We start from the raw sequence: 72,089 nt of genomic DNA on the forward strand, positions 1-72,089 counted from the left end.
CACAGAATTGGAAAAAACTACTTTAAAGTTCATATGGAGCCAAAAAAAAGAGCCTGCACTGCCAAGACAATCCTAAGTCAAAAGAACAAAGCTGGAGGCATCATGCTACCTGACTTCAAACTATACTACAAGGCTACAGCAATCAAAACAGCATGGTACTGTTACCAAAACAGATATATAGACCAATGGAACATAACAGAGGCCTCAGAAATAACACCACACATCTACAGCCATCTGATCTTTGACAAACCTGACAAAAACAAGAAATGGGGAAAGGATTCCCTATCTAAGAAATGGTGCTGGGAAAACTGGCTAGCCATATGTAGAAAGCTGAAACTGGATCCCTTCCTTACACCTTATACAAAAATTAATTCAAGATGGATTAAAGTCTTAAATGTTAGACATGAAACCATAAAAACCGTAGAAGAAAATGTAGGCAATACCATTCAGGACATACGCATGGGCAAGGACTTCATGTCTAAAACACGAAAAGCAATGGCAACAAAAGCCAAAATAGACAAAAGGGATCTAATTAAACTAAAGGGCTTCTGCCCAGCAAAAGAAACTACCATCAGAGTGAACAGGCAACCTACAGAATGGGAGAAAAGTTTTGCAATCTACCCATCTGTCAAAGGGCTAATATCCATAATCTACAAAGAACTTAAACAAATTTACAAGAAAATATCAAACAACCCCATGAAAAAGTGGGCAAAGGATATTAACAGACACTTTTATGCAGCCAACAGACACACGAAAAAATGCTCTTCATCACTGGTCATCAGAGAAATGCAAATCAAAACCACAATGAGATATCATCTCACACCAGTTAGAACGATGATCATTAAAAAGGCAGGAAACAACAGGTGCTGAAGAGGATGTGGAGAAACAGGAATGCTTTTACACCGTTGTTGATATTTTAAAGTAGTTCAACCATTGTGGAAGACAGTGTGGCGATTCCTCAAGAATCTAGAACTAGAAATACCATTTGATCCAGCCATCTCATTACTGGGTACATACCCAAAGGATTATAAATCCTGCTACTATAAAGACACATGCATATGTATGTTTACTGAGGCACTATTCACAGTAGCAAAGACTTGGAACCAACCCAAATGTCCATCAATGATAGACTGGATAAAGAAAATGTGGCACATATACACCATGGAATACTATGCAGCCATAAAAAAGAATGAGTTCATGTCCTTTGCAGGAACATGGATGAAGGTGGAAAACATCATTCAGAGCAAGCTATCACAAGGACAGAAAACCAAAGACCACATGCTCTCACTCATAGGTGGGAATTGAACAATGAGAACACTTGGATACAGCATGGGGAACATCATACACTGGGGCCTGCCATGGATTGGGGGGTTGGGGGAGGGATAGCATTAGGAGAAATACCTAATGTAAATGATGAGTTAATGGGTACAGCCAACCAACATGGCACATGTATACATATTTAACAAAACTGCATGTTGTGCACATGTACCCTATAACTTAAAGTACAATAAAACAAATAAAAAAAAATAGAGAACCCAGATATAAATCCATCCATTTATAGCCAACTCATCTTCAACAAAAGCATGAAGGACATCCAGTGGGGAAAGGACAGTCTTTTCAATAAGTGGTGCTAGACAGGCTGGATAACCACTTGCAGAAGAATGAATCTATACCCCTATCTCTCACCCTACACAAAAATAAAATCAAAGTGGATTAAAGACTTGAATCTAAGACCTCGAACTATGAAACTACTAGAAGGAAACATTGGGGAGATGTCCCATGACATTGGTGTGGGCAAAGATTTTTTTGTGTAAGACCTCAAAAGCACAGGCAACAAAAGTAAATGTAGACAAATGGGATTACATCCGGTTAAAAAACTTCTGCACAGTAGAGAAAACCAATCAACAAATTAAAGAGACAAGCCACAGATGGAAGAAAATATTTGCAAACTGTCCATCCAATAAGGGATTGAAAACCAGAATACATAAGGAGTTCAAAATACTCAATAGCAAAAAAGCACCAAATAATCTGATTTTAAAATGGGCAAAAGAGCCGGGCGCGGTGGCTCACGTTTGTAATCCCAGCACTTTGGAAGGTTGAGGCGGGCAGATCACCTGAGGTCAGGAGTTTGAGACCAGATTGACCAACATGGAGAAACCCCGTCTCTACCAAAAATACAAAATTAGTTGGGGTGGTGGCACATGCCTATAATCCCAGCTACTCGGGAGGCTGAGGCCGGAGACTCACTTGAACCTGGGAGGCGGAGGTTGCGGTGAGCCGAGAGTGCGCCATTGCACTCCAGCCTGGGAAACAAGAGTGAAACTCCGTCTAAAAAAAAAAAAAAGGCAAAAGATCTATATAGATATTTCTCAAAATAATACATAAAAATGGTCAACAGGTATACGAAAAAATGTTCAACATTACCAATGATTAGAGAAATGCAAATCATTAGAGAAATGCAAATAAAACCCACAGTGAGCTATCATCTCATCACATTTAAAATGGCCTGTGTCAAAAAGACAGTCACTAACAGATGTTGGTGAGGATGTGAAGAAAGGCGAATCCCTCACACACTGTTGGTAGGAATGTAAATTAATATAGCCACTAACAGTATGGAGATTCCTCAAAAAAACTAAGCATAGAATACCATGTGATCCAGCCATTCTACTACTTGGTATGTATCCAAAAAAAAAAAAAAAAAAAGGAAATCAATATACTGAAGGGATACCTGCACTCCCATGTTTATTGCAGCAGTATTCACAATAGCCAAAATATGGAATCAACCTAAATCCCTAACAAAGGATGACTGGATAAAGAAAATGTGGCATATATACAGGAAAGAATATTATTCTCATAAAATAGGATGAAATCTGGTCATTTGCAACAACATGAATGGAATTGGAAGTCATTATGTTAAGTGAAATAAACCAAGTAAAAAGCACCACATATCACATGTTCTTACTCTCGTGGAAATTATAAAAGTGAATCTCACGAAGATAGACTAGAACAGTTACCAGAAGTCAGGAAGGTTGAGGGGAGAGGGAGATGGAAGGAAAAAAAAAGAATACAAATATATTTATTACCACTAAACTGTACACTTAAAGATGTAAAGGTGGCAAATTTTATATGTATATTTTACCTCAACAAAAAGGTGTAAGAATATACAAAGAAGCAAACAATATTAAGTCTTAAGAAAGCAACTGGTTAATATTTAATTACATTATAATTTTTAACTAAAAGGGGAACAAACATCCGCATATTGTTCTGTTGCCCTGATGAATAATAGCAATAAAATTACAGCGTAATAGCATTTGTACTATACCTCACAGTTGTCTCACTGTTTCACCGTAAATTTTAAACACAAATAAAAACTCCAAGTGGTATTATAGAATGACAGAACTGAAGAAACTCAGGTTTTTTGTCTTCATATTTACAATAACTGTGCTATTGTTTAAACACAGGACTGTTTAGCATCACAAGTGTTAGAAACATGAAGTAACTGTACCTGAAGGAAGCTTGAATTGATTTTAAACTGTGATGAACTTGCTCTCAAAACAGAAATGTATAGTTGGGTCCAGGAAGCCTGGGGATTGCATGTATAACTGGAGGTTCTCCAAATTAACTTCCATTTCAAATACAATGTTGATGAAAAGAGATGTAATTTAAAAGTGCTGATTTGAAGTACACTTATCTATTATTGCAACTCAACAGTAGTCTCAGCAATTTTTTTGGAATATAGCTCAACAGATGATTTTGTTTTCAGAGAAGAGCGTGTTCCCACTGACATAATTTAGAATTGTTGACATGGTGATAATAACAAAGCAGACCAATTTGTAATTGGTTTTCTTCTTCTTCTTCCTTCTCTAGAGACAGTGCACTTCCTCATTGCTTGCAACCAAGGCAATGCTCCCATTGCCCTGGCCTTGATATGTCACTGGTTTACTACTGTGTTGTTCTACAAATTTTTCCTGGAAGCCCAGCTGACCCTCCTCCTCCATTCCTTCCTACAATTTTGTAATCAACAAATTCCCTATATGAAATCCCTCTTTGCTTAAATTATCTAGTTATGTATTCTAACTAACTATTCTAGTTATCTGCAACTAAACCCTGACTGATACAGATAGTAGGCAAAGGACAAAGGATTTTGCTTAGAGCGATGGCTTTTAAAAACATTTATTCCTTTATCCATCCATTCACTCAACGCTTTCATGCATCTCTCTGTATATATACCTATGCCCATGTGTTATTCAAATTTGGGGTATTTTCTCCTGAGAGCATTGAATTTTGACTAGGCGATCAAGTCGTGCACAAGAGAGATGGATTGGACAACCATATTAGTTAGAAAGCGTTTAGCTCTCAGAAACAGAAACACTAACTCAAAGTGATTAAAACTGTTAGGAAATACACTATCTCACAAACTGGAAGTTCCACAATGGGTCAAGTTTTGGGGTAGCTCAATGATATCATTAGGTATTCAGGTTCTTCCTGCCCCTCTCTTCTGCCATCCTCCATATTGACTTCATCCTTGTACTGGCAGCAAGATGGCTTCAGCTCATCCAGAAACAACAACGATCAGAGAAAGAGAACAGAATGGTTCTCTCTTAGGAGTAAGTAGATTGCTGTGTCATTACGGCCCCACTCAGAGGTGATCTGTAGGATGGCGGGGAAGGGAACCTGCTGGGCAGAACTTTGAGTCGTATATTTGGTTGTCCCCTTCATCTGGAACTTGTCTTATTTGCCAGGAAGAAGCAAAAGGCTGTGGCAAGGATCTATGCTGAATCATGGCACAGATTAATGTTGCGGCTGGATGGTCTTGGAAAGAGCAAGTTTGGAGGATTGCAAGTTTGGAGCAAGCTTGGAGCAAGGAAATTTGAGAAAGAAGTATGTGAATTGATCTAGAATGTATGTCTTGCATATGAATATTTATCACAAGGTTCTCTTCATAGGAGAGGTGCTAAATAGTCAGATGGGCTTAATGCCCATTCAGTGTATATCAGTCAGACTCTCTGCCACTCCAGTACTTGATTGATGAGCTCATATACAAAGTGGCCTTGGGGACAAATATGAAAATATGCATGGACTCAATAATATGAATTTCTTCTCACCAAAACTTACTATTACTACTGCTTGGATGTCAAATTTACCAGTAGCAGCCATTAGCCCTGGGCCCCTGATATGGTATAATATCCTATGGGTACCAACCAGCCATCTTGAGATAGTTTGATTGCTTTGAACTCCTTTTATTACAAACTGGACAGTGACTTTTTTCTTACCTTAAATAGATTGTAACTCCAAATTGGATTTGTTTTCCTGTTTACCATACCTCGACTAGCCCTACCATCTGTAGATTTACTGAATACCTTACACAGCACTATTTTATCTCACACAACATTGCTCCTATCAAAGGAACTCACATTACCCTGATCTAAGTACAGCAATGAACTGAAGCCTGTTCATGCCAACTCACCTAGAAGAAATCAGCCAATAAAACAATGAAATCACCTCTTATAGATCTACTTATGACACCGCCTAGCAAAAAACACCCTGTGAGTTTGGGGTACCATCTTGCAGGAATGTGCTGTGCACTCTAAACCAGGACTAGTGATCAACATATGGTGTTGTTTCCTCCATAACCAGAACACATGGGGCTGAGAACCAAGGGATGATGGCAAGATTGATACCTCATGATCCACTTACAAAAAGTTTTGTGTTTTGCTTCCTATTCTCACAACTTTGGTTTCTGCTATTTTAGAATTGGAAGATTATTATTCAATAATTCTTTCAGGGAACACAACAATGATTCCCCCCAATTAGAAACTGGGACTGCCACCGTATGCTGGTAGGCAAACCAGCAAAAAAAAAAAAAAAATTACGACCTTGCCTAAGGCAATTTATCCTGATTATCGTTAAATGTTGTACACTGTAGGAATGAACTAGTTTGCTTTTATTACCCTACTGGGACATCATTTATGTTATTTCCACTATAACAATGAACATTGTTGTACATGTCCGCTTGTACACATGAGTGAAAGGGTAGATACCCAAAAGTGGAATTCCTAGGTCACAGAATATGTGAATATTTAACTTTACAATTTGTTGTCAAAAACTCACCAAAGTGGGCCGGGCACAGTGGCTCATGCCTGTAATCCCAGCACTTTGGGAGGCCGAGACAGGCACATTACCAGAGGTCAGGAGTTCGAGACCAGCCTGGCCACCATATAGTGAAACTCCTTCTCTACTAAAAAATACAAAGTTAGCCTGGCATATTGGCTCATGCCTGTAGTCCCAGCTACTTGGGATGCTGAGGCAGGAGAACCGCTTGTACCCAGGGGCAGATGTTTTAGTGAGCTGAGATCGTGCACTGTACTCCAGCCTGGGCAACAGAGCGAGACTCTGTCTCTCAAAAAAAAACAAAAAAAATCACCAAAGTGGTTGTACCCATTTGTAACCCCACCTACAATGACCAAAGTCCTATTTCTATATATTCGTGTGGATATTTATTGAGTTTTGCTAATATAAGTGTGAAATATCTCATTATTGATTTAACTTATGAGTTATTTGTAACTTATGAGCTATTTGTAACATATTTAACCATGATTACCTGAGGTCAGGCATCTTTTCATGTCTGTCTGTGGTGATATTTGAAAAAAAAAATAGTGTCAATTCTGTTTTCCACAAGAACAGTAGTTACATTCTGAGCAGTGACATGCACTACCTCATGAAGCAATTCTTGTATTCATGCCCCATGCAACACATTTTTATCTCTAATTAGGTCTGGGTTGTTTAGTATCCAATTTAGCTCCCTTGAGGGTATAGGACAAAAGAGGAAAGCCAGTGCAGGACTTTAAATTTACATCTGATTATCTGTAAAATGGACACTTCACATGGCTTTGCGTGTGTTCGTGTGTGTGTGTGTGGCCTCAATCTCGAATTAGTGTTGTGTAAGCCAGGAAGTGCTGAGATGTAATCTTAGGGATTTTGTCCTTTGAGTTTCCTGTTAGTAATTTGGGTTTCTAATGGTATAATGTGGATTGCATTGTAGCAGACCTGCCATGCCTTACAGGTTTGCAGCAACCTCAAATGCTACAGTCAAGTATGAGTCATAGCATGCCAGAGTTGGATGGTATCTTCACAATCACGCTATCCACAGCCCATAATTGGTAAAGGGGGGAAACTAAGGCAAAGAGAGCTCAACCTGTGAGATGGCAAAGAGCTGAGTTCCCAATTGCGTGCTCCAGCTTGATCTGAGACCTCAGGGTGGCTGTGCGGTGTCTGGTCATATGATAATTTTCCACCTGTGCTATGATATGAACAAGGTTGCTGTTGGGAGGCAATTTTCCATGGATTTGTTGAGTTTCTGCATGTCTCAGGAGAGCTTTTGTCCTTTGTCTCTGACTCTGTCTTGCATCTTCTGCCAGCATCTATAAAACTGCAACTAGTTACCTTGCTACTTGAAAGAAGAGTAAAATCTCAGATACTTCACGGTTCCTCACAGTTGCAAGCAGTAGTTTCAGAAGCTATTAATAAATGTTTTGTGTGATAGCAATCCTCTCATCAAATTAGTTTTGGAAAAGCTGAAGCCAAAAAAAGGATTTAAAAAAATATAGAAGGAAAGTGGGTTCTTTTCCTGTTAGACTCTTCGATAAACTAAACGGCATTATGAATGGCTCTTGGGCATGGAGCAGGGATGGATGGAGTGTGCTAAGTTTCAAGAATTATTGGAATAGGAAGCCTTGCTTCTCCCTTCCTCTATGGGATGCTTAGGAACACTGGAAATAACAATAGAATAAAATTAGTAGAAACGGAAAGTGCGTATAATTACGAATAAGGATGGAAATGCAGTCAGGGTGGTTTTCATATCCTTTGTAAACTAGAATGTGGTAAGCTAACAGTTATGGAAGCAGTACCTACACAGTCCTTTTGCAGGTGTGCCCAAACCAAGGAAAGTAACGGGATTTTGCCCAAGGGTCAGATTTTAGAGCCAAAAGGGGGTCTAGAAACAATGCCCAACCCTTCCATTTTACACATGAGGCACCAAGGCCTAGTTGGAGGAAGGCATTTACTTAGAGCCACCCAGTTCATGGGTAGTAATTTTGGCAATAAAGCGTAAATGATTTTAGTAACTTTTCAGTGTTCCTCGCACATTATTTGTTCTCATGTTGTTGTATTGTTTTATTTATTTGTAACTCAGTTTTAAGGTTTCATAAGGCACATAGCATTTTGTCTAACACTCAAAGCTTCTACTAAAGTGTAACAATCTATTGAATATCTATGATATTCACTAGTCACTCTTCACATCCAGCACTGCCCAAAACAACTTTTTGCCATGATGAAAACCCTCCAGCCGGGCGCGGTGACTAATGCCTGTAATCCCAGCACTTTGGGAGGCTGAGGTGGGCAGAAGACCAGAGATTAGGAGTTCGAGACCAGCCTGGCCAACATGGTGAAACCTTGTCTCTACTAAAAATACAAAAATTGACCAGGCGTGGTGGCACACTCCTGTAATCCCAGCTATTTGAGAAGCTGAGGGAAGAGAATGGCGTGTGATTTGCTTTAATGCGACCCCCAGAGCAAAAGCCAGAGAAAAGGCAAGTAGGCAAGGCAAAAAAAAAAACTTTATTTACAAGCCAATGTGAGGGAGGGGCGAGGTTCACCGGCCTCCGGCGGTGGAGGCCGACGAAGTCTCTCGGGCGAGGTTCCCGGGTCCCGCGTACGAGGAGGGGCCGAGGAAGCTCGCTCTGGCGTTCTCGGACGAGGTTCCCGGGTCCCACGTACGAGGAGGGGCTGAGGAAGTTCGCCCTGGCGCTCTTGCCGGGAGCGGCTTTTATGTCCTGGGCCCGGGAGTGGGAGGGCAGTGGGCGGGACATAGGGGGGTTGGGGGCGGGTCGATAGGCGTGGCTAGGCGGGTTCCAGTTTCTCTCCGTCGGAGGTCGGGTTGCGCCTGCCCAGTCGACCCGTGTCTTTCCCGGGCGCGGGAAAGTTGACGGTGAAGAACCCGGAACTGCGCCATCTTGCCTCCGTTTGTCCAAACAGCGTGAACCAGGAAGGCAGAGCCTGCAGTGAGCTGAGATCGCCCCACTGCACTCCAGCCTAGGAGACAGCAAGACTACGTCTCAAAAAAAAAAAAAAAAAAAAGAAATTAAAAAAAATCATATTGCCAGTGTCCAGGATGGCAGCCATGAGCCACATGTAGCTATTGAGCACTTGTTAATGTGGCTACTGTGATTGAGGAACTCTTTTCTTAATTTCATTTAATTTTAAGTAATTGAAACTTGCACTTAAATAGCCACATTTGGCTAGCAGCTGCTGTCGTGAGCGCTGTAATGACAAACTGTAGTGACCGGACACTACAATGTGCACACTAGGAATGAGGAGGAATAGAGTCAGAATCCGAGTTATTCCTTTTTGTTGATCTACGACAAGCAGTCATGCCACTGGTGCAGGCCTGAAGCCCCGTTCACTTGTTCCACAAGCATTTAGCAAGCACCTATGTACCAGGCTTTGAGTGGGAGTGTGGGGGTGCACCAACCACTGGCCACGTGATTGTAAGGGTCTGGGCCTGTGGAATGAAGCAGAAGACGTCATCGTGAAGGAATCAGTTTCAGGCCCCGCGAGAGTTGGCACATGCCACGCGAGGGTCACTGCCCCATTGGCTTCTGAGTCACGGACTGCCCCGGAAGCTTTTGTGTCACGGACTGCCCCGGAAGCTTCTGGGTGAGGGACTGCCCCGGAAGCGTTTGGGTCACGCACAGTTGGGCAGTGAGGCAGGGTCTCACAAAGGCAGCGTCTCACAAAGGCAGCACCCGGAGCCATGCCTTCAGATAGGAGGCAAACACAGAGGAGGAACAGGTCAAGTCGCCGTGCCACGCGTGTGCCTCACTTACGGGTGGCAACTTATGACGTGGCGGCAACTGGGTCGAATCCCGAGAGCAGCCCTCCCGGGTCTGAGGACACCATGGCTGACAGGCCTGAGCCAGGATGGCTGGAATCTCTAAAGATGCGGGTCACCAAACCCTGCGGGATGCTCATACTCTCCATCTGGATCCTGCTGTTGGTGTGCTACTATTTGTGCTCCGGTGAGTGCTGGCTCAGGCCAGGCGGGGAAACGCTGGGGGAGGGGTAGGGAGAGGGGGCGGGGTGTGGCGACGCGCCGGCACCAACTGTAGGCCTTCCTGCCCCTTCCTGTGGTCTCTCCTCCCCAAGGCCTTTATGGCCCCATCTTCAGCAGTCCTTACAAAGTCCTGCCCTCTCTCGCCTGGCCGCAGGAAGTCTTTCCCGCCTAAACTCACTTCTAAAAGACTTTCCCTCCCCGACTTCCCCTAACAAAAGCCTTTCCTTCTTCACTTCCCACCACAAAATACTAACCTTCCTTGTCGCCGCTTTTTAAAAGTTGAGAACCAGGCGCGGTGGCTCACACCTGTAATCCCAGCACTTAAGAAGGCCGAGGCAGGCGGATCACTTGAGGTCAGGAGTCCAAGAGCAGCCTGGCCAACATGGTGAAACTGCCATCTCTACTAAAAATAAAAATATTAGCCGGGCATGGTGGCACACGCCTGTAATCCCAGCTACTCGGGAGGCTGAGGCAGGAGAATCGCTTGAATTCGGGAGGCGGAGGTTGCAATGAGCAGACATGGTGCCACTGTACTCCAGCCTGGTGAGAGAGCAAGACTCCGTCTAAAAAAAAAAAAATAGGGCCGGGCGCAGTGACTCGCGCCTGTAATCCCAACACTTTGAGAGGCCAAGGCGGGCGGATTGCCTGAGCTCAGGAGTTCAAGACCAGCCTGGGCAACAAGGTGAAGCCCCGTCTCTACTAAAATGCAAAAAAATTACCTGGGCGTGGTGGCATGCACCTGTAGTTGCAGCTACTTGGGAGGCTGAGACAGGAGAATTGCTTGAACCCGGGAGGCGGAGGTTGCAGTGAGCTGAGATTGCACCACTGCACTAGCCTTGGTGACAGAGTGAGACTCAGTCTCAAAAAAAAAAAGAAAAGAAAAAGGCCAGGTGCCATGGCTCATGCCTGTAATCCCAGCACGTTGGGAGGCCGAGGGGGGCGGATCACAAGGTCAGAAGATTGAGACCATCCTGGTTAACACAGTGAAACCCCGTCCGTACTAAAAGTACAAAAAAATTAGCCGGGTGTGGTGGCAGGCGCCTGTAGTCCCAGCTACTCGGGAGGCTGAGGCAGGAGAATGGCATGGACCCGGGAGGCGGAGCTTGCAGTGAGCCGAGATCATGCCACTGCACTCCAGCCTGGGTGACAGAGCAAGACTCCGTCTCAAAAAAAAAAAAAAAAATAATAACAATAATAATAATAAAATTGAGGTGAAATTCACATAACATAAAATTAACTATTTTATAGTGAACAATTAAAGGAATTTAGTTCATTTAAATGTTGTGCAACCATCACCCCATGTAGTTCCAAAATATTTTAACCACCCCAAATTAAAACCCACACCCATGAACCAGTTACTCCCAATTCCCCAATCCATAAGGCTATTTCATTCCTTTTTATGGCTGATTAGTATTCCATTGTAGGGGTATACTATATTTTTATCTAGTTTTTGAAATTTACCGAATTTGGGTTGTTTCCACTTTGGGCCTATTGTGAACAATACTACTATGAGCATTTGTGTACAAGTTCTTGTGTAGACGTGTTTTGAGTTCTCTAGGAGTAGAATTGCTGGATCATATGGGAACTCCGTTGATCTTTTTGAGGAAGTCTCATACTGTTTTACAAAGTGGTTGAACCATTTTACATCTCCATTAACAATGTTTGAAGGTTTCAATTTCACCAATATATGTTATCTGTCCCCCTTGTTATAAATTATAGCCATCATAGTGGGAGTGAAATAGTATCTCATTATGGTTTTGATTTATGTTTTCCTAATGCCTAATGACGTTGAACATGTTTTTATATGCTTGCTGGCCTTTTGTACGTCTTTGGAGAAATGTCTTTTCAAATTATTTGACCATTTTTAATTGGATTGTTTATGGTTTTGCTGTTGAGCTTTAATAATTCTTTATATATTCTGGATACTGAATCCTTATCAGATACCTGATTTGCAAATGTTTCCTCCCATTCTGTGGGTAGTCTTTTTACTTTCTTGATAATGTCCTTTGATGTAAAAATGTTTTTAATTTTGATAAAGTTCAATTTATCTATTTTGTCTTTGGTTGCTTGTGTTTTGGAGTCATATCTAATAATCCATTGCCAAATCCAAGGTCATGAAGATTACTCCCATGTTTACTTTTAAGAGTTTTATGGTTTTAACTCTTATATTCAGATTGTTGATCCATTTTGAGTTGATTTTTGCATATGGTGTATGTTAAGGGTCCAACTTCATTCTTTTGCATGTGGATAACCACTTGTCCCAGCACCACTTGTTGAAGAGACGATTTTTTCCTCAATTGAGTGCTCTTGGCAGCTTTCTCAAAAATCAGTTGATGATGGATTTATAGATTTAGTTCTGGACTTTCAATTTTATTCTGGTCTGTGTATCTATCTCTATGCTGGTACCACATTCTTTTGATTACTGTAGCTTTATAGCAAGTTTAGAAATTGGAATGTGTGAGTCCATCATTTTCGTACTTCTTTATCCATATTGTTTTGTGTATTCATGGCCACTAACAACTCTATATAAATTTGAGAGTCAGCTTTTCCATTTCTGCAAAAAGGCCATTGGAATGTTGATAGAGTTGGCATTGAATCTGTAGATCACTTTGGAAGTACTGTCATCTTAACAATATTAAGTATTCCAATCTGTGACCACAAAATGTCTTTACATTTATTAATGTCTTCTTTAATATATTTGGGTAATGTTTTGTAGTTTTCAGTTTACAAGTCTTTAACTTCCTTGGTTAAATTTATTTTTAGATATTTTATTCTTTTGTATGCTATTGCAAATGGAATGGTTTCCTTTTTCTTTTCAACTTGTACATTGGTGGTGTATAGAAACACGGCTGATTTTTACCTGTTTGTCTCGTACCCTGTAAAGCTGCGAAATTCATTTATTAGCTCTAGTAAGTTTTTTGTGGACCTTTTGGATATTCTAGATATAGAATCATGTTATCTGTAAATAGAGAGAGTTTTACTTTTTACTTTCCTATTTTCATGCCATTTATTTCTTCTTATTGCTTAATTGCTCTTGCTAAAACTTCCAGCACAATATTGAATAGCAGTGATGAAAGCAGGCATCCATGTTTTAGAGGAAGCTTTCGGTTTTTCAACATTGGTTATAATGTTGGCTGTTCATCAGCTCTTCATCATGTTAAGTAAGATTCATTCTGTTCCTTGATTGCTGAGTGATTTTATTATGACAGGGTTTTAGATTTTGTCAGATGCGTTTTTTGCATCAATTGAGATATGAAATTGTTTCTCTTTGTGTATTTTGTTGACTGATTTTCTTACATTGAACCATCTTTAGATTAGTGGGATGAACTCCACTTTACGTATAATCATTGCGTATAATCCTTGTAATTTGCTGTTGCATTTGGTTTGCTAGTATTTTGCAGGATAATTTTGTATCTATATTCGTAAGCGATATTGGTCTGCAGTTTTCTTGTGGTGTCTTTTTCTGCCCTTGGGATCAGGTTACTACTGAACTCCTAGAATGAGTTAAGAAGTATTGTTGCTGAAGATTTTGAGAAAGATTGATGTTAATTCTTCTTTAAAAATTTGGTAGAAATTACCAGTGAAGCCATCTGTTCCTAGACTTTTTTTTGTTGAAACATTTTATTTTTTATTTATTTATTGTTTACTTTAAAAAAGTTCTGGGATACATGTGCAGAACGTGCAGGTTTGTTACATAGACATACATGTGCCATGGTGGTTTGCTGCAACTATCAACTTGTCAACTAGGTTTTAAGCGGTATTTGTCAGAATGCTCTCCCTCCCCTTTCCCCCCAACCCCCGACAGGCACTGGTGTGTGATGCTCCCCTCCCTGTGTCCATGTCTTCTCATTGTTCAACTCCCACTTATGAGTGAGGACATGCGGTGTTTAGTTTTCTGTCCCTGTGTTAGTTTGCTGAGGATGCTAGTTCCCAACTTCATCCATGTCCCTGAAAAGGACATGAACTCATTCTTTTTTATGGCTGCATAGTATTCCGTGGTGTATGTGTGCCACATTTTCTTTATCCAGTCTATCATTGATGGGCATTTGGGTTGGTTCCAAGTCTTTGCTATTGTAAATAGTGCTGCAATAAGCATGCATGTGCATGTGTCTTCATAGTAGAATGACTTATAATCCTTTGGGTATATACCCAGTAATGGGATTGCTGGGTCAAATGGTATTTCTGGTTCTAGATCCTGGAGGAATTGCCACACTGTCTTCCACAATGGTTGGACTAATTTACACTCCCGCCAACAGTGTAAAAGTGTTTCTATTTCTTCACATCCTCACCAGCATCTGTTGTTTCCATACTTTTTAATGATTGCCATTCTAACTGGCGTGAGATGGTATCTCATTGTGGTTTTTATTTGCATTTCTCTAGTGACCAGTGATGTTGAGCTTTTTTTTTTCATATATTTGTTGGCCTCATAAATGTCTTCTTTTGAGAAGTGTCTGTTCATGTCCTTCACCCACTTTTTAGTGGGGTTGTTTATTTCTTGTAAATTTGTTTAACCTCCTTGTAGATTCTGGTTATTAGACCTTTGTCAGATGGATAGATTGCAAAAATTTTATCCCATTCTGTGGGTTGCCTGTTCACTGTGATGAGAGTTTCTTTTGCTGAGCAGAAGCTCTTTAGTTTAATTAGAACCTATTTGTCAACTTTGGCTTTTGTTGCCATTGCTTTTGGTGTTTTAGTCATGAAGTCCTTGCCCATGCCTATGTCCTGAATGGTATTGCCTAGGTTTTCTTCTAGGGTTTTGATGGTTTTAAGTCTTTAATCCATCTTGAGTTAACTTTTGTATAAGGTATAACGAAGGGGACCAGTTTCTGTTTCCTGCATATGGCTAGTGAGTTTTCCCAACACCATTTATTAAATAGAGAATCCTTTCCCCATTGCTTGTTTGCCAGTGATCAGATGGTTGTAGATGTGGGGTGTTATTTCTGAGGCCTCTGCTCTGTTCCATTGGTCTATATATCTGTTTTGGTACCAGTACTATGCTGTTTTGGTTACTGTAGTCTTGTAGTATAGTTTAAAGTTGGGTAGTGTGATGCCTCCAGCTTTGTTCTTTTTGCTTAGGATTGTCTTGGCTACACAGGCTCTTTTTTGGTTCCACATGAAATTTAAAGTAGTATTTTCTAGTTCTGTGAAGAAAGCCAATGGTATCTTGATGGGAGTACCATTGAATCTATAAACTACTTTGGGCAGTATGGCCATTTTCACGATGCTGATTCTTCCTATCCATGAGCGTGGAATTTCTTTTTCCATTTGTTTGTGTCGTCTCTTATTTCCTTGAGCAATGGTTTGTAGTTCTCCTTGAAGAGGTCATTCATGTCCCTTGTAAGTTGTATTCCTAAGTATTTTCTTTGTAACAATTGTGAATTGGAGTTCACTCATGATTTGTTTATTATTGTTTTTATTATTGGTGCTTGTTTATTATTGGTGTATAGGAATGCATGTTATTTTTGCTCATTGATTTTGTATTCTGAGAGTTTGCTGAAGTTGTTTACAGCTTAAGGAGTTTTGGGGCTGAGATAATGGGATTTTCTAAATATATACAATCATGTGGTCTGCAAACAGAGACAATTTGACTTCCTCTCTTCCTATTTGAATACCCTTTATTTCTTTCTCTGGCATGATTGCTTTGGCCAGAACTTCCAATACTGTGTTGAATAGGAGTGACGAGAAAGGGCATCCTTGTCTTGTGCCGGTTTTCAAAGGGAATGCTTCCAGCTATTGTCCATTCAGTATGATGTTGGCTATGGGTTTGTCATAAATAGCTCTTATTATTTTGTGGTGCTGAGAAGAATGTATATTCTGTTGATTTGGGGTAGAGTCTTCTATAGATGTCTGTTAGGTCTGCTTGGTCCAGAGTTGAGTTCAAGTCCTGAATATCCTTGTTAATTTTCTGTCTCGTTGTTCTGTCTAATATTGACAATGGGTTGTTAAAGTCTCCCTGTATTACTGTGTGAGAGTCTGTCTTTTTGTAGGTCTCTAAAAATTTGGTTTATGAATCTGGGTGCTCCTGTATTGGGTGCATATGTATTTAGGAAAGTTAGCTCTTCTTTTTGCATTGATCCCCTTTACCATTATGTAATGCCCTTCTTTGTCTTTTTTGTTTAGATTTGTTTTATCAGAGACTAGGATTCCAACCCCTGCTTTTTTTTTTTTTTTTTTTTTTTTGCTTTCCATTTGCTTGGTAAAATTTCTCCATCCCTTTATTTTGAGACTATGTATGTCTTTGCATGTGAGATGGATCTCCTGAATACAGGACATCGGTGGATCTTGGCTCCATCCAATTTGCCAGTCTGTGTATTTTAATTGGAGCATTTGGCCCATTTACATAAGGTTAATATTGTTATGTGTGAATTTCATCCTGTCATCATGATGCTAGCTGTTTATTTTGCACATTAGTTGATGCAGTTTCTTCATAGTGTCATTGGTCTTTATATTTTGGCGTGTTTTTGCAGTGGCTGGTACTGGTTTTTCTTTTCCATATTTAGTGCTTCCTTCAGGTACTCTTGTAAGGCAGGCCTGGTGCTGACAAAAATCCCTTAGCATTTGCATGTCTGTAAGCATTTTATTTCTCCTTCGCTTATGAAGCTTAGTTTGGCTGGATATGAAATTCTGGGTTGAAAATTCTTTTCTTTAAGAATGTTAAATATTGGCACCCACTCTATTCTGCTTCTAGGGTTTCTGCAGAGAGACCTGCTGTTAGTCTGATGGGCTTCCCTTTGTAGGTAACCTGACCTTTCTGTCTTGCTGCCCTTAACATTTTTTACATTTTTTCCTTCATTTTAACCTTGGTGAATCTGATGATTATGTGTCTTGGGGTTGCTCTTCTCGAGGAGTATCTTTGTGGTGTTCTCTCTATTTTCTGAATTTGAATGTTGACCTGTCTTGCTTGGTTGGGGAAAGTTCTCCTGGATAATATCCTGAAGTGTTTTCCAACTTTGTTCCATTCTCGCTGTCACTTTCAGGGATCTCAATCAAACGTAGGTTTTGCCTTTTCACATAGTCCCATATTTCTTGGAGGCTTTATTCATTCCTTTTCAATCTTTTTTCTCTAATCTTGTCTTCATGCCATATTTCATTAAGTTGATCTTCAATCTCTGATATCCTTTCTTCTTCTTGATTGATTTGGCTATTGATACTTGTGTATGCTTCACGAAGTTCTCGTGTTGTGTTTTTGAGCTCCATCAGTTCATTTATGTTCTTCTCTAAACTGTTTATTCTAGTTAGCAGTTCCTGTAACCTTTTGTCAAGGTTCTTAGCTTCCTTGCATTAGGTTAGAACATGCTCCTTTAGCTCAGAGGAGCTTGTTATTACCCACCTTCTGAAGCCTACTTCTGTCAATTCATCAAACTCATTCTCTGTCCAGTTTTGTGCCCTTGCCGGAGAGGAGTTGTGATCATTTGGAGGCAAAGAGGCATTCTGGTTTTTGGAATTTTCAGCATTTTTGCACTGGTTTTTTCTCATCTTTGTGGATTTATCTACCTTTGATCTTTGAGGCTGAAGACCTTTGGATGGGATTTCTGTGTGGGTGTTCTTTTAGCTGATGTTGATGTTACTGCTTCCTGTTTGTTAGTTTTTCTTCTAACAGGCCCTTCTGCTGCAGGTCTGCTGTAGTTTGCTGGAGGTTCACCCCAGACCCTGTTTTCCTGGGTATCACCTGTGGAGGCTGCAGAACAGCAAAGATTGCTTTCTGCTCCTTCCTCTGAAAGCTTTGTCTCAGAGGGGCACCAGCCTGATGCCAGCCAGAGCTCTCTCCTGTGTGAGGCACCTCTCAACCCCTGTTGGGAGGTCTCTCCCAGTCAGGAGCCACAGGGATCAAGGACCAACTTGAGGATGCAGTCTGTCCCTTAGCAGAGCTCGAGTGCTGTGCTTGTAGAATCCTCCTTGTCAGGGTCCACTGCTCTCTTCAGAGGTGGCAGGTAGGAACGTTTAACTCTGCTGAAGCTGTGCCAACAAGCCGCCCCTTTCCTCGGATGCTCTGTCCCAGTGAGATGGGAGTTGTATCTATAAGCCCCTGACTGGGGTTGCTGCCTTTCTTGCAGAGATGCCCTGCTCAGCAAAGAGCAATCTAGAGAGGCTGTCTGGCCACAGCTGCTTTGCCGCACTATGTTGAGTTCCACCCAGTCCTTAGCACAGTCAGGGGAAAGCTGCCTACTCAAGCCTCAGTAATGGTGGATGCCCCTCCCCACACCAAGCTCAGTCGTCCCAGGTCGATTTCAGACTGCTGTGCTGGCAGGGAGAATTTCAAGTCAGTCTTTCTTAGCTTGCTGGGTTCTGTGGGAGTTGGACCCACTGGCTTGGCTCCCTGGCTTCACTCCCCTTTCCAAGGGAGTGAAAGGTTCTGTCTCACTGGGGTTCCAAGTGCCACTGGGGTAAGAAAAAAAAAAAAAAAACAACTCCTGCAGCTAGCTCCATGTCTGTCTGAACAACTGCCAGTTTTGTGCTTGAAACCCAGGACCCTGGTGGTGTAGGCACATGAGGGAATCTCCTGGTCTGCGGACTGCAAAAACCATAGGAAAAGCATAGTATCTGGGCCAGATAGCACAGTCCGTCACAGATTCGCTTGGCTGGAAAAGGGAGGCCTCCGCTCCTTGCACTTCCCAGGTAAGGCAACACCCCACCCTGCTTCTACTCACCCTCCATGGGCTTCACCCACTGCCTAACCAGTCCCAATGAGATGAACAGTGTACCTCAATTGGAAATGCAGAAATCACCCACCTTCTGCATTGGTCTTTCTGGGAGCTGCAGACCAGAGCTGTTCCTTTTCAGCCATCTTGCCAGCAGATGCCCTTGTTTTTGTATTTTTATATTAATATATCATAGTTGTATGTATTTTTGGAGTACATGTGATATTTTAATATGTATACACAATGTGTGGTGATCAAATCCAGGTAATTGAGATACCCATTACCTCAAAAATTTATCTTTGTGTTGGAAACATTCCAATTCTTTTCTTCTAGCTACTTTGAAATATGAAACAAATTATTGTTAACTATAATTTCTCTATTGCAAGGGAGATTTCGTTTAGTGTTTCAATCTCTTCACTTTTTATAAGTATTCTTTGAAAGGTCTTCCCTCCTTAATCTCCCTTCACAAAGTACTACCTTTCCATTCCCTCCTTTCAGAAATGACTTTCTCTCATAGATGGCTTTCCTCTCTCATCTCTCCTAAGGCCTTCTTTTCAGTATCTCCATCACATGGGACTAACCTTCTTCACCGCACCACTCAAAGTACTAACCTCCATCATCTCCTCTCTTAAAACTTTTCTACCCCTAACCTCACTTGCTAACCTCCCATACTTCACAAATTTCCTCAGTCACTTCCCTTCACAAAAGTCTTTCCTTGCTCATTTCCCCTCACGAAAGCCTTTCTTTACTCACCTTCCATCACAGAGTCCTACCCTCCCACATGTTCACTCACAAATGCCTGCCTTTATCTACCTCTAAAGGCTTCTTATCACACTTCTTCTGACAAAGTGCTTCCTTTTCTCACGTCAGTCATGAAGGCCTTTAATTCCTCAACTCTCCACTAAAATTGCTTGTCTTCCTTCACAAAGACCTTCCTCCCTCATCTCTCACAAGGGCCTTTCTTCTCTCACCTCCCTCATGAAATTATAACCCCCTTCATCTCCTCTTCATAGTCCTTTCTTCTCTCACCAATACATTCCCTGTCTCACCTTTGCTTATATAGTTCTAACCTCCCTTATCTCTCCTCAGAAAGGTATACCCTCCTTCTTGTCCTCTACCAAAATCTTCTTTCCATGCTCTCCCCTAACAAAATTCTAACCTCTTTCACCTCCCCTCACAAAGACCTTGCCTTCTTTTATGATTGCCTTTCCTGCTTTCTTTACCCTCACAGTTGACTTCCCTCCCTGCTCAAAGGCCTTCTTCCCTCAAGTCCCCTCACAAAACCCTAACTTCCTCATCTCCTTTCCCAAAAAACTTCCCTCCTTCACTTACCACAAAGGCCTTCCCTTTTTTACCCTCACAAATGCCTTCCCTCCTTCATCACCATTCCAAAAGTTTTTCTTGTCCTTCAGTCAGGGTCCTTTGATTTCTCACCTCCCCACAGTGACTTTCCTTTGCCCACTTCACAGGCCTTCTCTCAAAAGTTTTTCATTCCTTATCTCACAGAGCCCTTTTCTCCTCTCTCTTAAAGTCTTCAGTCCCTTACTTCCCTTCTTTTACCTTATATCATCCTCTCCCTCTCTAAGCTACCTTCACTAAGGCCTTGCCTCTCTCCCTCAAATTCCTTCCCCTACCTCTTTATTTACCCTCCTCCAGGCCTTTACTCACTCCCCCTTAGAAGCCTACTTTCAGCTCTCCAAAAGTTCTTCTCCTCACTCAGGTTTTCCTTTCTTTACCATCCAAAGGTACTTTCCAATTCTTCCCCAAAAGCCTCCTTTTCTTCCTTCTACATAGTGGTTTTTCTGCCTCATGTGCCTCACTCAAAGTCTTTCCCTCCTCCTCCAGATTCTCCCAACCTGAACTGCTTTTCCTTTTCCTACACCCTTCTTTCCTTCCATAACCTTCCTAAGTCTCAGATGGTTTTCTCAAAACAGCTTTCTCTGTATTATCCACAATAGCATGCCTTTTCTCCCAACCCCCTCACAAACGTATTTCATGTTCTCATCTGCACAAAGGCCTTAGATTTCCCACAGTCTCCTGCCTTTGAGCTCCAGACCCAAGCCCAAAGACTTCAGCATCCCCACATCTAATCCCAATGGCTTCTTTCTCCGTGCTCTCCCTAGAGGTTTTCCATCTTCTCAACCAACGTCCACCCACAGTCAAAGAGGGAGGCAAAGATTGGGCAATGGCATCACAGCTAAAAAGAATGGAGACTTCTGTACACTATGTCACAACTACATGGGTTTGTAGGTTTTTGTGAGGAATGAAATTCGAAGTTAAATAAAATATATGCTGTGTTTGATCAATTATTTGAAATAAGTTAGAAAATATGATTTCTGTTCTTTGAAAAAATGTTAAGATATTTTTAATGATCATTTACAAATCATAGTATGACTACAAATTATTCAGGTTTATTTCTACTATTTATCTAAAACCCCAAAGTAATTCTGAATTACTGAATTTGTAATAGTACAACACTAAAAGTCTTCTTATCCTCTAAAAAAGTAAGCTGAAAAACAAAACTATAAATTGTATATTTTTTCTTAGTCAGTGAGTTCTTCATTTTCTATTTCTATTTTGAGTAGAACTCCCACAACAAAAAAGAATACTGTCTAATTCAGTGTGATTTCTTTATTTCCAGGAGTACTTTTTCTGTTATAGGGCTAACATGTTTTCTTCTAAAATAATCCATGATTCATTCTTTATATTGTTAGATTTCCCAGATTCTCAGGAGGTAATATGTGACTGTATGAATTAAATTTAATTTGCATTTAAAATTATTTCACTTAATTGACATAACAAAATGCACTGTGTTACGGGGTGAATTGTGTCCCCTCACCAAAAACAGTTGCAATTTTAACCCCAATACCTTATTTGTGATCTTATTTGGAGATAAGGTCTTCATAGAGATAATCAAATTAAAATGAGGTCATCTGGAGTGTATTTTAATTCACTGTGAATGTTGTCCTTATAAAAAAGGGGAGACTTGGACACAGAGACAGACACCTATACAGGAAAGACTATTTCAATCTGCAAGCCAAGGAGAGGCCTTTCCTCACAGTCCTCAGAAGGAACCAGCCCTACTAACACCTTGATTTTGGACTTCTAGCCTCCAGACGTGTGAAACAATAAATTTCTGTTTTAAGTCACCCAGTTTATGGTATGTTGTTACAACAGCCCTAGAAAACTAATATACATCAGAAGGTAAAATAATTGTCCATGGTCCTGTAGAATTATGGCGAAAGCAAAACATATGGTTCTGACATTAGAATTCCCTTTTTCATTTCTAGACGGACCCCAGTGAGTTCTCTTACATTTAATGCTACTGAGAGGAATCGAAGTTGAGTGACCTGAGGTAACTCTGGGATATCCCTCCAGTTTGTATTGTCATTTGCATTCCTAAGCCACGTTGCCTTTCAGGTTATATTTATGCAAAAGACATACAGACCAGTTGCATACAGGATGAGGAGAGAAGCAAACTGGGGACTGGGAGTTTGATCCCACCAATTATCTGTAACCTATTCAGTCAGTCCTAATTGCTCATCCTTTGTAGGGAAATTTTAAAAATGAGAAATAAAGATGGACCAGTAGGTAATATTTTCAAATTGCCTTAGCTCCATGGACAAATCCCAGTAACTAGTTTCTGTATCATTATATTAGAATACCTTATTTATCTGATATCCTTGCGGAGTGAATGAGGCATTACACATAGAAAGTCTGGCTGCCTGCCATGTACCTAATTGAGCACAAGGCTAGCTTTTGCTTTAACCCTGTGTACATGTGGTGTAGTTGGAGGAGCCCTAAGCTAGGAATCAGGAGATCTAGGTTGCCCTGATTGTTCACATTAACTTGCTGTGTGATCTTTGATGAGTCATTTCACCTCTTCAGGCTGTAGCTATCTTGTTGAAAAAATGAAGAAATTTCACTAGGTAAGCATTTCTTCTGTTCACTCCTTTCAAGCTAGGAGCCCTAAGCTAGGAATTAGGAGATCTAGGTTGCCCTGATTGTTCACACTAACTTGCTGTGGACCTTTGATGAGTCATTTTACCTCTTTAGGCTTCAGTTATCTTGTCGAAAAAATGAAGAAATTTCTTTCACCAAGTGGGCATTTCTCCTGTTCAGTCAGAATGCTTGGTTATCTTGATGATACCAGTCATTCACAATTCCCTTTAGGCTACCTTACTTTTTTACATTAATATATTTATTTAAAAAGGGAACTGTAGCATACTTATAAATGGAAAGTTGACCATATTTGCTATTAATAACATTATTAATAAAAGCAAATATCCTTAAAACAAAGTAATGATATTAAATTTAAAATTGTAAGCAATAAAAATGAACAATGAAAGTCATGTAACAAACTATTTGTTTTGCATTGTATTAAGCACTTCACATGTGACATCATTTAATCCTTATAACACTTCAAAATAAATATCACCATTTTGCAGATGAGTAAACTGAGGCAACGAGAAGTTTACTGACATGCTCAAGTTCACCAACTAGTATGTGGCAGAGCCAGGATGCAAACTCAGGTCTGTTTGAGGCCAACGCCCAGAAAGACAGTGGCATAGGTAGACCCTCAACTTGAAGCCCCAGTAAAATCCTTTAGAAACTGATACAGTTAGCCACTGCTCTTTCTGTCTCCCCACCCTGTCATTCAGTTTCTCATCTATTAGACCTCACACCAGAGTGGGCGGGTGGGGCGGGAGGGGACAACATAATTTGTAAAATGAAAATACAAGATCTCTCATTCAAAATTTATGGATTTCAAAATGGTGATGGCAAAACATTAAACCAAGCATGGAGCTCCCCAAGTGTGGGGCCCTGTTTGACTGCACAAGTCACATATAGATGAAGCTCTCTGTCTGCACTGAGTCTGGTGTTTCTTTTCCGTTGAAATGTAGTTAGATTTTTAGTCATTCATTTGTAACAGGGAAATTTAAAAATAAAAATTCTTTGTGACAAGGAAACATAATTGGTTCTTTACTATTTTCTGCTACCAATTTAAAAGGCTGACTCCTAATCTTTTATTTGCTGAATATGCTAATGAGTGTGAAGATGCAAATTAGAGGCCAAGAGGATGAAATTATTCTTCATATGAAAAAAATGGAGGAGGGGAAAAAGGCTGGAGACTGTTTGGGTAGAGAGGAAGACCTGAGAAAAAGGCTTGTGTGCTGGCTGATGGGAGACTTTGGAGACAGTTAAAGAAGAAAAGGAGACAATCGTCCCAGGGAAGAAAGAACAGGGATGAAAGTTTATAAAGCCTAAGCAAAAATAATAAAGCTGGAGGCATCACACTACCTGACTTCAAACTATACTACAAGGCTCCAGTAACCAAAACAGCATGGTACTGGTACCAAAACAGATATATAGACCAATGGAAAAGAACAGAGGCCTCAGAAATAATGCCACACATCTACAACCATCTGATCTTTGACAAACCTGTGAAAAACAAGCAATGGGGAAAGGATTCCCTATTTAATAAATAGTGTTGGAAAAACTGGCTAGCCATATGCAGGAAACAGAAACTGGACACTTTCCTTACACCTTATACAAAAATTAACTCAAGATGGATTAAAGACTTAAATGTAAGACCTAAAACCATACAAACCCTAGAAGAAAACCTAGACAGTTCCATTCAGGACATAGGCATGAGCAGAGACTTCATGACTAAAACACCAAAAGCAATGGCAACAAAAGCCAAATTGACAAATGGGATCTAATTAAACTAAAGAGCTTCTGCTCAGCAAAAGAAACTCTCATCAGAGTGAACAGGCAACCTATAGAATGGGAGAAAATTTTTGCAATCTATCCATCTGGCAAAAGGTTACTATCCAGAATCTACAAAGAACTTAAACAAATTTACAAGAAAAAAAAAAAACTCCATCAAAAAGTGAGCAAAGGATATGAACAGACACTTCTCAAAAGGAGACATTTATGTGGCCAACAAACATATGAATAAAAGCTCATCATCACTGGTCATTAGAGAAATGCAAACAAAAACCACAATGAGATACCATTTCATGCCAGTTAGAATGGCAATCATTAAAATGTATGGAAACAACAGATGCTGGAGAGGATGTGGAGAAATAAGAACACTTTTACACTGTTGGTGGGACTGTAAACTAGTCCAACCATTGTGGAAGACAGTGTGGCAATTCCTCAAGGATCTAGAACCAGAAATACCATTTGACCCAGCAATCTCATTACTGGGTATATACCCAAAGAATTATAAATCATTCTACTATAAGGACACATGCACATGTATGTTTATTGCAGCACTATTTACAATAGTAAAGACTTGGAACCAACCCAAATGCCCATCAATGATAGACCGGATAAAGAAAATGTGGCACATATACACCACAGAATACTATGCAGCCATAAAAAAGAATGAGTTCATGTCCTTTGCAGTGACATGGATGAGGCTGGAAACCATCATTCTCAGTAAACTAACACAGGAACAGAAAACTAAACACTGCATGTTCTCACTCATAAGTAGGAGCTGAACAATGAGAACATATGGACACAGAGAGAGGAACATCACACACCAGGGCGTGTGATGTCAGGAGGTCGGGGGCTAAAGGAGGGATAGCATTAGGAGAATTACCTAATGTAGATGAGGGGTTGATGGGTGCAGCAAACCACCATGGCCCGTGTATACCTATGTAACAAACCTGCACATTCTGCACATGTATCCCAGAACTCAAAGTATTTAAAAAAAAAAAAAGTTTATAAAGATTTGCCATATGGCAAGTCATGTCAGTTGTGTTTGATGTCATGGTAGGTTTGATATTTTACTCACATTTTTTTTCTACACTTTCAAATAAACTCATAGCAAACACTAATATATTCATAAATACTCATCTATGTTCTACCTAAAATTCTTATGTACTACTAGTGATAGACTACCCTTTGAGACATACTGCTCAAGTTAGTTTAAAAATAATTGTCTTTCAGAGTATGGAAGAAATCAGAGGTGGAGGGCAGGGTATAATATATTCTAGACTTATGGTTGAGACTGCCACTGATGTTGCTTATCTGAGTTAAGATGTTTAATTGTCACTTTCATTTCAAATGCCCATTGTAATGACCGAAAGAGCTATAAAGGGTGAAAACCTGGAGAACCTAGAAAGGTTCCATCTGTCATCTATATGCCAGAAACTTGGAGGGTTCTCTGAAAGATGAAAACATGACAGAGAAATCACAGCAACTTGTGTTTCATGTGAAGCCAACGGCAAGCCTGTCCAGCAGGGACTGGGGGCTAGGGCACTCTGAGTTGGGGACTGTAAGTTGAGGGATCAATATTCTAGAGGAACTCCAGAGAACGCATAACTTGCTGAATATAACTTAGAATGGAGACTCGGGCCTCAGTGTGCTACTGTCAGCACAACACTGTGCTGAATCAAGTGGCAACAAGGACAGCAAATTGATGAAGGGGGACACTGAGCAAAGAAACAGAAATATGGAACAAAGGTCTTGTCAAGGTCTCTTCCATCTGTAGCTCCCTTCTCATGTCATGTGGGACAGGGTTCTCTGATCTGGCAAAGTGTGCCTAACAATATTAATCTCATTTCTTGTCCTTGTGCTGGAAGCACTCTCCCAGGCCCTTTGTTTAGCCAGCTACTTCTAGTCCTTTTTTTTCCCCCCACTTAATTATCATCTACTCAGAGAGACCGGCTCCCATTTAAAGTAGCCTCCCTTATTCTGTATCAGTATCCACTTTCTTCATAGCACTCATTACAATTTGTAATTATTTAATTTGTTAGTTGACTTATTTTTTGTCTGTCTTCTCCACTGCATTGTAGTAAGCTCCATGAAGGCAGGGATCTTGTCTGACTTGTTCACTGATATATCCTCAAAGCATAGAATATAGTAGGTGTTCAGTAATGAGTAAGCATTAGTAGAAAACAAGCAGGACAAAATGGATTATTTTTAATATTGCCAATGTATAATATATAGTGAAGATAAAATTGTCATGATTGAATATGCATTGTCGGAGTATATGAAACAAATAGTTTTAGAAATTTAAGTAGAAATCATCAAAACCACAATCATGGTGAGATACTTTAATATTTTAATTTTTTAGTCCTTGACAGAAAAAATAAAGATACAAAGCATTTGTATAATATAATTTAGCTTGATTTAACAGTTATAATAGAGTTCATTGTGAGAGTACACATTCAAATGTATGTGTATGGAAGTTGCTCTCGTTAAAATGAGAAAGAAGATATTATCATTGACATAAAGGAGATTTAAATATTACAAGTGAGTAGTCTTAAGGGCAGCCAGAGAGAAAGGTCGGGTTACCCACAAAAGGAAGCCCATCAGACTAACAGCAGATCTCTCGGCAGAAACTCTACAAGCCAGAAGAGAATGGGGGCCAATATTCAACATTCTTAAAGATAAAAATATTCAACCCAGAATTTCATATCCAGACAAACTAAGTTTTGTAAGTGAAGGAGATATAAAACCCTTTACAGATAAGCAAATGCTTAGAGATTTTGTCACCACCAGGCCTGCCCTACAAGAGATCCTGAAGGAAGCCCTAAACATGGAAAGGAACAACCGGTACCAGCCGTTGCAAAAACATGCCAAAATGTAAAGACCATCGAGGCTAGGAAAAAACTGCATCAACTAACGAGCAAAATAGCCAGCTAATATCACAATGACAGGATCAAGTTCATACATAACAATATTAACCTTAAATGTAAATGGACTAAATGGTCCAATTAAAAGACACAGACTGTCAAATTGGATAAAGAGTCAAGACCCATCAGTTTGCTACATTCAGGAGAACCATCTCACATGCAGAGACACACAAAGGCTCAAAATAAAAGGATGGAGGAAGACCTATCAAGCAAATGGAAAACAAAAACAGGCAGGGGTTGCAATCCTAGTCTCTGATAAAACAGACTTTAAACCATCGAAGATCAAAAGAGACAAAGAAGGCCATTACATAATGGTAAAGGGATCAATTCAACAAGAAGAGCTAACTACCCTAAATATATATGCACCCAATACAGGAGCACCCAGATTCATAAAGCAAGTCCTTAGAGACTTACAAAGAGACTTAGACTCCCATACAATAATAATGGGAGACTTTAACACCCCGCTGTCAACATTAGACAGATCAACAAGACAGAAAGTTAACAAGGATATCCAGGAATTGAACTCAACTCTGCACCAAGAAGACCTAATGGACATCTACAGAACTCTCCACCCAAAAGCAGCAGAATATACATTCTTCTCAGCACCACATCGCACTTATTCCAAAATTGACCACATAGTTGGAAGTAAAGCACTCCTCAGCAAATGTAAAAGAACAGAAATTATAACAAACTGTCTCTCAGACCACAGTGCAATCAAACTAGAACTCAGGACTAAGAAACTAAGTCAAAATTGCTCAACTACATGGAAACTGAACAACCTGCTCCTGAATGACTACTGGGTACATAACGAAATGAAGGCAGAAATCAAGATGTTCTTTGAAACCAATGAGAACAAAGATACAACATACCAGAATCTCTGGGACACATTTAAAGCAGTGTGTAGAGGGAAATTTATAGCACTAAATGCCCACAAGAGAAAGGAGGACAGATCTAAAATTGACACTCTAACCTCACAATTAAAAGAACTAGAGAGGCAAGAGCAAACACATTCAAAAGCTAGCAGAAGGCAAGAAATAACTAAGATCAGAGCGGAACTGAAGGAGATAGAAACACAAAAAACCCTTCAAAAAATCAGTGAATCCAGGAGCTGTATTTTTGAAAAGATCAACAAAATTGATAGACCGCTAGCAAGACTAATACAGAAGAAAAGAGAGAGGAATCAAATAGATGCAATAAAAAATGATAAAGGAGATATCACCACCGACCCCACAGAAATACAAACTACCATCAGAGAATACTGTAAACACCTCTACGCAAATAAACTGGAAAACCTAGAAGAAATGGATAAATTCCATACTAATAATTGCTTTGTAAATAGATGATTTCCTAGCAAAATAAAAATAACAAAATTAACTGTGACCATGAAGTAAAAGATAAAGAACTACCCCTCTCCAAAATTAAAGACTCAGACTTTTTCTGGATGAGTTTTCCCAAACCTTTAATGGATCAAATCATTCCTACATTGTTTAATCTCTTTTAGTCTAGAAAAAACAACAGGAAGCTTCCTAGATTGTTTTAAGAAGCAGGTATAACTCTCATGCCAAAATTTACAAATGTAGCACACAAAAGAAAACTGCAGACACACTTCACTTAGGAATGTAGGAATGTTGAATTATAAATCCTATATAAAACATTAGCACTTGTGGACTTTGCTCAGGAATGCAAGAATATTTTAATATTGGCAAATATATTAATAGTATTCAATACTTAATAGGCAGGGGGAAAGATCATCATGGCAGTAAATATTAAAAGGATTTGATAGAACCCCAGTTCTATCCCTGATTCAAAATGAAACAAAATAATAACAGGAAATTTGTAGAAAACTACAACTAGAGAAATACATCCTTAATTTAATAAAGGGTATCTATCTTACACCAACAGCCAACATTATACTTAATTATGAAATACTAGCACATTCCCATTAAAGTCAGGAAAGATTCAAGAACGTCCATTGTTATGGTTATTAATCAACACAGTTTGAACATTTCTAGGCGATGCAGTGAAAGAAGAAAAATAATTCAGCTGTTAATATTGTACAGAAAGGAGACAAAGTCATCTATATTTAGTGATAATATGATTGTCTATCTGGAATGACACTGAAGAACAATGAGAACTAATGAGAGTTAACTAAGGTAGTAAGAAAATACATGTATAAAAATCAATAGCTCTCTTACATACCATCAATCCACTAGAAAATGTGGTGAAGTGGATTATATTCACGAAACAACAAAATATATATGATGCCTGGGAATAAATGTACTAAGAAAAGTGCAGAGCCTATCTGAATACAATGGTAAACCTTACTCAGGGACATAAAAAGAGACTTGAATGGAGAAACAAAACTACTTAGGTGAAAAAATTTTGTAACATTATCAGTTCTCTCCAAATGAGTCCACATTTAATTGAATTCATGCCTAGCACATGGGACACACAATAAATGATTTTTGAATGAATGATAAATAAGTGAACATAATTACCATAAAATTTAGAAATTTTTTTTGACTTGACAAAATGATTTTAAGGTTCATCTAAAAAATTCTCAGAGCTGAAAATAAAATTTGATAATAGAGACAAATCAAAGGATTACCAGATCAGTTATTAAAACATGATGACATAAGATAGGCCGGGTACTGTGGCTTATGGAGGCCAAGATAGGTGGATCACCTGGGATCAGGAGTTTGATACCAGCCTGGGAAACATGGTGAAATCCTGTCTCTACTAAAAATACAAAAATTAGTTGAGCGTGATGGCGCATGCCTGTAATCTCAGCTACTTGGGAGACCGAGGCACAAGAATCACTTGAACCAGGGAGGCGGAGGTTGCAGTGAGCTGAGATTGCGCCATTGCACTCCAGCTTGGGCAACAGAGCTAGACTCTGTTTCAAAAAAAACATAAGAAAAGATAAAATAAACAATAACAGTAGTATTGGCACATGAATAGATAGATTTGTGGAACAGAATAGAAAGTCAAGAAGCAGATCTATGATTATGTAAGGATTTAGAATATGATGACGTTATCATAAGTATAATAGAAAAGGATGGATTTAATAAAGGGCCTTAGGACTGCTGGAAAAATTGTATCCCTACTCCATAACACACTGCAAAAAATATACTTCAGGTGTATTAAATATTTAAATTTAAAAAGTATGACCATGAAAATGTTGTTAGTATTAGAGTATAGAATGCCTTTATAGGGGTAAAAATAATAAAGGAAGAGATTGATAGATTTAATTACATATAAAATTTTAAGCTTCTGAGCTTCCCAAACACCATAAAAAATGTAAGGATAACCAATTACCTTGAAAAAAATATTTTAAATATGTGGCAGATTAAGAGTTAAGTTCTCTACTATGCAACACAATATGAAAGATGTAAGCTCACTGATCATGAAAGTTGCAAATTAAAACAAAGGATATTTTGTTTTATTTTGGCCATCAAAATGGCATATAATAAAAAACAGCTTTGAGAAAACTGGCACTTGCCTGTACTATTGGTAGAAGTGTATTTTGGGGTGACTATGCTGGAGGGTAATTTGGACATATTCAAGCGCCATGCCTTAAGAATTTATCTTAAGTAATTTTTCATGAATATTTACAAATATATAAAGCTTCAATGATAATCATTGCAAGCTAATGATAATGTAATGATAATCATTGCAGTATTCTTTATAACATCAATAAATTGTAAACAACCTGAATGTCTTCCCATGGAGAAATTGCTAACTCAATTATAATAGAGCTATATAATAGAATTCCGTGACATTATTAAAGATAGTTTTGGGAAATATTTAATGCTATGGACAAATCTGTGTTATCCTCTTCTCTTATGTAGGAGGGAATTGTGTAAATAAGACTGAAAACCAGTTCTTTAAAATAATGAGAAAGAAGGACAAGGAAGGTTTTACTGTATGTAAGGCCTTGATTTTTATCAATGTATATGTAAGCCAACATATTTTCTAAGGTTTTCTGTGATGGGATCTGATTTAGTTGGAATGCATACAGTTTTCAGCTCATCAATTGATTAGGCCTCTTAATACTGTTTGCCAGAGGCAAGTTTACTATTGTAAATCAGTTTACAACAATGGGATGTGTCAGCCTATAGCTTAAGCATTTGTAAATTTAACACTTTTTCAGTTTCACAACAAAATTGCATTCTGATTATTAATAATAAGTTGTTAGGAGATGAAAGTATATCTGTTAGCTATTTGACTTTCTATAATTTAAGCAAAGGTAATTACTATTAAAGGGTCATTGAAAGTGTTATATACTTTATATGTTGGGATTAATAATTTTACTTCTTCTTCAGGGCCCCCATATTTTGTGCTTCCAAGTGGGTTTATCCTGCAAAACAGTGAAAACACTAATGGCCAATCTCTGGAAGATTACGCATCGGAAGCTCTGCTGGATTTTTTCTTTCCAACAAGTAAGTTCTTGTTTGATTTTTTTCCCCCTCTAATGTTCTTGTTTTGAAAAGAGTAGTTAAATGTTTAGGAAGCAGTGTGGTGTATTGGCACTGGAGTGGGACAGAGCTGAGTTTGAATCCTGACTCTGCTCTTTGGCTTAGACAAGACAATCTCTCTGAACCTCTTTGAAATGAAGATATTTACCACTAAGAATTATGAGGACGAACTGAGATAATATTTGTAAGGCATTTCATAAATGTTTATTACTGTTTATAAAATACTTTTCCTTTGCAAATATCTAAATCTTTCACAATTTACCTGAATGACATTGCCTGAAATTTAGTCACTGACCCAGTATTGTGAAATTGATGTCTTCTGTGGCATTAGTGAGGGTACTGTGTGACTGATGTTATGGAATATGCCAGATGTTTCCCCATCTGTTTTAATGATAGAAATCCTAGGCTTCCAAGTCCCACCATCTTTTTGTGATTCTGTATATAATGTGTTTATCAAACACATTATGACCCCTGAGAATTATTAACCACAAATAAACATGTTTCATTTTGTATAGCATGTGGTGCCCTTTCAAGGAGAAGCTTCGTATAAATTGGAATATGTGAAGTACAAAGATAAAGCTCTTATGAAAAATCATGCAGAATTTATTCTAACAAAATTTGATATACTCTATAAGCACAAAATTATATCTGTTTTTCAATTCCAGGCCTTACTACTGAATTCTTTAGTGAACTTGAAAAAATCTCTTTGTGTTTCTTTGTACTTGTTTCGTTAAGTTTAAAATAGGCACCTACCAATGAGAATAGCAAAATAAACAAGTTCCTTAAATAAACTGAAAATACTGCCATGGTCAAACTGAGTAAATAAAAAAGAAATCTGAGAAGGTGTTATGTTGTATAGGCTGAAAGAATGATTTGAGTGCCGAAATTAGTCGCAAACAACAACTAATGATGATTTAAGATTTAAAGCTTATGAAAACAACAGATGCAAACGGTCATATACTTACTTTTAATGACTACATTGTACAGACACTGAAACCACCTGTAAAAATGGTCCGAAAAAGATATGTGCATTTCCCAAATATTTCTCCAACCTGGTGCAGGAAAGTGAGTCACAATCAATTATATGAAGTAACAGTTTTGTCCAACAAAATAAAGTTGTTCCATTTTAATAGAAACGTCTGACCTAGGTTGATTCAAACAATGATTAAATATTTATAAAATGTACATACTGTCTTCTTTGAAGACAACAACTACAGCTTCATAAAACGTGAAATATTTTTAACAAATTTATTTCCTCCCCCACTTAATTGAAAATAAACATTCTTACCACTTAAGCATGAAAAAAATGTTCATTGTTTTGTCATTAGGCTATTATTCATAAAATATTTATCTCTTGCAGATTAAAATGATAACCTTGACACACACTGGCAGGGAAGCTTGAGAGATCACCTGATCTTTCTCCTTTTGGACAAAATTATATACTTAAACCTGACAAAAAATTGTTCTACCTTTTTGATTGTTTAAAATTAGCAATGCCTCTTAGTAATTTGAGCCTGGAAGTTAATTTGTTTTTCTTTTTTTGAGGCAGTCTGGCTCTGTTGCCAGGCTGGAGTGCAGTGCCATGATCTCAGCTCACTGCAACCTCTTCTTCCTAGGTTCAAGCAATTCTTCTACCTCAGCCTCCCGAGGAGCTGCAGGCAAGCGCCACCACACCTAGCTAATTTTTGTATTTTTATTAGAGACAGGTTTTCACCATGTTGGCCAGGACGGTCTCGATCTCTTGACCTTGTGATCTGCCTGCCTCGGGCTCCCAAAGTACTGGGATTATAGGTGTGAGCCATCAGGCCTGGCCCGTGTTGATTTTAATATCTAGCATAAAATCCATCAAATGCACTTAAAGTATAAATTATCAGCTGATCTTAGAGATCATATAGTCTAGTCTCTTCTACGATTTAACCCTAACAGTAACCCTCTCTTTAGCATTTCTGGAAAGTGGTGTTTGAACAGTACCCATGGTGAGAAACTCAGCATGCAAGGAAGTCCATCCCATCACTGAGTAGTCCTGACTATTTTCACTGTTTTCTGGGTATTTGACACCCAGAACTGAACACTGGATGCAATCCAACCTAGGGGAGAAGAGCCACTCTGGGCCTAGCAGAATTGAAGAGCAGATTACTCAGAATATAGAACAAGTAGGATAAACTCTCCTGTCTAAAATATTTGGAAAATGAGTATCTAGGCCGCTTGGTAGTGCGTTGCATTTTTTATCTTGCGTAAGTTACTTTGATCCTTTATTATTTTTAAAACAGAGGTTGTAAAACTCAGTTTGGGAGTTTGTTCCAAAGATTAGTAATAAAGTGTGTAAAGCAGGGTTCCTGGCCCAAACAGGTGCCTAAAGAGTGGTAGATATTATTATTATTATTATTTAATTATTTTATTAATATTATACTTTAAGTTCTAGGGCACATGTGCATAACGTGCAGGTTTGTTACATATGTATACTTGTGCCATGTTGGTGTGCTGCACCCATCAACTCGTCAGCACCCATCAACTCGTCATTTACATCAGGTATAACTCCCAATGCAATCCCTCCCCCCTCCCCCTCCCCCCCATGATAGGCCCCGGTGTGTGATGTTCCCCTTCCCGAGTCCAAGTGATCTCATTGTTCAGTTCCCACCTATGAGTGAGAACATTTGGTGTTTGGTTTTCTGTTCTTGCGATAGTTTGCTGAGAATGATGGTTTCCAGCTTCATCCATGTCTCTACAAAGGACACAAACTCATCCTTTTTTATGGCTGCATAGTATTCCATGGTGTATATGTGCCACATTTTCTTAATCCAGTCTGTCACTGATGGACATTTGGGTTGATTCCAAGTCTTTGCTATTGTGAATAGTGCCGCAATAAACATACGTGTGCATGCGTCTTTATAGCAGCATGATTTATAATCCTTTGGGTATATACCCAGTAATGGGATGGCTGGGTCATATGGTACTTCTAGTTCTAGATCCTTGAGGAATCGCCATACTGTTTTCCATAATGGTTGAACTAGTTTACAATCCCACCAACAGTGTAAAAGTGTTCCTATTTCTCCACATCCTCTCCAGCACCTGTTGTTTCCTGACTTTTTAATGATTGCCATTCTAACTGGTGTGAGATGGTATCTCATTGTGGTTTTGATTTGCATTTCTCTGATGGCCAGTGATGATGAGCATTTTTTCATGTGTCTATTGGCTGTATGAATGTCTTCTTTTGAGAAATGTCTGTTCATATCCTTTGCCCACTTTTTGATGGGGTTGTTTGTTTTTTTCTTGTAAATTTCTTTGAGTTCTTTGTAGGTTCTGGATATTAGCCCTTTGTCAGATGAGTAGATTGCAAAAATTTTCTCCCAAAGAATGGTAGATATTATTATTTTTACCTTGGCTTCAGCAATTGCCAATCTTTAAAAAAGAGGAATGTAGTAAAGTATGCTGAGATTAAAATTTGCATAAAACAATTATATTGTTCTTTGCTGATGTTGAAGTGCTTTAGTGATTATAAAATATCAGTTACTACTTTTAAGTTTGTAATCGTTGATAGTATAAGAGATTGAACCGAATCTATTCTGGCCTTAACACATAGACATACTGTGGAGGTTTTTCTTTTTGAATGAAAATCTGATATCGTGCTTTTTAGTTTGTATTTGTTTCTTTTATAAAGCAGGATATTATAGAAAATAAACTATTTGAGCTTGCAAGTCTTTTAGATTCAGGTATGTATGAATTTATTGCAGTTGCATGTGAATCTTGGTGTTAATGCCATAAATCATTGCCTGTTTAAAATTATAGAGTCATAATTTAAGGGTGAAACAAAGAATCTTAAAATATATTGTAGTGCCAATATGGTAAGTGTTCACACAAAGTAGGTCAATACCAGTGTATCACTTTAGTCACTAGCAACGATCTATGTAAGTTTTACTTACATTCATTCTCGTTGATGCATTCAGTGAGTTTCTGTAGCTTAGTAACGTTAAGTCAGAGGATATAGGTGGGATCGTTTTAACAAGGGGTTAATTTTAAAAGCATTTGACCTGTTGTTATTTAGTTCCTTCTGTGTTATATTTGCATCACCAGCACTCATGATTTATTGTCCTTTTAAACTATCTTACCAATGATTTTTTAACAACTTGTAATTTTCTGCAGTTCACCTAGATTTGAAAATGTGATATTAAATAACCTAGTGGTAACTTTTAGCTGGTCTTATTTTCTTTTAGCACCCACCACGAGCTGCATATGCCATTCAATGCTTGCTTTTCTTCTTTGTCTTGCAGTAATTATTTAATTAGGGAAAGTGCTAATTAACCATGCTGAATTCTGTTTCTTAAATTTCTGTTTCTAAAAGCTTGCATTCTGAGCGAAAATCAGGTGGTAAAGCCTTGTAATGAGCTGAGAGATCTTAATGAGAATGAATGTTTGAGCGGCAAATGCTGTTTTTCATCATTGGGGAACATGCGCTTCAAATGTTTTGCTCCAGTAAGAGATGGTAAGTTCTTCCTCTTTCATTTATTTCTATCTTTTAATATTAAATAAGCAGATCACAATGGCATAAGTTCACATTTGGATTTCCCAGCTTAATACTTAAATGGGACTCCCAATTCTAGAGCAATGCTCCTTAGAAAGTCCTGAGGTGGTCACGACTCTAGTCAGGAGCAATTTCTGCTTAGCCTTTACATGGTGACTTTGGTAATTCAAAAATTAGTCTCACATTTTCTTTTGCTTTTGTCACTCTCTGTGTGTTGTCCTAAAGTTTCCAGGCTGTATGGAACCCTCAGTGGCTGAGAGAAGATACCGGTTGGGCATGCCTTAGCTTACTTTTCCTTGCCCAGCTTTTCCTTCTAGGTAGAATTCTTCCCATTTGTCTTGTCTTCAACATCTCAGTATGTAGCAGTAGACTCAGATGTTTCTTTTAAGGTCTGCTTATTAGTTTTTCTTTATTGGGTATTTTTTGAGATAGCGTCTCACTCTGTCACCCAGGCTGGAGTGCAGTGGTGACGTGGTCACAGCTGACTGCAGCCTCAACATCCAGGGCTCAAGTGATCCACCTGCCTCAGCTTCCTGAGTAGTTGGGACTGCAGGCGTGCGCCAGCATGCCCGACTAATTTTTAAGTTTTTTGTAGAGACAGGATCTCCCTAGGCTTCCTAGGCTGGTCTCAAACTCTTGGGCTCCAGCAGTTCTCCCGCCTTGACCTCCCAAAGTGCTGGAATTTATAGGTATGAGCCACCACACCTAGTCTCATTCTATAGTTTGTGAATTAGGTTCTTCTGAATATTTTTTTCCTTACTAAGTTTTGAGAACTACACCATCTGTTTTTGTTACCTTCATTTGGATGTGGGGATGTATTTCCAGTTGCTCTCATGATGCGTGGATTTGATATCATGAAACACTAACAAATACTACAAAAAGAATGCATGCGAAATAATATCTTAAGTTAATATAGTCCCTATTCAATTTATGGCTTTTTGTTGAACATGTAGTGTTAATACTGGAAACTAAAAGCTGATCATGAATATAATATTACAATTTTAACACTGTCACATATTATTTGTAATTCATTTATCATTTCAGTCTTTATATTATGTATGAAGCAACATTTGGTTCTTGCAGAGGAAAAAATTTAACCATGACTTACAATTCCCCAATCACATTAGAATGCATTTTCCAATGAATATAAGACTAAAATATGCTTATTTCACCTGCGCATTCTTGATTCCTTGTTTAATTTAATATTTTGTAATTTGGAAGTAAACCTGCAGCACCTGGTTATTCCCAGACAGTCTCCCATCCAAGTACTAACCAGGCTAGACCCTGCTTAGCTCACAAGATCAGATGAGATGGGGCATATTCAGGGTGGTGTGACCATAGTTTAAGAAGCTACTTATTTACCAAGTTAATGGTTCATAGATTAATATGCTCCCCAAGTGCTCTAGGATGTACAACATATGATCAAGAGAAAAAACCTATTTAGGGTCAGAGGAAGAAATATATTGTATGCATCATAATAATCAATGTATCATATTGAAAGTGTAGCCTTCAGTGTGTTTCAAGAACGTTTCATGAACTCCTGTTCTTTATAAAGTAGCAAGGATATTTACCTGTCACATAAGAATACCTCCTCATTTCACTTTATTAACTGATAGTTTCTTTATAAAGACTTTATGAAAGAACTTGGATTTACTTCTCTTGCTTAAGTCATGAAAGTAACAGGATATAATTAAACCAACAGAGCCTAAACAGATGATGCGAATGTTTGGGCTTGGTGCCATCAGCCTGATCATCCTGGGATATCTGCCTATTTATTGCTGCTGTCTTTTCTGGAGGAGGTAGGCAAACATAAACTTTCATTTGCTGGTTGCTAAGTATACATGAGTATTTGTGTATAGACATATTTATTAATATACTTCAGAAATATAGGGATTATGTTTGGGTTCTTTATGTTGAAAATATGGTAACTTGGGAAGAACCTAAAACTAGAGTTGCCATAATATGTTTTTAAAATGCATATTATCAGCCAGGCGTGGTGGCTCATGCCTGTAATCCCAGCACTTTGGGAGGCCGAGGCGGGTGGATCACTTGAGGTCAGGAGTTCAAGACCAGCCTAACCAACATGGCGAAACCCCATCTCTATTTAAAAAAAATAGAAAATTAGCTGGGCATAGTGGCACATGCCTGTAATCCCAGCTACTTGGGAGACTTAGGCAGGAGAATTGCTTGAACCTGGGAGGCTGAGGTGGGTGGATCACTTGATGTCAGGAGTTCGAGACCAGCCTGGCCAACATGGTGAAACCCCATCTCTGTTTAAAAAATACAAAATTAGCCAAGCATGGTCGCGCACACCTGTAATCCCAGCTACTTGGGAGGCTTAGGCAGGGTAATTGCTTGAACCTGGGAGGCAGAGGTTGTAGTGAGCCAAGAACACACCACTGCACTCCAGTCTCAGCAACAAGAGTGAAAATCCATCTCAAAAATAAAATGTGTGTTATTTTATTTTTCCATAGATTTTCTTCTTGCATAGTATCTGTACATTCCCTCATCAAACAAATCCACAGTTCGAAAGAAAAATAAAGTAGCAAGCTTGGTGTGTGTGCAGTGGGGGTGGCTATTAACTGTAAATCAGAACAGTTCCTGGAAGTGTTAGCTTCCATTGAGTCATCTGCCATTGCTCTTTAATGATCATCTACCGTTGGGTCATAAAGCCTTGATCTGTCTTCAAGCCAATTGGTAAACAGATTTCTTCGTAGCATCTTATACAAAATGCCAATGGACTACCAGCATGATGCTTCCCAGCTTTTTTTAAAGAATACATATATATTAATATTAATATATATATAGCTCCCCACCTATGGGGACAGAGTGGGTATAGAGATATAGAGCACAGTCAGGACTAGAGTGAGGTGAGTGAGGCACCTAGAGCACAAAGTTAAGGGAAGCACTCACGCTAGGGTTTGTGCAGTGCAAGGTCAGCATTGTCACTACCCTGAGAATAAGTACCTCCTTAAATTCTCTGATAAAGGTTAAGCATCTTTGATGTTTTTATTGAAATTAATGGGGAAGTAGTAGTTGAGTTACCAGAATATGGTTTAGATTTTGCAAGAAGAATTCGACTGTATACATTACCTTAACTTTGGATAAAGATCATCAAGGTGATTGGCAGTAGGAGTGGAATTTTTGGACCCTTCCTTCTTCTCTTCAAAGGTTGAATTTTTATTTAAAAAAAAAAAACCCCATGAATAAATAATAAAGTAATATTTGCTAGAAATTGGTGGCTAGGAATATACCATGAAATTTAGAGAGTTTCTAGGATAATAAGTTTGGTATGATAACTTCATTATGGTCGCTGTGTTATGCCTCTGCAAAGGAATTTTATGGGGGTGTTCAGGTTCCCTGGATTTTTTTTTCTCTAAAGTGAAATCCAAAGGATTATTCTCTGGATGCTAATATATTTCCTTCTTTCTGCATAATACAGACTGCTTGAGAAACTTGAACAATGTGAGTAAGTGTATATATTGGATACTATACGTTTTGGTTTACTATGTTTTATTTATTTATTTTACTATTTTGTGCAAGATTAGTATGCTCTTTCTTCCATCTTGAGCTGACTATCATGACCCTTGGAGCAGGTAGCAGATTCATCTTGCTGCTTAGCTGAATTTCCAGGAACGATGATTGAGAGTGGATGGGCACTTTAAGCCTATTATGGTAGGCTAATTTTAGAGGCAAGGGGAATAATTGTGTAAGAATGGGGAAATCCCATCCCTGATATCAAACAAGGAGCCAAGTGCAGGCCAAAGTCTGCTTTTGCAGGGCAAGATATCTCCTTAGAACGATTTCCTTAACTCACTTTCTGTTCTCCATTTCAAAGAATAAAGAGATAGATAAAATATTAGAGTAGGTAAAATAAATAACCCATAAAAGAGAAATAGACACAGCAGTAAAGTCAATATGTGGTGGCTTAAAAAGGAAAAGAAGAAGCCAAACACAGTTGTTTGTCTAAATCAGAGGTACCAAAAGCTATTATGACTATCTGCAGTAATGTGATTTGGGCCTCTTTTGGAAGACCTTTTCTTGTTCTTTCATCATTGGAAGATACCCTTAAGCTCCTCCTCCTGCTAAATCCTGTCTAAACATTAAATAACTGAGCATTCCTTTAAGAAAGAACTGTCGTAGCTCTTCTCTTGTCCTTCAGTTGCAAGCCAAAACAAACAATATTTTGGTATTCCCTAACCTCTGCAATTTGGACAGTGCCTTTTTTTAAGGATCACCTAAGGAGCCAACAACTGGCAAAAGTTGGAGAGCTTAAAAAATGAGAAGCACTTTGGGAGACCGAGGCAGGCAGATCACGAGGTCAGGAGTTCAAGACCAGCCTGAACAACATGGTGAAGCCCCGTCTCTACTAAAAATATAAAAATTAGCCAGGCGTGGTGACACACACCTGTAATCCCAGCTACTCAGGAGGCTGAGGCAGGAGAATCGCTTGAACCCGGGAGGCGGAGGTTACAGTGAGCCAAGATCACGCCACTTGCACTCCAGCCTGGGCGACAGAGTGAGACTCCATCTCAAAAAAAAACAAAAACAAAAACAAAAACAAAAAAACAAAAATGTGAAGCAATTTGAGTTGGTGGGAGAAGTAAAAGCAGTGTAGGTGAAAAGGGTAATTACGCACCAGAGCCATATGTACTTCAGTTTCTGGCACCTAAGTCATTTTTTCCACTATTGACCATATTCATTCAATGTTTGCGTGTGCCAGGTATAATGGAGGATACAGAATTTTTAAGACATAGGCCCTAATTTTAAGGAGCTTAAATCCACCTTAAATCCCAAGTATGACACATTTAAATTACAATATAAGATGAAAATAATTAAGGACTAAAATGGATGGTAGCAATAACTTACAAAAGTTTTGAAGCAGTGGAGAACAGGTTAAGTGGGAGAGGGCAGGTCAGGCTTCATGGTAGAGGTCCCGTTTGAGGTCGATTTTGAAGGGGGACAGATTTGGAGTAGATGGAGGGGGTCCTTTTCACAGAATTAATTACATTCAGATGGTGGTCTTCTCCCTATAGACACCTTAACTGATTTCATTTCTGAGCAGATACGGCTTAATTTTTCCACTGGAATAATCTATAAATGAATCTCTAGTTTACTTCTAGTTGACTTGAGTTCTAGTGTGATATGAACCTGGTATACAGAGGACTCAAGCCGGCTTGAACTGGGTGCACATACAAAAGGAAGCAGAGAGCCTTAGTGAAAAACTTTCTAAGAATTTACTAATAACTATATTAAACTAACATATAAGATGTGTTTTGAAATTTATTGCGTCCTCAAGGTTATGTAAGATCTATTTTTATCCTAATTAATAGGGATCAGAAACTTCATTAGGTATAAGTGCCACTAGTAGGCTTAAGCCTTTGCTTAGAGGAGAAGGAAGGAAAAGATCAAGTGGATAGCAACAAAAGGAAGCAGGGAAGAGGGATTCTAAGGGGAGGAGAAAAAGGGAGGTGGCTGAATTGTTCTTATAACAGCTATTACTGTAGTCAGTGACAGTAGTCTCAAGTGCAGTTTCTAATCTTTATCTGCTTTTAGATGAAGTTTAAATCTGTGTGTATATGCCATTTAAACATCTGTGGATTATGTAATGATATGATACTTGAGTGTGTCTGTAGCTTTGGTAAGGTGGAAAATTTAAACATTATAATACCATGCCTGTTACATTCAGATGAAGTGCATTTTCACGTTCTTTTTCTTCCTATCAGATTGAATTTGTAACTTTGAATTAATACAGAATTCAGAACTTAGTCTGAAAATGACAAAACTGTATTTTCTTTCAACTAATAAAATGTCTATTTTTTTTAAAGATTGCAGATCATCTGATACACAGATGATGTGAAAAGCACATCCCCCATACACTTTCAATGTTGCTACTTGCCAGATGGCTGTTACTGAAAATTTCTACATTTAGACAAATCCTGCTGCATGATTCCCTGTGTTATAATTTGGTTTTCATTATGCCAATAGTCTTAGTGCCACTTATTTTCTTACAATGAGAGGTAAAGAACTGGGAATAAATGTGTCAAAAACTGCCTTAAAATCATCACCCATTGAATTTAAAAAATAGGCATTTACATTTTCAATTTCCCATGTTTGCATGTCTCATTATACTGTACAATATAATTAGTAATATTATTTTGAAAAACTTTATGCAGTAATTAGTGAACTACTGGAAAGTTTGAAGTTCCTAGGATTATATACATCTGGATTCAGAGGAAGGAAATAAAATCTATAAATTTTGAAAAGTATGACTAGCCTCTAAGAACTTTGATAAAATATGTCAGATGAGAATGTGAGCAAACTGGAACTCTGTTCTAACATGAGTCACTATAGGTTTGAAATTCGCATAAAGCTGGTTCTTCTTGCACGCTGTTCAGAGTAATTTAATTACTGAAATAATAAGAGAACCTCATTATATGCGGATCATATGTCTGAGGTGTTCCCATTGCAAGGACTCCAAGGACAGCATTTTAGAGAACTCTGGCATAGTAGGTACTATTAAAAAGAACATTCTGTTGCCAAGTAACTAATAACTTCATTGCAGAATGAAGTGACCTTTTCTCAATTCCCATTCAATTAGATGTTTTTGTCAAATAGTACACTGTTGACTGCTCCCTTCTTGAAATTTTCCCCTCTTGGATTTCATTGTTTCTCTTAAAATTTTGATCCATCTCAGTCTGCTTTTCTTTGTTCTCCCAAATGTGGTTGTTTCCCAAAGCCTTACTCTCATTTATCAGAGAATGTTAGAAATATATAGGAGTTAAATGTTAAAAATATATAGATTTTAAAAGATCTGTGTTCCAATTCTGCTTTTGCCATGTTTCATGGATGTGTTTAAATTCTTTGAGTATTGATTTTCTAACAAAATTATAGTAGAGTCTTGAGTTAGATAATTTCTATGGTATTTTCTGATCATAGTATTCCAAGAGTCTCTGGGTAAATTACTCTTAAATCCAAATCCTAAAATCCTCACGTCTGTCTGTTCCATATTTCCAGTCACGCTCGTGAATTAGATGTTTTATCAGCACCTCAAATGCAACATGTGAAAAAGTGAACTCATTTTCTTTTTCTCCTAAAGCATCTCCCCTTGACACTTCTCCATTCCTGTCAGTGTTTTCTTTAGTTTCCCAAGCTAGAACCTTAGAGTCATTGGTGACTATTTCTTCTCATTTATCCTCAATATATAATCTTTTCACTTACTCTTCTTGTAATTTTTTTTTGTTGTTGTTGTTTTGTTCTTCTTTGGAATGAGTCTGGAATTTGCCCCTTCTCCCATTTTATTGTTGTAATTTAGTCCCAGCCTTGAGTGCTTTTTAAAACCGTTCTAGGCAAGTGGCTTCAGGAGAGGGGCAAAAGGGGACTAAGGGTAGCATCTAAAGAGCAAAGGCAGGTTTCAGAGCTGAGAGGTCATAATTATATATCTAATCCAAGAGATTCTTAGAAGAGAGACACTATCTGAGATGGGGCTGCAAGTGGGGCTTGGAGGATGGCTAGGAGGTGGGTTCCAGAGAAGTTTCTTGGTACTTAAATAGGAATGTATGGCATTGGCCTTAGGTGAGGAGGAATTAAGGATACCTGCCAAACCAGTTTGGACATACACCTGGACTCCTAAGCTACTCCCCCTCTAATCCATCCTGCAATGTCTTGCCAGACTCATCTTCCTGAAATATCTCTATTTCATTTCATTATAACATTCAAGAACTTCTAATGCTTTCAATAATATCTGTGTTCCAGGCCTTGTGTTAGGTGCTGTGAAGGACAAAGAAGCAAATCAGATTATGCTCTGTGCTCCCAGGGAACACATAGTCTATCCGATAAGGGACATATACAAGTATCTAAGGTAGAAAATCATTGTCCGTAAAAGAGGTACAGGTAAAAAGTTAGCATGTAGATGGCTTCTATGGAAGTAAATTTGGGAATTTTTTTTTTTTTTTAAGACAAGTTCTCACTCTGTAATCCAGGCTGGAGTGCAGTGGCACAATCATGGCTCACTGCAGCCTCGACTTCCTGGGCTCCAGCAATCCTCCTACCTCAGTCTCCTGAGTACCCAGGACCACAGGCGTGTGCCACCACACCCAACTAATTTTTGTATATTCGGTAGAGACAGAGTTTCACCATGTTGCCCAGGCTGGTCTCAAACTCCTAAGCTCAAGGAATCCACCTGCCTTGGCCTCCTAAAGTGCTGGGATTACACACAGAAGCCAACGTGTCCAGCCCGTGGGTCCTGGGCTTTTCTTTACTGGGAGAGTTTTATTATAGCTTTGCTCTCATTACTTGTTATTTGTCTGCTCAGGTTTTGGATTTCTTCGTGGTTCAATTTTGTTAGGTTGTACGTGTCTAGACATTTTTCCATTTCTTCTAGATTTTCCAATTTGTTGGCATATAGTTGCTCAGAGTAGCCACTATTGACCTTTGAATTTCTTTTTTTTTTTTTTTTTTTTTTTTTTTTTTTTTGAGACAGAGTCTCGCTCTGTCGCCCAGGCTGGAGTGCAGTGGCCGGATCTCAGCTCACTGCAAGCTCCGCCTCCCGGGTTCCCGCCATTCTCCTGCCTCAGCCTCCCAAGTAGCTGGGACTACAGGCGCCGCTACCTCGCCCGGCTAGTTTTTTTTTGTATTTTTTAGTAGAGACGGGGTTTCGCCGTGTTAGCCAGGATGGTCTCGATCTCCTGACCTCGCGATCCACCCGTCTCGGCCTCCCAAAGTGCTGGGATTACAGGCTTGAGCCACCGCGCCCGGCCGACCTTTGAATTTCTATGGTATCAGTTACAATGCCTTCTTTTTTATCTCTGATTTTACTTATTTGGGTATTCTCTCTTGTTTGCTTAGTCTGGCAAAAGGTTTGTGAGTTTTATTCATCTTTCTTAAAAAACAACTTTTTGTTTCATTAATCTTTTGTATTGTTTTCTTCATTTCAAATTTATTTATTTCTGCTCTCATCTTTATTATTTTGTTCTCCTAATGGTGGGTTTGGTTTGATTTTGCTTTTCTGGTTATTTAAGATGTATCATTAGGCTGTTTATATGAAGTTTTTCCTCTTTTTAATATAGGTACTTATAGCTATAATCTTCCCTCTGAGTGCTGCTTCTGTTGTATCCCAGGTTTTGGTATATCATGTGTCCATTATCAGTTGTTTCAAGGTGTTTTAATTTCCTTCTTAATCACTTCATTGACTCATTGGCTATTCAGGAACATATTGTTTAATTTCCATGTGTTTGTATAGTTTCCAAATTTCCTCTTGTTATTGATTTCTAGTTTTATTCCATTGTGGTGAGAGAAGATGCTTGTTATTGTTTTAATTTTTTTCAATGTTTTAAGGCTTGCTTTGTGACCTAACACACAGTCTATCCTTGAGGATAATTCATGTGCTGGGGAAAGAAGGTGTATTCTGTAGCCATTGTATGAAGTTTTCTCTAAATATCTGTTAGGTCTATTTGGTGTACAGTGCGGATTAAGTCTGATGTTACTTTGTTCATTTTCTGTCTGGAAGATCTGTCCAGTGCTGACAGTAGGGTATTGAAGTCACTAGCTATTATTGTACTGGGGTCTATCTCTATCTTTAGCTCTAATACTATTTGCTTTATGTATCTGGGTGCTCCAGTGTTGGGTGCACATATATTTACAATTGCTATATTCCATTGCTGAATTGACCTCTATCATTATGTGGTGACTGTCTTTGTCTCTTCATATAGTTTTGTTTTGAAATGTATTTTTTCTGATGTAAGTATAGCTACTCCTGCTCTGTCTTGGTTCCTATTGGTATGGAATGTCTTTTTTTCGTTCTTTTATTTTCAATCTATATGTGTCTTTTTAGGTGAAGTGTGTTTCTTGTAGGCAACTGATGATTCCATTGGTATGGAATGTCTTTTTTCATTCCTTTATTTTCAGTCTATATGTGTCTTTATGGGTGAACTGTGTTTCTTCATATAGTTTTGTTTTGAAATATATTTTTTTCTGATGTAAGTATAGCTACTCCCGCTCTGTCTTGGTTTCCATTGGTATGGAATGTATTTTTTTCATTCCTTTATTTTTAATCCATATGTGTCTTTTTAGGTGAAGGGTGTTTCTTGTAGGCAACTGATGATTTATATCTATTCAGTCTTTATATCTATTCAGCCACTCCATGTCTTTTGATGGGAGAGTGTAGTCCATTTATATTCAGTGTTATTATTGGTAAGTAATGACTTACTTCTGCCATTTTGTTATTTGTTTTCTGGTGGCCTTGTGGTCTTCTCCTTCTACTTTCCTTCCTTCCTGTCTTCCTCTAGTGAAGGTGATTTTCTCTGGTGATATGATTTAGTTTCTTGCTTTTTATTTTCTGTGAATCCATTGTATGTTTTTTGATCAGAGGTTACCATGAGGCTTGCAAATACTATCTAATAACCTATTATTTTAAGCTGATAACAACATAACATTGTTTGCATAAACAAATAAGCAAAAAGGAAACTAATAAAAACTTTACATCATAGCTTCATCCCCCAGCTTGTAAACTTTTTGTTGTTTCTGTTTATATCTTATAGTAGTCTATGTTGTGAAGAGTTGTTGCAGTTAATATTTTTGATTTGTTCGTCTTTTAGTCTTTCCACTTAAGAGTAGTTTATACAACAAAGTTACATTGTTATAATATTTTGTGGTTTTCTATATACTTATTGTTACCGGTGAGTTTTGTGCCTTCACATGATTTATTATTGGTCATTAACATCCTTTTCTTTCTCGTCAAATTATTCAATTTAGCATTTGTGGGACATATCTGGTATTGATGAAATCCCCCAGCTTTTGTTTGTCTGGGAAAGTCTTTATTTTTCTTCATGTTTGAAGGATATTTTCGTTGGACATACTATTCTAGGGCGAAAGAGTAGTATGTCTTATTTTTCCTTCAGCACCTTATATATATCATGCCACTCTCTCTTGACCATAAGGTTTCTGCTGGTAACTCTGCTGCCAGACTGACTGGGGCTCCTTTGTGTGTTATTTGTTTCTTTTCTCTTAGTGCTTTTAGGATCCATTATTCATCCTTGACCTTTGGGAGTTTGATCATTAAATGCCTTGAGGTAATCTTCTTTTGGTTAAATCTACATGGTATTCCATAACCTTCTTGTACTTGTATATTGATATCTTTGTCTAGATTTGGGATATCCTGTGTTATTATTGCTTTGAACAAACCTTTACCTCTATCACCTTCTCTACCTCCTTTATAAGGCCACTAACTCTTAGATTTGCCCTTTTGAGACTATTTTCTAGATGTTGTAGGCATGTTTCATTGTTTTCTTTATTCTTTTTTCTTTTGTCTCTCTGACCATTTTAAATGCTCTTAATGTATTTTAAAATAGCCTATCTTCAGGGTCACTAATTGTTTATTCTACTTGATCAATCTGCTATTAAAAAACTCTGATGCATTCTTCAGTATGTCAGTTGCATTTTTAACTCCAGAATTTCTGCCTGATTATTTTTAATTATTTCAACCTCTTTGTTCAGTTTATCTGATGTAATTCTGCATTCCTTATTCTGGGTTCTGTTGAATTTCTTTGTGTTTCCTCAAAACAGCTATTTTGAATTCTTTGTCTGAAAGGTACTATGTCTCTGTTTCTCCAGGATTAGTCTCTGGTGCCTTATTTAGTTCATTTGGTGATTTCACATTTTCCTGGATGGTCTTGATGCTTGTGAATGTTCGTCTGTGTCTGGGCATTGAAGAGTTAGGTATTCATTGTACTGTTCACTATCTGGGCTTGTGTGTACCTATCTTTCTTCGGACAGCTTTCCAGGTGTTCTGAGGGACTTGAGTGTTGTGATCTAAGCTGTATTTGCATTAGGAGGCATACCAAATCCAGTGACACTGTGGCTTTTGCGGACTTGTAGAGGTACTTGCCTTAATGGTCTTGGATAAAAAACAGAATAATTCCCTGATTACCATCAGAGGCTCTAGTTCTCATCCTTTCCTTTTCCCCAATTAAATGGAATCTCTCTCTCTGGGCTGAGCTGCCTGGAGCTTTGGGGTGAGGTGACCCAAACGCCACTGAGGCCACCACTACTGGGACAGCACTAGGTCAGACCTTAAGCCAGCACAGCACTAGGTCTTGTTCAAGGCTCACTGTAATCACTACCTGGCTATGTTCGCTCAAGGCACTGGGAGTCTACAAACAGCAGGTGGCAAAGCCAGCCAGCCTTGTATCCTTTCCTTCAGGGTGGTGAGTTCTTGCAGGCCCCAGGCATGTCCAACAGTACTTTCCAGGAGCCAAGAACTAGATTCAAAATCTTAGAAATATACCTAGTATTCTGTTGTACTGCAGGTGATCTGGCACTCACCACAAGATGCAGTTCTTCCCACTGTTTCTTCCCCTTTCTACAGGTGGAAAAGCCCTACCTTGTGGCAACCACTACTGCAGGCCCACTGGGAGTACTGCCAATGTTCTCTTAAAGCCCAAGGGCTCTTCTCTCTGCTTGTGAATGTTACCTGGCCTGGAACTCACCACCCTTCAGGGCAGTGGGCTCCCCTCTGGCCCAGGGCAGGTCCAGAAATGCCATCCAACAGCCAGGGCCCAGGATTGGGTACCCTAAAAGCCCACTTGGTGCTCTACTCCCCTGTGACTAAGCTGGTAATTAAGGTTCAAGACAAAGTTCCCTTTACTTTTCCCACTGCTTTTCTCAAGCAGGAGTCTCTCCCTGTAGCCACAACAGCTGAGGATGTGCTGAGTCATACCTGCATTCAGCAAGTCTCAAAGTCTCACCCAAGGCTCACAGCATATTACCTAGGTATCACTGCTTGTCATTCAGGGCCCAAGGGCTTTTCAGTCAGCAGATCCTGCCAGGACTGGATCCTTCCCTTTAAGGCAGTAGATTCTCTCCTGGTTCAGGGTATATCTAGAACTGTCATCTGTGAGCTAGGGCCTGAAAAGGGGACCTCTTGACTCTGACTGGTGCCCTTTCCTACTGTGGCTGAGCTGATATCCAAGATGTAAGACAAAGTCATCTTCACTCTTCCCCCTCCTCTTCTGAAACAGATGGAAGGAGTCTCTTTTGGAGCTGTGAGTTTTGCAGCCTGGAGTTAGGGGAGGGGTGGCACCAGCATTCCCTTAGGCACCCTGGCTAGTGTGTTAGTAGGTTGTGTGCCTCCTAAATCCACTGATTCTTAGCCCAATTCAGCACTAGGACTCACCTAAGAATTGCAGTCCTTGTGGCCTAGACTGCCTTTCAAGATTATTGAGGGCCGCAGTGAACTTTTGGCCCACAGTGGCAAGGCTTGCCAGATTCAATCCTGACCACTGGGATGGGTGGTTCCCCTCTGGCTAGGTCTGGTTTAAATAGTCTCCCTGTGAGTGGGCATCAGCTGAGTTCAGCCTGGTTTTGCTTTCTGCTTTGACAGTTCAGCTCTGAGTTCAATGTAATGTCTCACAATTGCTGCACTCTTTCTCTCCCAAGTGCACAGATTCTCTTTCTGTGCCATGCAGCCACTGCTGGGGGATAGGGGAGAGGTGGCATTGGCAATTCAAGACTGTCTTTCGTACTTTCATCAGTACTTCTTTCAGCTATATGAAGGTAAAAGCAAGTACTCTGAGTGCTCCCCTGATTTTTGATTCTTATGAAGATGAAGGTGCTTTTTTTTTTTTTTTTTTTTTTTTTTTTTTTTTTTTTTTTTTTTTTTTTTTTTTTTTTTTTTTTTCTGTGTAGATAGTTGTTAAATTTGTTGTTCCTATGGTGGAGTAGGATGGGGATAATTGTTAGAGTCTTCTATTCTGCCGTCTTGCTCTGTCCTCAGGCCATTTCTTTCTTTCTAATCAGTTATGTTAAACTCTTGAGGTTCCAAAACACCCAACAAATTTCTTCAGTGATGTATGTTTTTGTTTCTTTGAGCCCCTAGCCTCAGAGTTCCCGGATGTACTCAATTCTGAGGAATTGCCCCTTTACTCATCGTTGGCCACCCAGTTTCATGCCCACATCTTGAACATTGTTATTCACTAAAAATTGAACCTCTGAATCTCTGAAATCTTAAAGTTCAAAATCCTATTCTTTGACCATAGGTTCCTTGTCCTCTAGCTTTTTCTCTGCTTTATTTTTGCTGGACCTGTTATTTAACTCATTGAGGCCTCCAGCCTCTTTAACTCTCCTTTTTCTCCTGGTCTGCCATCTTCCTAACATCATCTGCTTTTTTTTTAAAAATCCAGCCTGGATCCCATTGTCTGGTACTTTAATCCATTCTTGTTTCCAGTCCCCTTGTTTCGTTGAAACTGAATCCATACCACTTCTCTGCTCTTAGATCTAGGCTCCTGGGAATTTTTAGAAGAAAAAAAAATGTCCCACAACTATGTGGATCTGTGTCATTAGAAATTTCCGGTGAGCTCACTTAACATTTCCAGCCATGCCACTCTACTTGATGTTTACAAACAACATGCCACCTTGCCACTCTGATTCTCATAAAGTGTATCTGCTGACTGAAATGCTCTTATGCATCTCCCCACCTCCACTTTTCTTTATCTGGCTCTCTCTACTCAGGCTGCAGGTCTCATCTTAGATGTCATCTCTTCTAGGAAGCTTACTCCAAACCTCCTGCACACATTGGGTCAGGCTTCTTCTTGTCTGCCTTCTACCAATCTCTGATTACCTCTACTTGAACTTATCTCAATGTAATATTGTTTGTATATCTACTTTCCCTTCTAAATTTTAAGCTCCTCAAGGACAGGTACCATATCTTATTCATGTTTATGTCTCTAGTACTTAGAATAATGTTTATTTAATAAATGAGCAAATACATCAGTGAGTGAGTGTGCAAGAAATTGACCTTTTCAGTGTGAGTATGCTGGCCATGATATATAACACTTCATATGAAAAGAAGAAAATCACCTCTAGTGGACTGAAAAATCATTTCACTCCTACTCTCTCCCTTGGGCATTTTCACTGGATGTTAGGTAGAATAGCTAACCTTGGATCTCAGTAGTAAATGTTAGTCATATAGCCAGTTAGTGATGAGGCCGAACAAAAACCAAGTCCTCTGAAACCTAGGCCGCTTTTGAAATAATAAGGCCGTGTTGCTTTTATGTTGATAATTAAGGCGAAATGTACATGACCAAATTTAACATAAAATCTGTGGATAAAGAAGACATAGTCATTTTAATTATATAAAATAGGATATATTGACATCACAGCATTAGAAAAAAGCATAAGTTCTCAGTTTCTTCTCTAAAATCCTGAAATTCAAAAATTTCTGCAAACCTAAACATTTTGTTTTATTCATTTTGTGACAAATCTTGTTTTCCTTCTAGTCATTATTTAATTCTTAGAGTGAATATTCATATATTTTGTTGCAGAGATGTTACTGTGTTTCATTATGAGATGCTACCCCAGACCTCATGGGAATGTCATGTAATATTCAATATATCATGTCATATTACCTTTCTAAAATCCAAAAGAATCTGCATTCTCAAACACATCTGGCCCCAAGGGACTGAGAACTGTGTAGTTGTTTCACTTATTATTTTTTTAGACTGCAGGTAATAACATGGCAACATAAACAGGCCATAGATAAATCATATAAATATATTTTTTGCCTTCACTCACCGTTTCATTTATGCCAGGAGACATTTTTATGATAAATTGGGAAATAATTTCTTTGCTCCACATTTGTCTAACCTGGTGGAGCTCAGTGTCAACCCAGTAATACAGTTTTAAGGTAGAAAAGTTAGTATTATCTTCAAAGTCATAATTTCAAAGGCACACTTATGTATCTCTGGGACCCACATGCTCAGAACCTTGTTTTTCTGTACAGCTAAGTAGCACTTACAAGGTCCTTGTATCTTCTTCTGTATGCTGCCTAGCTTGAGCTGAGGACAGGATTATTTATCTCTCATTACCTCTTCATAATATTGTGTGCAAATCTTTTTCTCTTTTTTTCTATCTTTGGATTTTTCTCTTTGCTTAACTCTGCCATGAACATCACTATTTTTTTTCTTCTTGGCTTATGTTTAGTTCTTTAGAAAGTAAAAGCCCTATAAGCATAAAAATCAACAAACATTTCTTGATAAAAATCAACAAACATTTCCATTTCCTCTGTGGGATATAAAAAGTGATAAGGTAAGGTTCCAGTCTGAAGGAATTTACAAGCTTTGAGGAGAGAATGAGACAGGTTAGTGTAGTAGGAGAGAGATTGTACTTTAGATTTAGGTAGATCTGGATTTGAATCCTGCTTCTACTACTGAGTAGTTTGGTGACCTCGGCAAGTTACTTTCCCTCTTGGTGCCTCAGTTTCCCCATATGAAAAATGGGAATGATAGAAATAATACCTGCCTCATCAAGTCGTTATGAAGATTAAATGAGATCATGCACATGACATGCTTATATACAGGCCTTGGCACATAGGAAGTTTGTCATACAAAGTGGTCTAATGGAAAAAGCTTGTACTTTAGAGTCAAACAGACCTACCTTTAAATTCTAGCATCTCCATTACTAGTTATCTGTGACCTTGGGTGAATTATCTTACCTCTTTAAGCCCCAGTTTAATCATTTGCAAAATAGGAAACACACTATCCACCTTCTAGGGTTGTTGTGAGGATTTAATGAGAAAGTATATAAAGCACTTAGTGAAGTTCTTGGCATGTGGTAGCCTCTCAAGTGCCCCTTTACCAACTGTCCACACAAATACAAGGAAGTACGAGATTGTATACCCAATGACAACAGGAGTAAGTGAAAGTGCTTTGAAAATTGTCAATGCTAATATAATGTGAGCCATTACTATGTAGATTTGAAGTTCATAGGAGGAAGGAATCCCTCTAAACTAGGAGTGGAAGAGAAGGTTTCCTAGACAAGATAATATCTAAGCTTACTGTTAAAGAGTGGGTAACATTGATGTCAGCACAGGGAAGTGGGAGAGCATTTCTGTTACAAAAGGTCACATAATCAAAATGACTGTATAGAGAATAATAGTGATGGTTATGATGATCAATATTGAGCAAGTCAAGTGGAATAATTTCTATCAGATTTATTAAATCTGGTGAGTTAAAAATATCAAATGGGAGAGTATAGTTATCTGGGCAAAATTTTTTTTCCTTATAACCTCCCATTATTATTCTGTCACTAATGAGAAATAAGGTTTCACTTGAACTTCTTATGTTACAGCAAATGGGCCAATTATTTACGAAGGAAGGTCAGCAGAGTTGTAACGGGTTCGAAGAAACAAAGAAGGAAACGAACGAGGAGGTCGTTCCTGTTACAGAGAGCAGCAACAGGAGATGAGGGAGATGGTGAAGAGTAGCAAGAGACCAAAGGTAATTGACAATAGGATATAAAGTTGAAGTGCTCAATCTCTGATTCTTGTTAGCTTTATACTTCTACCATCATCTTGGTTTGACTGAAACATTTTTTTAACCACACAAATGTTTGGATCACAGGAGGGGCAGCCTCTGAACAAATATTTATCACTAGAGATATTGAGATGGTAGGAAAATGGATAAGAAATGTGCCAAATTGTTTTGAGTGCCACATTATATGGTATATACACAGGTCAGCTTTTCAGAGGGAGAAAAGAAGTTGAACCTGCCCACTCTGACTCTATGGCTCCCTGATAGACACCCTTGGTAAATAATGAAGGCCACAGTCCTCATATGTGACTATATCACATATCCAGTGGAAGGAGCATGGCCTTAGGAGTCTGACAGAGCTGAGATTGAATCCTGGATCTTACCTGTTAGTCTCAGCTACCTGTTCTTCAAACCTGCATGATGTAGTGTTAGAAGAAGTTGAGAGAGGGATCCCAGAATCATATACTAGGGACTACTTTGTACAAGTTACACTTGTACAGGCTTATAGGCCCCTAGCCTTGACTTGGGTCTCCTCCTCCCAAAATAACTGTGAAGGACCAAGTAAGAATAAAATGGTTGGTGAGAAACAAAGCTGTATCTCAGGGACTGGGAGTAAGGAGACCCAGGTCATTAACCAGTAGTGTTTCCATAGGCAGTGAAATTAACCTTTCAGTTCCTTGATACCATCATCTTAGATTTTTTTGTGTAACTTAATATAATGTATGTGAAAATGTTTTGAAAATTGCAATGCACTACCCAAAATTAAGGTGTTAAGTTACAGAGAGGCAAAGGAATGGAATAACAGACCATTGAATTCCATGTCAGGAGACTCTGGCTTTAGTCCCAGTTCTGCCATTATTTACAGTGTATGCTTGAGCAAGTCCTTTAACTTTCCTCAGCTTCATTTCATCAATCTTCAGAATGAGAAGGTTGATTTGATGAATAGGAAAAGCAATTTATCTCAGAAGAAAAAAAAGAAAATCTTTATATAAGGTATCATATATGTATATTTGATACATATTTACTTAAGCTAACACATAAATATATATTACTATAATAATGCCTTGTATTATTCATATGAATGTATTACCTTGTATCAGCTTGATGCAATACATGTGTGCATATGTACACATGTACACACACATATATACATATATAACATTATAACTAGACTAACAAAACTTGGTTTCTATGGACCATTCACTGAGACATGGAAGTTAAATTTGTTATTCAGAAATTATCTCTCTAATGATATTTGCTCTAATCTATTTTATATGTATGCCTCACAGTAACAGAAGATGATGTACTGGCAAACTGAAAATACATAAGTTAATCATAATATTCACTATAAAGAATTTGATAATTTTGTTGCAGGGACTTCCTTTTATGACAAAGTGTGATGTATGAATACTAGTCTTTTCAAGTTGTTTAACCCCACTTTACTTTTCTCCCATAGCATTATTTTCCCCTTGAGACAACAAAGCATTCAGAGCAGAGGGGACTGTCTCCGCCATCCAAACCTCGTGGAGCAATTTGGAAAGTTAAAAATTGGTTCTCATTTTTGTCATGTTTACTTTCAAACATGAAATAAAATTGAGTTCTGTTTTCGTGCATCAAACCAGAATCTAATTTCTTTTTATTAAAAACGGTTCCTACAGAATCTTTAAAAACATGCCTAAAACACTGGTGGCATTTCAGATCCTAAAAGGTTACATGATTTTTGCAGCTTGGGTTATTGTATCAAGGTATACTTCTGTTGGTACTAACTAAGACATATGTTCCTTATTGTTATTCACCTGTCAGCAAGCAGAGAGAAAAACCTCAATGATCATATGTTGCAGTGTATGATACTTCGTTTATTTTGAGGAAAAGAGGTGAAGATAATTTGTAGAGTTTTTTATTTTATAATTTATAGTGTTACTTTTCCCACTATAAAAGTAAAATACACTTATTATAGGAAATTTGGTAAAGACGAAAATATAGGATAAAGGAAAAAAATCATAATTTCACTAGTGCTAAATACTGTTATCTTGTGTTTTCTTTTTAAATAATTGCGTTCTGTGATATATATGAATTTATTATGCTGATTTTTAAAAATTATGTCCTATGATTCACTTTTTTCTTTTGAAATATGTGAGACTCAAGTTTACCTGGGCTTGTTACTCATTCATTTGGCAAACATTTATTGAGTTCCTGTTATGTGCCATGCACTCTGTGTGCTTGGAGATAGAGTCACGAGCAAGACAGACTTGGCCCTGCCTTGATGGAGCTCACGGTATAGCTGGAGAGGAAGCCAGGTAAAGAAGTAATGGCAGGGCTATGATAAAAAGAGTATCAAGACTATGGGAGCACTTAACAGGGGCACCTTGCCCAGACTAGTAGTTGCTTGGAGAATGAGAAGAACTGAAAGGGGAGGACACTCAAGTTTCTCAGGATTCAGTTATGATATGAATAGATTGCAATTTTGAGGGAAGAAGTCTTGGTTTTTGGTGATCAGAAAAGAAAAAGCTCTTATTACAAAAACTTTGGATAGATCCAAAGCTGGCAGATATAATGAGAATAAAAGAGTTCTTGTCAAATGGAGGTTCATAAAGGCACCATGCCTGGGAAATGTACACATCTCCATATGTGCTCTGTTGTAGGAGGTGTCATTTGAGCCAACAAAGCACAAAGCCCCACAATTGAAAATGCTTGCTGAAGGTAAGATCCACAACGTGTGCATTGCAAGATTTTTCAAGATAGCAGTATGATTATCTTCTGAAGAAGCTGTTGAGATGTTTGATAGACACCAGACAGAAGGAGATCTGTTGCAGATACCCTTTTGAATCAGGAGTCTAAATTTTTCAATGCAACTGAAATGCACATTTAGTGCAACTCGCTTGGATGCAAATGAAAATAATGTGGTCATTTATTCATTTATTCAACAATATGTGCAAGGTACTGTAGTGCTGGGGAGACAGAAGTAAAAAAAAAATATAAAAATATCTGCCCTTATAGAGTTTACATTCTAGTGAAGGATCCAGAAAAGAAACAAAATCAATCAGTAAAATACATAGTATGTTAGATAACGTGTGCTAAGGAGGAAAAAAATAAAGCAGGGAAAAGTACTAGGGAGTGTGAGGGAAGTTTGTAGTTTTACATAAGGTGGCCAGAGTAGGCCTTACTGAGAATATGATATTTGAGTGAGAATCTCAGGAAGTAAGGGAGCAAGCTGTACAGATATCAGTAGGGTAAGTATGTGTATTATATATATATATGTGTATATATATACACACACACATACACACATATATATGAATATATCATATATGCACAAATAAATGTATTATAAGAAATTGGCTCATGTGGTTATGTAGGTGGACAAGTCCCAAGATCTGCAGGGTGAGTCAGCAAGCTGGAGATCCAAGATAGCTGGATTTAGTTCTAGTCTGAGTTCAAAGGCCTGAGAACCAAGAGAGCCAATGGTATAGTTTCCATTCAAAAGCTGGCGGGCTTGAGACTCAGGAAGAGCCAGTGTCTCAGTTTGAAGGTATTCTGGCAGGGGGAATTCTTTCTTACTCAAAGGAGGGTCACCCTTTTTGTTCTACTCAGGACTTCAACTGATTGGATGAGGCCCACTCATGTGAGGGAGCACAATCTGCTTTACTTAGTCTACCAATTTAAGTGTTAATCATATCCCAAAACACCTTCACTGACACACCCAGAATAATGTTTGACCAAATTCTGGTCACCCCATGGCCCAGTCAAGTTGACACATAAAATTAACCATCATAGTCTAAAGTGCCTAGGACAGTGTCTGATGTTCAATAAATAAAATATCTGTGTGTATAATTGAATTAGAAACAAAAATGACTGGTGGAGTTCTTCGCTTTTGCTGTGACGAATAGGCATTTCCAAGGCAGACTGAAATTGTGGAAAGGAATCATGTATACCAAATGATCACGAGTTTAGTAAACAAGTGTTTGCTTTGAAAGTTATTTCCCAAGAATCTGATATTGCTGCTCTAAATTTTAAGGCCTGTATTCAGCAGAAACGAAATGAAAAACAGCAGCAAAAAAGTTCGTTGTGTAGAAATAAGTAATAAAATAACTACATAAGAAAACAATTACTTTAGAACAAGCTTGTCCAACCTGCAGCTCATGGGCTGCATGTGGCCCAGGATGGCTTTGAATGCTACCCAACACAAATTTCTAAACTTTCTTAAAACGTTACAAGAGTTATTTTGCAATTTTTTTTTTTTTTTTTTTTTTTTTTTTTTGGCTCATCAGCTATCTTTGTGTTAGTGTATTTTATGTGTGGTCCCATTCTTCTTCCAGTATGGCCCAGGGAAGCCAAAAGATTGGACACTCCCACTTTAGAACTAAGATTGAAATTTTACTGAAAACATTTGTAATCTATAAAGAAGATAAGTATAGTCTGAAGTAATACTTTGAAAGCAATAGAGAAGAATTATCTGCAACTATTCTTTAACAGATTAGAAGTTAGGTTTCAGGGTACACAAAGATTATCATTAAGTGGTCAAAGAGTGTGAGCTTAGAGTGACAGTTGAACAATTAGTGCTGCAGAAAAAATGCTGGACCAGAGACGAAAATTGAGGCAATCAAAGGTTGTTAATATTAAAGATTAAATGCCAAAGGGACTCACAAGAGTGGGAAGGAAATAAGGTTGTTCAGAATGCTGTCTCCAACACCAGTGCCTAATGCAGTACCAAATCATGTCTGACATGGATGTTCAAGCCCTGCAAGTCATAGATGGGTAGATAATAAGTGTGTAACTAATGTACAAACATTAATGGTCACAGAGTCATTTCCCTCAAGTCATGACCATATCTATTCCAAATGAAAAGACACTAGCTAAATGAGAAGTGTCTCTGATGAAGAGCCTGAACTTGACTAGGGTGACTGCTTTAAAGCCAGAGGTGCTAGACAATCTCCTTACTTCCACAGACACAGGGACTTTAAACCAAGGATCACCAAGTGGTCAAAAACAAAGATCTTTCACTTCAGCCCTAGGACAATCAGACTTCGGTAGAGAATCTGGATACATGTAAAGTTCAGTCACTTGGAAAATGTGGACAAGCTCTCTCTTGGCTATTAGCATCAGCATTGTGGACAATGGAAGCTCTATAAAATAAGTGGCTCTTTAGTGTAATAAAGGAATATTTTATTCATTATGACATTTAGGAATGCTTTTTGTCTATTTATGGTCTAAATGATACACAAATTTCCCTTGGGGGAGTAGTTAGGAGAACTGATACTACTACTATGGGATTGCCAGCCTGAATTTAGAGCCCCAGCCCAAGCTGTCATATGTGGGCACTCCAGGTTAGCTGCTGCCTGCCCCACATCTCAGGCAGGGGACTTGCCAAAAGAATTTACCTGTAGATGAGTTATAACTTCAAGGGTGCCAAACTCAAATGGAAAGGTATTCAGGACTAGCAGGACTGGCTGTTTGATGTGTGGAACCTAGAGCAAAATGAAAATATGGGGCTCTATTTCAAGATAGCAACAGCAGAGCATTAAACCAAGCATGGGACCTTCTAAGAACTAGATGCTATGTGATTGCATAAGTTGCATACTCAGGAAGCCAGCCTTAAAAAATAGGTTAGCTCATAGGATTGATACAGTGCCTAACAAGGGATATCAAGGTGTATCGTGAATAATAAACTCTACTTAAATATTTCATTGGCTTCAGTTTTGCAGGAGTGCATATATAAAGCAGAATGCACTGTTTATAGTACTATCATAACACTATACTCAGCAATTCATTCATTCATTCATTCATTCATTCACTCAATAAATACATACAGAGCCCTTATTTTTTGTCAGTTACTGTTCTATGTACCGGGGATAGAGCAGTGGGCAAAATGGACAAACATTTCTGCTCTCATGAACTCTACATTTTGCGTATGTGCTTGCTGCCTAATTGAGGCTCATTTTAATTTGATGCATTATAATCTCTTGCATAGCCAAGCCTGGCTATTTGCATCATGAGGACAGAACCACAAAGTCACTGCCCACTTACTGGCAGGATACAGTAGGTGAAGGCAGAATAAATAGGCAGAAATGACTCTTTGAAATTTAAAAGTTGAGAATAGTGTTACAAATGCATTGAAACTATGACTTGACAGGTAAGGGGAAGTATGAGGGGTAGAGCTCTAATGGGTAGGTCTATTGCTTGGTAGTCAGGATTCCTAAATCCTTCTACTCATAGCTTGTACACACTACTTGAGTGATGTTGGCCCAAATGATAAGAAAAAAAAAAAAAATAGTTGCCTGTCTTCTCCTAAAGTTCTCTGAAAATAATCAAGACAGTATATGTTGGGTTGTTATGACATACTGTTAGTTCATAACATTCTCTGTAATTACGTTAATCACTCAACACAATTTAACAGCCTCCTACTTTATGTTAGACACTGTGTTAAATACTGGGAGGGGGTAAAAATAGCCATAGTCCTTTTTAAGAAGCTTGCAATCTAATGAGGCAGACATTCGTCAACAGTGCCTTAGACTTAGAAACAGATCACTGCTATGGGAACAGAGAGGAGAGGTGCCTAACATTCATTGTAGTGGGTAGAGCAGGGAAACATTTTCCAAAGTTCTAAGGAATTTTGAGCATACAGGAAAGAGAGATGACATCGGAAAGGCAAAGAATGTCTGAATGTGCTGTAAGAGCAAAGGAAGGCAATTGACAAAATTTTTAAAGGCCTATGTTTCCTCTTGCAAAGTTACTTTAAATCAACAAACCGGGTCATATTGAACAGAAATTGTCATATTTGGCAAATCAAGTTATTATATATAGCTCCCTCTCCCACATTCCCCTCTGCCAATGCCAAAAGAGTGATAGGGGAGTTAATGGAACTTGGTGTCAAACAGCAACGAAAAGTCTAGAAGTCCAATAATTTAAAGTTTTTCAAAGATCTTTGGGCAGGGCCAGTATATGAAGGGAAATGTACAAGATAGGGCCTACGTATGGTGGAGTGGTTAGGGTAAAGGTTTCTTTTTGCAATCTTTACTTTCCCCTACTTGTTCTTAGGGTCAGACCCCAATTTTTTCAGGTGAATTTTACTGAAATTTCAGAACAAATAATCCCAATCTTATATACGTTGTTCTACAGAGTAGAAGAACAGAAAAAGCTGCTCATCATGTTTATGAAACTAATATGCTGTAGATATCACAACCAGCCAAAGGCAGTGCAAGAAAAAAGTGACAGAGGCCAATTTAACTTACAGACATAGGTATAAAAATCTTACAAGTCTGTCTTTCTATCTATCTACCTATCTATAATCTCACAATGTACTAGGTAGACTTTATTCTAGGAGTTCAAGGATGTTTCACTGCTGGAATGTGCAGGAGTATAATTACATTAAAGAAACAAAGGAGAAAAATTACGTGATTTTCTGAAAAGGTATAGAAGAAAGCAATGGATAGATATCAACGATGATTTCAGATTTAAAGAACTCAGTACACTAGAAATGGAAGGGAACTCCCCTGACCTTATAAAAGTAAGCCAAAATAAAAATATTTAATGGAGAAAATTTAGAAGCATTCCCTTTAAGGTCAAGAGCAAGGCAGTGAGGCTTGTTCTCAAAGCTACTATTTAACATAATACTGGAAGATCTAGCCAAAGAAATTATATAAGAGAAAGAAATGACTTCTAAAGTCCAAATCAGGCAACCACTCATCTGCATACAATTTCTATCATTTACATAATGGAAATCCAAGATAATCAACAAATAATTGGGACTAATAAGAGAATTAAAAGTGCTAGACCCAGCCCCTAGAGCCTATATGTGGCCTGAAACACATACAAGTCCATTGCATATCTGCTTCCCCTTACTTATTGCATTGGGCAAAAATGGCCAATTACCCGGCTTACCTAGGATGGAAGATTTTTCCTGAATGTGGAACATTTCATGTGAAACCTGAGATAGTCATCCTAGTTCTGGCTCTGATTTCTTTCTTTCCTTATGACCCCTGGAAATTCACTTTCCTTTCAAGCTAGGCTATGCATTAAAGTTGGATGGTTTAGGTATTATATTTTATCCAGCATTCCTAGATGTTTTTAAGCATAAAGTATATATTCATATCAGCTCAATCTGCTCTTTTGCCAGAATTCTCCTTATTTAGCCCTTAAGAATAATGAAATGTTTAATGGCATGGGAAAATGCTCATATGTAGAGTGAAAAAAGCAGATTACAAAAACTCTATATATGGTGGGATTTCAATTTTGTTGCAGAAATGTATCACATATTCATGTCCTTGAATTTTTTGTGATAGCTAGCTAAACTTCTGCAGGTATAATTGACTTCAATGTCTTTGTGGGGGAGAAGTTATTGTGGATAGGTGGGAAAAGAAATCTTACAGGAAGAGTAGCTGGAAAAAGGGAAGGATGGTGGGGTACAGGAAGAAAAATGATGCAGATTGGAAAGGTAATGCAGTGGGAATGTTTCCGTTGTAATGAGAGGGTTTGCATTTTAAATACTTATGACCCATAGCTCTTTTGCACATTGGAGATAGAAAGTTATCGAATGTTATTCCTCAGAGCTGTAGATCTAGATTTCATTGTCTTATTGAGCATGTAACTAGGTCATTGGAGGAGGCATTTTGAACAATCGCTTACTAAGGGATTTTTTTTTTTTTAAATCTATGCTTCAATAATGACAAGAATAGAATAAGTTAATTAAAATATATTTGAATATTAAATATCCCTAGAAAGGCCCAGATTTTTTTATGGCAGTAAAGCAAACTGGTAGTTGTGAGCTTTGGCTGAAAACAGGTTTGACAAGTTGTCAGAGATTTCTTTGCCATGAAAATGATACAACTGTTCTCGGCGTTTTTAGGTATAGGTCACAACAGGAAAATCCCATCTTCAGCAGCACATTCCTTAAATAGCTGAAAATAGATTAAGTAGAGAGGAGGAGGATGGGTGTAACTGTAATTGTTTAGCACTAGGGAGATCCTTTTGGTGATGGAATACAGCAGGTCCTCGCATAACACTGTTTCATTCAACAATGTTTCCTCATGACATCCATGAGGAAAAAATTGATTTTCTGCCAGGACCACTGTATTTGTGGAGTTTGCATGTTCCTCCCATATCTGCGTGGGTTTTCTCTAAATACTCCAGTTTCCTCCTACATTCAAAAGCTGTGCACGTTAGGCTCATTGGCCTGTCTGCGTTGTCTGAGTGAGTGTGGAGGTGTGCGTGAGTGTACCCCGTGATGGAATGCTGTCCTGGCCAGGGTAGGTTATTGCCTTGCACCCTGAGCTGCAGAGATAGGCTCTGGTCCTCCAGAACCCCAAACTGGAATAAGTAGGATGGAAAATGAATGAATGAATGAATGAATAAGTACAAATTATGGTAAAATAAAAATTTGTAAAGCCTACAGTAATCTTACACATACATGACAATACATGAAACGGTAAGAAAGTGATCAGTGAGCCTGCCATATTTGTTATTGCTTGTTTCTGAACTGAGTGGTGGGAGGAGGTGCTCCTAACAATGTTCACATTGCAGACATTTATTTCTTTATTTAATCCATTATCACTATGACCACTGTCATCCACTGATTCACCAAAAATTTGGTAAATAATTATCTTGTTTTCATTAATCTTTTTAAAACGTAGGGATAGCTTGCATTCATTTCAATGTTTAATATTAGAAGTGTTTGAGGTCTTTATTTAAAAGTTTGGTGATGTTTTTGTGACCAGAAATATACCATAGAAACTTGACTCTTGTTTATATCAGTTAGCCTATGGTCAAATTGGCTTCATTATACGTAATTTCACTTAAAGTCACAGTTTCCAATAACTATCAACAACATTAAGTGAGGACTTACTGTATTTCTGCATTTGGATTTCAGTGATGGTTACAGTAAATCTACATATGTGATCAAATAGAATAGAACTGTATACACACATTGTTCCAATGCCAATTTCCAAGTTTTGATATTGTACTGTAGTTATGTAAGATGTAACTATTGGGGGAAATTGGGTGAAGAATACACCAGATCACTCTTTTTCATCTTTGCAACTTCTCATTAATCTATCATTATTTCTGTTAACCTAAATAACAGAGAGAAACAAAGATGTTTATTTGGAAATAGAGTATTGTACTGGGAATACTCATGTCATATTTAGGGAAGTAAAGGAAGACAAAGCTTTTTCAGGGAAAAAATGGGGCGAATTATATATTCATTTTGAAATAATTATCTTTGGCTACAAAGATCAATAACAAGGGTGATACCAGTCCAAGGTTGGACAGGTAGTTGTTGGGCAGATAGTCTTTCAGAAGTATTTTTATGTATTGGGTTGTGATGGCCCTTGTGTAAGGTTGTGTTTTTTGTGGTATTTTGAATTTTATTTTGTTATTGGTCATACAAGCATGAGAACCCTCTCTTCATGGACTTTCCTGACTCTATTTGTTAGGGTGTTCCTAACATTAGTAACTGCATTTTGATTTTGACAACTTTTGCATTACAAAATAAAAAGGTTTTTAAAATGTAGAAACAACAATAAAATAAGCCAAATAGCTAGAATCTCCCAGGAAAAGCCAACATGACCCTCCTATGTCCTGCCTACTCTGTCTTTGTTGGGAACCAAAGCTGGCAGAAGACACTTGGGCTGACTGATATCTGTGTCTCTTGCCAAATAATGTGATAGATAAGGGAACGCTAAATATAGCTTTGCTTACTTTCACTTATATAGGCCACAGTGTCTTGCTGACTTTAGAGAAATGCCCTTCCAAAATATTATTCTACAACTGGTTTATTTGGACAGTCCAGTCAAATGACCAGTTGATTCACTGAAGGGGAAAAAAAAATCACCTAACAAGTTGAATTATCACTCAGAATATCAACTCCTTCACCCAGTACAGACAGTTACGGATGTGTGTTCATGATAAAACAGCTCCGAGAACAGCTTTTAGTTAATTTAACTTAGGGTTTTTAAAAGTAGAGAATCATACTTGGAATAAGCATTACAAATAATTAGCACTTTGGAAATATGATAATTTAACTGTAAAAACTAAGCTGAAATGTCACAAGAACATTTAGAGCTAGAAAAGACCAGAACTGTTCCTGTGTTAGTTTGCTAAGGATAATGGCCTGCAACTCCATCCATGTTCCTGCAAAGGACATGATCTCATTCGTTTTTATGGTTGCATAGTATTCCGTGGTGTATATTCACCACATTTTCTAATACTACATGTTCTTCCTTATAAGTGGGAGATAAATAATGAGAACCAATGAGCACAAAGAGGGGGAACAACAGACACTGGGGCCTACTTGATGAGGAAGTGTAACAGGAGGTAGTGGAGCAGGAAAAATAACTATTGGGTACTATGCTTAGTACCTGGGTGATGAAATAATCTGTATGCCAAACACCCACGACATGACAAACCTGCACATGTACCCCTGAACCTTAAACAAAAGTTAAACAATAAAAAAGACCAGAACTCATCTACTCTAATCACTTCATTTTATATGTAGCAGAAGTTTATATCTGAGTGAAAACTAAATTTCAGACATATCTGGGCATCCATTTCCTCAGGTTCATTATAGGGACTGGGGCCTTGGAGGACTTCGTTTTACTTTCTGGCCCTTTAGGGAAGAATCTTGGTGATAAATGGGTTAGTAGAATACCTATTCCTTTGGCTCCATAGACTAGGCCTGAGTCCTATGGAAAGAAGAGCATTCTTTCCATTTCTCCTCGGAACATAGCATGTGTTAAATGCAGTGAGGACTGAATGGAAGCTGCAGATTGGGAGCACAAGAAGGCAGTGTTTCAAAAACAGTAGCAATGGCAGGGACTTTTCTGGAAGCAAAGAGAAAATTTGTCTATTTATTTAAAAAATACTTGTTGAGGACTTACTATATTCCAGGCACCGTTCTGGGTGCTTGTGATACAGCAGTGCTCTCAGGGAGCTTACATTCTAGTGATGGGAGTAGAGAGAGTAAGACAGAGGAAGAAACAACAGGCATAATAAATAAATAAATTATATAATGTGCTTGAATGTTTTAAGTATTACAGAAAAAAGTAAAAATGCAGAAGGAGAGGGGTTCAGAGTGGCACTGAGGAGAGGTACAGGCTGTACTACTGAATAGTCAGAATAGACTTCATTAAGCAGAGAAGATTTGAAGGACATAAAGGAGTTAACAGAGCTGACATCTAAGGGAGGTGCATTCCAGCAGAGGAGACAGCCAGAGCAAAAGCCCCAAGGTGGGCATGTGCCTGCAGGTTTGTGGAATGGCAAAGAGGCCTGTGTGACTGATTGAGAGAGGGCAAGGGAAAGAGTATTGGGTAAGTAGTTAGAAAGGTGATTGTACCAGATGACATATAGGGCCTTGCAGGCCATGGTGAGGACTTGGGCTTTGACTCTGCAGAAGATGGGAGCCAGTTTGGGGTTTTGAGCAGAGGAGGGGCAGAGCCTGGCTTGTGTTTGAATGCAATCACTCTGGCTGCTGTGCTGGGAATAGACTGTAGGATGGCAAGAAGATAAGCAGAATGCCAGTGGTGAGCCTGTTGCAGCAATGTAGGGGCTCACACCAGAGTGTTAGCAGATAAGAGGTGGTGTTAAGAAAGTCAGATTTGGCCAGATGTGGTGGCTCACACCTGTAATCCTAGCACTTTGAGAAGTCGAAGTATGTGGATTGCCTGAGCTCAGGAGTTTGAGACTAGCCTGGGCAACATGGTGAAACCTCTTCTTTACAAAAAATTACAAAAATTAGCCAGGCGTGGTGATGCATGACTGTAGTCCCAGCTACTTGGGAGGCTGAGGTGGGAGGATTGCTTGAGCCTGGGAGGTCGAGGCTGCAGTGAGCCATGATCATGCCACTGCATTCCAGCCTGGGTGACCCAGTGAGACCCTGTCTCAAAACCAAAACCAACCAAACAAAAAAAGGTCAGATAGAAGGTCAGATTTTGGGGAATGAGTTGAAGGAAGTGTGTATAGGATGTGTATAGGATCTCCTGAAGATTGGATGTGAGGTGTATGAGAAAGGAAGTAATCCAGAAAGCATGAGAAGGAAAGAGTTGTTATCAATACTGATATGGGGCAGACCACAGTAGAAGCTGGTTTGAGGAACCAGGAATTGGCCATGTTGAATTGGAGATGAGTATTAGACACTGAAGTGCAGATGTTGAATAGTTGCTGGATATATGAGTCAGGAATTTAGAGCTAGAGATATAAATTTGGGGATCGTCAGCAGAAAGCTGATATTTAAAGCTATGTAGTAGAGCAAATAAGATAGTTACAGAAGAGGACCAAGGATGAATCCCAAAATTGACGTAGGGAAAGAGAGGAAAGTCAGTAAATGAGAGTGTTGAATGAGGTAGGAGGGAAACACAAAGTGTAGGATGTTTTTTTTTTTTTTTTTTTTTTTTTTTTTTTTTTTTTTTAATTATACTTTAAGTTCTAGGGTACATGTGCATAACGTGCAGGTTTGTTACATATGTATACTTATGCCATGTTGGTGTGCTGCACCCATCAACTCGTCAGCACCCATCAATTCATCATTTATATCATGTATAACTCCCCAATGCAATCCCTCCCTCCTCCCCCCTCCCCATGATAGACCCCAGTGTGTGATGTTCCCCTTCCCGAGTCCAAGTGATCTCATTGTTCAGTTCCCACCTATGAGTGAGAACATGCGGTGTTTGGTTTTCTCTTCTTGTGATAGTTTGCTAAGAATGATGGTTTCCAGCTGCATCCATGTCCCTACAAAGGACGCAAACTCATCCTTTTTTATGGCTGCATAGTATTCCATGGTGTATATGTGCCACATTTTCTTAATCCAGTCTGTCACAGATGGACATTTGGGTTGATTCCAAGTCTTTGCTATTGTGAATAGTGCCGCAATAAACATACGTGTGCATGTGTCTTTGTAGTAGACTAATTTATAATCCTTTGGGTATATACCCAGTAGTGGGATGGCTGGGTCATATGGTACATCTAGTTCTAGATCCTTGAGGAATTGCCATACTGTTTTCCATAATGGTTGAACTAGTTTACAATCCCACCAACAGTGTAAAAGTGTTCCTATTTCTCCACATCCTCTCCAACACCTGTTGTTTCCTGACTTCTTAATGATTGCCATTCTAACTGGTGTGAGATGGTATCTCATTGTGGTTTTGATTTGCATTTCTCTGATGGCCAGTGATGATGAGCATTTTTTCATGTGTCTGTTGGCTGTATGAATATCTTCTTTTGAGAAATGTCATGGATAGGAAGAATCAATATCGTGAAAATGGCCATACTCCCCAAGGTTATTTATAGATTCAATGCCATCCCCATCAAGCTACCAATGACTTTCTTCACAGAATTGGAAAAAACTGCTTTAAAGTTCATATGGAACCAAAAAAGAGCCCGCATTGCCAAGACAATCCTAAGTCAAAAGGACAAAGCTGGAGGCGTCACGCTACCTGACTTCAAACTATACTACAAGGCTACAGTAACCAAAACAGCATGGTACTGGTACCAAAACAGAGATATAGACCAATGGAACAGAACAGAGTCCTCAGAAATAATACCGCACATCTACAGCCATCTGATCTTTGACAAACCTGAGAGAAACAAGAAATGGGGAAAGGATTCCCTATTTAATAAATGGTGCTGGGAAAATTGGCTAGCCATAAGTAGAAAGCTGAAACTGGATCCTTTCCTTACCCCTTATACGAAGATTAATTCAAGATGGATTAGAGACTTAAATGTTAGACCTAATACCATCAAAACCCTAGAAGAAAATCTAGGTAGTACCATTCAGGACATAGGCATGGGCAAGGACTTCATGTCTAAAACACCAAAAGCAACGGCAGCAAAAGCCAAAATTGACAAATGGGATCTAATTAAACTAAAGAGCTTTTGCACAGCAAAAGAAACTACCATCAGAGTGAACAGGCAACCTACAGAATGGGAGAAAATTTTTGCAACCTACTCATCTGACAAAGGGCTAATATCCAGAATCTACAAAGAACTCAAACAAATATACGAGAAAAAAACAAACAACCCCATCAAAAAGTGGGGAAAGGATATGAACAGTGTAGGATGTTTTTGAAGTCAAGGGAAGAAAGGGGAAGGGTGTAATACAAGCTCAAATGCTGCTGACAAGTCAGGTGAGAGATAAGACTTGAAGGGCGAATAGGAACAGCTCCAGTCTCCAACTCCCAGCGCGAGTGACACAGAAGACCGGTGATTTCTGCATTTTCAACTGAGGTACTGGGGTCATCTCACTAGGGAGTGCCGGACAATCGGTGCTGGTCAGCTGCTGCAGCCTGACCAGCAAGAGCTGAAGCAGGGCGAGGCATCGCCTCACCTGGGAAGTGCAAGGGGGAAGGGAATCCCTTTTCCTAGCCAGGGGAACTGAGACACACAACACCTGGAAAATCGGGTAACTCCCACCCCAATACCGTGCTTTAAGCAAACGGGCACACCAGAAGAATATATCCCTCACCTGGCCGGGAGGGTCCCACGCCCACGGAGCCTCCCTCATTGTTAACACAGCAGTCTGTGGGGATCTAACCGCAAGGCAGCACGAGGCTGGGGGAGGGGCGCCCACCATTGCTGAGGCTTAAGTAGGTAAACAAAGCCGCTGGGAAGCTCGAACTGGGTGGAGCTCACAGCAGCTCAAGGAAACCTGCCTGTCTCGATAGACTCCACCTCTGGGGGCAGGGCTCAGCTAAAAAAACAACAGGGGAAGCAGCAAAAGCCTGAGCAGACGCGAACGACTCTGTCTGACAGCTTTGAAGAGAGCAGTGGATCTCCCAACATGGAGGTTGAGATCTGAGAACAGACAGACTGCCTGCTCAAGTGGATCACTGACCCCTGAGTAGCCTAACTGGGAGACATCCCCCACTAGGGGCAGTCTGACACCCCACACCTCACAGGGTGGAGTACACCCCTGAGAGGAAGCTTCCAAAGGAAGAATCAGACAGGTACACTCGCTGTTCAGCAATATTCTATCTTCTGCAACCTCTGCTGCTGATACCCAGGCAAACAGGGTCTGGAGTGGACCTCAAGCAATCTCCAACAGACCTATAGCTGAGGGTCCTGACTGTCAGAAGGAAAACTATCAAACAGGAAGGACACCTATACCAAAACCCCATCAGTACGTCACCATCATCAAAGACCAGAGACAGATAAAACCACAAAGATGGGGAAAAAGCAGGGCAGAAAAGCTGGAAATTCAAAAAATAAGAGCGCATCTCCCCCTGCAAAGGAGCGCAGCCCATCTCCAGCAACGGATCGAAGCTGGTCAGAGAATGACTTTGACGAGATGAGAGAAGAAGGCTTCAGTCCATCAAACTTCATGTAACAAACCTGCACGTTATGCACATTAGATAGGAGCAAGTAGAGCTTCACTTATGGTGATAAGTGAACTTAAAGTATAAAAAACTTAAAGTATAAAACTTAAAGTATAAAACTAGAACTTCAAGTATAAAAAAAAAAAAAAGACTTGAAGGTAGATTTATCAATATAGAGGTTATTGTAGGAGTGAAAGCCTGATTGTAGTGATTTAAAAAAGACTAGAGGATGCCTGGGTATAATAGCTCGCAGTTGTAATCCCAGTGCTTTGGGAGGTGAAGGCAGGAGGGTTGCTTGAGGCCAGGAGTTTAAGACCAGCCTGGGCAACATAGTGAGACTACATCTCTACAAAAATTAAAAAAAAAATTAGCCATGTATGGTGGAATGTGCCTGTAGTCCTGGCTGTTTGAGAAGTTGATCATGACACTGCACTCTGACTTGGGCTAAAGAGCGAGATTCTGTCTCAAAAGCAAAAAAAAAAAAAAAAAAAAAAAAAAAAAAAAAGACTAGAGGAATTGGAGACAGCAGAGATAGGCACTCTTTTGAGAATTTTTGCCTCAAACAGGAATGAACAAATCAAACAATAATTGGTGGGAGGAGTGAGGTCAAGGGAGATGTGCTTTTTTTAAGGTAATGTATTTCATAATTTAAAAAGGAGATTATTTCCACCTTTGAAGTTTATCGACAAATGCCCAATTGATGCAGATTGTGTTGAATTAAGATGTGATGTGTCAAATGTAAAAAGAGGGTGTAGAGCAGTGATTTTCAAAGTAAGATCCCCATAACAGCAAGAGCAGTATCATCTGGGAGTACGTGAGAAATGTAAATTCTAGGAGGCCACATCCCAACCTACCGAGTCAGAAACTCTGTGGTTCAACAAGCCCTTCAGGTGATTCTGATGTACATTAAATTTTGAGAGCTCCTGGTGTAGAACACTGTTATCAGGTGAGTTTACTTCCAAATCATTAACATGAATGAATGAAGAATTTTTATTTTTTCTTGAAGAGCAGAAGGTATTTTAATTTTTTTCTGTCCTTGCCCAACCACGTATTGTTCAGGTGTCTCCATCCTAAGGAAAATCCCCCCCTCCCCTGCACTCCCCCACTCAGAAATAACGGCATATTTATATGTTGGTGGAAATGATCCAGTAGAGAGTAAAACATTAGTGATATAGGAGAGAGAGTGTAAAAATGTTGGAGTCATGTACTTCAATAGGTGAGAGAGAAAGGATCAAATACATAGGTGACATTAGATAGGAGCAAGTAGAGCTTCACTTATGGTGATAAGCAAGATGGCAGAGAGCATAGGCACAAAGGCGGTGGCAATAGGAGTCTGTGGAGTTTCTTATTGCTTCAATTTTCTCAGTTAAGTAGGAATCAAAGTCATTAGCTGAGAGTGAGGATGGAGAAGATTTGACAAGCTTGGCAACACATTCTATGGGTAATACTCTATGAAAATAGTCACTCAAACATTGCTAGTGGGAGTGTGAAATTATAGCGACTCCTTTGGAGAGAGATTTCCCAATATTTTTATCTTTTGACACAACAATTTCACTTCTGGTATTTTAACCAGAGGATCCCCCTCCACAAACAAGAAACAACATATGTACCGAGGTTATTTATTGCAGCATTGTTTGTAATGGAAAACAATATTAGAAATAACCTATACGGGCCGGGCGCGGTGGCTCAAGCCTGTAATCCCAGCACTTTGGGAGGCTGAGACGGGCGGATCACGATGTCAGGAGATCGAGACCATCCTGGCTAACACGGTAAAACCCCGTCTCTACTAAAAAATACAAAAAACTAGCCGGGCGAGGTGGCGGGCGCCTGTAGTCCCAGCTACTCGGGAGGCTGAGGCAGGAGAATGGCGTGAACCCGGGAGGTGGAGCTTGCAGTGAGCTGAGATCTGGCCACTGCACTCCAGCCTGGGTGACAGAGCGAGACTCCGTCTCAAAAAAAAAAAAAAAAAAAAAAAAAGAAATAACCTATATGATCATTTATAGAGGATTGGCTAATGATGTATCATTTGGTTGTTTGAGTTTTTCTTCTTTTTTTGATGTAGGTGCTTATTGCTATAAATTCTCCTCTTA

At 38.9% G+C, this 72,089-nt stretch overlaps 1 protein-coding gene across 1 annotated transcript; it reads left to right on the plus strand.

Annotated features, from left to right (window-relative positions):
• Positions 1 to 9,811: 9,811 nt before the first annotated feature.
• On the plus strand, positions 9,812 to 55,319 carry FMR1NB (FMR1 neighbor). The gene is made up of 6 exons (XM_010375969.1): positions 9,812 to 10,076; positions 31,727 to 31,843; positions 36,219 to 36,359; positions 38,101 to 38,197; positions 53,520 to 53,668; positions 55,158 to 55,319. Exons 1-5 carry the CDS (start codon positions 9,812 to 9,814, stop codon positions 53,653 to 53,655), a joined length of 756 nt encoding a protein of 251 aa, XP_010374271.1. The 3' UTR covers positions 53,656 to 53,668; positions 55,158 to 55,319.
• Positions 55,320 to 72,089: the final 16,770 nt, after the last annotated feature.

Source organism: Rhinopithecus roxellana, chromosome 7 (assembly GCF_007565055.1).
Source record: "Rhinopithecus roxellana isolate Shanxi Qingling chromosome 7, ASM756505v1, whole genome shotgun sequence".
In the NCBI taxonomy this organism is placed as follows: domain Eukaryota; kingdom Metazoa; phylum Chordata; class Mammalia; order Primates; family Cercopithecidae; genus Rhinopithecus; species Rhinopithecus roxellana.

Bases quoted from the DNA above. Each gene is read 5' to 3' on its own strand.
- FMR1NB (XM_010375969.1), top strand. From the start codon at position 9,812: ATGCCTTCAGATAGGAGGCAAACACAGAGGAGGAACAGGTCAAGTCGC. The intron at 31,844-36,218 runs GTAAGTTCTTGT...TGTTTCTAAAAG, and splicing joins GGATTTTTTCTTTCCAACAA to CTTGCATTCTGAGCGAAAAT. The intron at 36,360-38,100 runs GTAAGTTCTTCC...TTAAACCAACAG, and splicing joins TTTTGCTCCAGTAAGAGATG to AGCCTAAACAGATGATGCGA.